The sequence below is a fragment of the Nicotiana tabacum genome, chromosome 19 (genome assembly GCF_000715075.1).
Source record: "Nicotiana tabacum cultivar K326 chromosome 19, ASM71507v2, whole genome shotgun sequence".
In the NCBI taxonomy this organism is placed as follows: Eukaryota; Viridiplantae; Streptophyta; class Magnoliopsida; order Solanales; family Solanaceae; genus Nicotiana; species Nicotiana tabacum.
The window spans coordinates 74341966-74414054 of NC_134098.1; positions in this window are offsets into that span (position 1 = coordinate 74341966).

Genomic DNA, 72089 nt, shown 5'->3' on the forward strand with positions numbered 1-72089 from the left:
ATGGCGGGACAGTGACTATGGTTCCTTAGGTTGTATTTGATGGCCCAAAAAAATTTTAGGCGATCCGAGTCCGGGGGCCCCGGCCCACTTGTAAGGCGTGGGTAGCACATGAAAATATGGGAATCAGGCGGAATTCTAGTTTTTTTTATTGTAAAACGCAAAAAGTGAGGAATGATCATTGTGGAGCGGTAACTATGGTTCCTTAGGTCGTATTTCATGGCCCAAAATTTTTTTAGGCGATCGGGGTCTGGGGGGCCGCGCCCTCTTGGAAGGCGTGGGCTATAGCACACGAAAATATGAAAATCGGGCAGAATTCTAGTTTTTTGGCCGGAAATGCAAAAAAGCGAGGAACGGTCATGGCGGGGCGGTGACTATGGTTCCTTAGGTTGTATTTGATGGCTCGAAAAAATTTTAGGCGATCCGGGTCCGGGGGGCCCTGCCCACTTGGAAGGCGTGGGTTATAGAACACGAAAATATGGGAATGGGGCGGAATTCTAGTTTTTTGCCATAAAACGCAAAAACAATGAGGAACGGTCATAACGAGGCGGTGACTATGGTTCTTTAGGTCGTATTTGATGGCCCGGAAAAATTTTAGGCGATCGGGGTTCGGGGATCAGGACCCACTCGGAAGGCGTGGGCTATTAGCATAATAAAATATGGGAATCGGGTAGAATTCTAATTTTTTTGCCTTAAAATGCAAAATAACGAGGAATGGTCACGGAGGGTCGGTGAATATGGTTCCTTAGGTCATATTTGTTAGCCCGAAAAAATTTTAGGCGATCCAGATTCGGGGGGCCCAGGCCCACTCGAAAGGCGTGGGCTATAGCACACGAAAATATGGGAATCCGGTAGAATTCTACTTTTTCGGCCGTAAAACACAAAAGAACGAGGAGAGGTCATGGCGGGCAGTGGCTATGGTTCCTTAGGTCGTATTTGATGCCCCGAAAATATTTTAGGCTATCCGGGTTCGGGGGGCCCGACCCACTCGGTAGGCATGGGCTATAGCACACAAAAATATGAGAGTTGGGCGATGTTCTAGTTTTTTGGCCGTAAAATACAAAAAATGAGGAACGATCATGGCGGGACGGTGACTATGATTTCTTAGGTTGTATTTGATTGCTCGAAAAGTTTTTAGGCGATCTGGGTCTGGGGGCCCTGGCTCAGTCGGAAGGCGTGGGCTATAGCACACGAAAATATAGGAATTGGGCGGAATTCTACTTTTTTAGCCGTAAAATACAAAACAATGAGGAACGGTCATGACAGGTTGGTGAATATGGTTCCTTAGGTCGTATTTGTTCTCCCGAAAAAATTTTAGGCGATCCGGTTTCGGGGAGCCTGGGCCCACTCGCAAGGCGTGGGCTATAAGCACACGAAAATATGGGAATTAGGCGAAATTCTACTTTTTGGCCGTAAAACGCAAAAAAACGAGGAACGGTCATAGCGGGGCGGTGACTATGGTTCCTTAGGTCATATTTTATTTCACCAAAAAATTTAGGCGATCCGGTTCTACGGACCCCGGGACCACTCGGAATGCGTGAGCTATCGCATACGAAAATATAGGAATCGGGCGTTATTCTAGTATTTTGGCCGTAAAATGCAAAACAAACGAGGAGAGGCCATGGCGGGACAGTGACTATGGTTCCTTAGGTTGTATTTGATGGCCCAAAAAAATTTTAGGCGATCCGAGTCCGGGGGCCCCGGCCCACTTGTAAGGCGTGGGTAGCACATGAAAATATGGGAATCAGGCGGAATTCTAGTTTTTTTTATTGTAAAACGCAAAAAGTGAGGAATGATCGTTGTGGAGCGGTAACTATGGTTCCTTAGGTCGTATTTCATGGCCCAAAATTTTTTTAGGCGATCGGGGTCTGGGGGGCCGCGCCCTCTTGGAAGGCGTGGGCTATAGCACACGAAAATATGAAAATCGGGCAGAATTCTAGTTTTTTGGCCGGAAATGCAAAAAAGCGAGGAATGGTCATGGCGGGACGGTGACTATGGTTCCTTAGGTTGTATTTGATGGCTCGAAAAAATTTTAGGCGATCCGGGTCCGGGGGGCCCTGCCCACTTGGAAGGCGTGGGTTATAGAACACGAAAATATGGGAATGGGGCGGAATTCTAGTTTTTTGCCATAAAACGCAAAAACAATGAGGAACGGTCATAACGAGGCGGTGACTATGGTTCTTTAGGTCGTATTTGATGGCCCGGAAAAAATTTTAGGCGATCGGGGTTCGGGGATCAGGACCCACTCGGAAGGCGTGGGCTATTAGCATAATAAAATATGGGAATCGGGTAGAATTCTAATTTTTTTGCCTTAAAATGCAAAATAACGAGGAATGGTCACGGAGGGTCGGTGAATATGGTTCCTTAGGTCATATTTGTTAGCCCGGAAAAATTTTAGGCGATCCAGATTCGGGGGGCTCAGGCCCACTCGAAAGGCGTGGGCTATAGCACACGAAAATATGGGAATCCGGTAGAATTCTACTTTTTCGGTCGTAAAACACAAAAGAACGAGGAGAGGTCATGGCGGGCAGTGGCTATGGTTCCTTAGGTCGTATTTGATGCCCCGAAAATATTTTAGGCAATCCGGGTTCGGGGGGCCCGACCCACTCGGTAGGCATGGGCTATAGCACACAAAAATATGAGAGTTGGGCGATGTTCTAGTTTTTTGGCCGTAAAATACAAAAAATGAGGAACGATCATGGCGGGACGGTGACTATGATTTCTTAGGTTGTATTTGATTGCTCGAAAAGTTTTTAGGCGATCTGGGTCTGGGGGCCCTGGCTCAGTCGGAAGGCGTGGGCTATAGCACACGAAAATATGGGAATTAGGCGGAATTCTACTTTTTTAGCCGTAAAATGCAAAACAATGAGGAACGGTCACGACAGGTTGGTGAATATGGTTCCTTAGGTCGTATTTGTTCTCCCGAAAAAATTTTAGGCGATCCGGTTTCGGGGAGCCTGGGCCCACTCGCAAGGCGTGGGCTATAAGCACACGAAAATATGGGAATCAGGCGAAATTCTACTTTTTGGCCGTAAAACGCAAAAAAACGAGGAACGGTCATAGCGGGGCGGTGACTATGGTTCCTTAGGTCGTATTTTATTTCACGAAAAAATTTAGGCGATCCGGTTCTACGGACCCCGGGACCACTCGGAATGCGTGAGCTATCGCATACGAAAATATAGGAATCGGGCGTTATTCTAGTATTTTGGCCGTAAAATGCAAAACAAACGAGGAGAGGCCATGGCGGGACAGTGACTATGGTTCCTTAGGTTGTATTTGATGGCCCAAAAAAATTTTAGGCGATCCGAGTCCGGGGGCCCCGGCCCACTTGTAAGGCGTGGGTAGCACATGAAAATATGGGAATCAGGCGGAATTCTAGTTTTTTTTATTGTAAAACGCAAAAAGTGAGGAATGATCATTGTGGAGCGGTAACCATGGTTCCTTAGGTCGTATTTCATGGCCCAAAATTTTTTAAGGCGATCGGGGTCTGGGGGGCCGCGCCCTCTTGGAAGGCGTGGGCTATAGCACATGAAAATATGAAAATCGGGCAGAATTCTAGTTTTTTGGCCGGAAATGCAAAAAAGCGAGGAACGGTCATGGAGGGACGGTGACTATGGTTCCTTAGGTCGTATGTGATGGCCCGAAAAAATTTAAGGCGATCCGGTTCTGGAGGGACCGGGCCCACTCGGAAGGCATGGGCTATAGCACACGAAAATATGGGAATCAGGCGGAATTCTAGTTTTTTGGCCGTAAAATGCAAAAGAATGAGGAACAGTCCTGGCGGGGCTGTGAATACGGTTCCTTAGGTCTTATTTTATGGCTAGGAAAAATTTTAGGCGATCGGGGTCCGGGGGCCCGGGCCCACTCGGATGGCGTGGGCTATAGCACACGAAAATATATGAATCGTGCGGAATTCTAGTTTTTTGGCCTTAAAATGCAAAAGAATGAGGAGAGGTCATGGCGGGAAGTGACTATGGTTCCTTAGGTCATATTTGATTGCCCAAAAATATTTTAGGCGATCCGGGTTCGGGGGGCCCGGCCCACTCGGTAGGTGTGGGCTATAGCACACGAAAATATAGAATCGGGCGGAATCCTAGTTTGTTGGCCGTAAAACACAAATAAATGATGAACGATCATGGCGAGGCGGTGACTATGGTTCTTAATGTCATATTTGATGGCCCGAAAAATATTTAGGCGATCCGATCCGGGGGGCCCGACCCACTTGGAAGGTGTGGGCTATAGCACACGAAAATATAGGAATCAGGCGGAATTCTAGTATGGCCGTAAATCGCAAAACAACGAGGAGATGTCATGGCGGGGCGGTGACCATGGTTCCTTTGGTCGTATTTGATGGCCTGAAAAATTTTTAGGCGATCCGAATCCGGGGGGCCCGGCCCACTTGGTAGACGTGGCCTATAACACACGAAAATATGGGAATCGGGCGGAATTCTAGTGTTTTGGCCGTAAAACGCAAAAAATGAGGAACGATTATAGTAGAGCGGTAACTCTTGTTCCTTAGGTCGTATTTCATGGCCCGGAAAATTTTTAGGCGATCGGGATCCGGGGGCCCGTGCCCACTCGGAAGGCGTGGGTTATAGCACACTTAAATTTGGGAATCAGGCGGAATTCTTGTTTTTTGGCCGAAAACGCAAAAAAATGAGGAACGGTCATGGCGGTGGTTCCTTAGGTCATAGTTTATGGCCCAAACAAATTTTAGGCGATCTGGTTCCAGGGGGCCCGAGCCCACTCGGAAGGCATGGGCACGAAAATATGGGAATCAGGCGGAATTTTAGTTTTTTTGACGTAAAATGCAAAAAACAAGGAGAGGTCATGGCGGAGCAGTGACTATGGATTCTTAGGTCGTATTTGATGGCCTGGAAATATTTTAGGCGATCCGGACTGGGAAAGCATGGGCTATATCACACGAAAATATGGGAATCGGGCGGAATTTTAGTTTTTTGGCCGTAAAACGCAAAAAAGAGGATCTGTCATGGCAAGGTGGTGACTGTGGTTCATAATGTCATATTTGATGGCCCGAAAAAATTTAGGCGCTCCGAGTTCGGGGGGCCCGGACCACTCGTAAGGCATTGGCTATAGCACACGCAATATGGGAATAGGGCAGAATTCTAGTGTTTTAGCCGTAAAATGCAAAACATGATGAACGCTCATGGCGGGGCGGTGACTATGGTTCCTTAGGTAGTATTCTATGGCGTGGGTTATAACACACCAAAATATGGGAATCGGGCGGAATTCTACTTTTTTGGTCGTAAAACACAAAACAAAGAGGAACTTTCATGGCGGGGCAGTGACGATGTTTCCTTAGGTCATATTTGGTGGCCCTGAAAAAATTTTAGACGATCCGGTTCCTGGGGTCCCGGGACCACTCGGAAGGTGTGGGCTAAAGCACACAAAAAAATGAAAACGAGGTGAAATTCTTATTTTTTGGCCGTAAAATGCAAAAAAATGAGGAACGATCTTGGCGGGGCGGTGACTATGGTTCCTTTGGTCGTATTTGATGGCCCAAAAATTTTTTAGGTGATCTGGGTCTGGGTGGCCCGGAGGGCCCGGGACCACTCAGAAGGCGTGGGCTATAGCACACGAAAAAATGGGAAACAGGCGCAATTCTTGTCTTTTGGCTGTAAAATGCAAAAACTGAGGAACGGTCATGGCGGGGCGGTGACTATGGTTCCTTAGGTCGTATTTGGTGGCCCGAAAAAATTTTAGTGATCCCGTTCCGGGGGACCCGGGACCACTCGGAAGGCGTGGGCTACTATAGTACACGAAAAAATGGGAATCAGGCGGAATTCTTGTTGTTTTGCCGTAAAATACAAAATATCGAGGAACGGTCATGGCAGGGCTTTGAATATGGTTCCTTTGGTCGTATTTGATGGCCCATGCGGAAGGCGTGGCTATAGCACACGAAAATATGGGAATCGTGCAAAATTCTAGTTTTTTTGCCGTTAAACGCAAAAAATCGAGAAGAGGTCATGGCGAGGTGGTGATTAAAGTTCCTTAGCTCATATTTGAAGGCTCGGAAAAATTTTAGACGATACGGGTCCGGAGGGCCCTAGCTACTGGGAAGGCGTGGGCTATAGCACACGAAAATATGGGAATGGGGTAGAATTCTAGTTTTTTGGCCATAAACGCAAAATAAATGAGGAACGGTCATGGAGAGGCAGTGACTATGGTTCCTTTGGTCGTATTTGATGGCCCGGATAATTTTTAGGCGATTCGGGTCTGGGAGGCCCGAGCCCAATTGGAAGGCGTGGGCTAAAGCACACGAAAATATGGGAATCGGGCGGAATTCTAGTGTTTTGGCCGTAAAATGTAAAACAATGAGGAACGGTCATGGCGGGGCGGTGACTATGGTTCCTTAGGTCGTATTTGATGGCCCGAAAATATTTTTGGCGACCCGGTTCCGGGGGGCCCGGGACCACTCAGAAGGCATGGGCTATAGCACACGAAAAAATGGGAATTGGGCAGAATTCTTGTATTTTCGCCGTAAAATGCAATGAATGAGGAACGGTCATTGCGGGGCGGTGACTATGGTTCCTTAGAACGTATTTGATGGCCCGGAAAAATTTTTAGGCGATCGGGGTCCGGTGGGCCTGGGCCCACTCGGAAGGCATGGGCTATAGCACACGAAAATATGGGAATCGGGCGAAGATCTAGTTTGTTGGCCGTAAAACGCATAAAAACGAGGAGAGGTCATGGCGAGGTGGTGACTATGGTTCCTTAGGTCGTATTTGAGGGCCTAGACAAATTTTAAGTGATCCGGGTCCGGGGGGCGCTGCCCATTGGGAAGACGTGGGCTATAGCACACGAACATATGGGAATCGGGCGGAATTCTAGTTTTTTTGCCGTAAAATGCTAAAACAATAAGGATCGGTCATGTCGAGGTGCTGACTATGGTTCTTTAGGTTGTATTTGATGGACCTAAAAGAATTTAGGAGATCCGAGTCCGGGGCCCCCGGCCCACTCGGAAGGCATGGGATATAGCACACGAAAATATGGGAATCGGGGAGAATTCTAATATTTTGGCCGTAAAATGCAAATAATGAGGAACAATAATGGCAGGGTTGTGTCTATGATTCCTTAAGACGTATTTGATGGCCTGAAAATTTTTTAGACGATCCAGGTCCCTGCGGCCTGGGCCCACTCGGAAGGCGTGGGCTAAAGAACACGAAAAAATGGGAATCGGGCGGAATTCTAGTTTTTTGGCCGTAAAATACAAAAAAAGCGAGGAACGGTCATGGATGGACGGTGAATATGGTTCCTTAGGTCGTATTTGATGGCCCGGAAAATTTTAGGCGATCCGGGTCCGGGGGCCCGGGACCACTCGCAAGGCGTGGGATATAGCACACGAAAATATGAAAATGGGGCGGAATTCTACGTTTTGGTCGTAAAACGGAAAACAACGAGGAACGGCCATGGCGGGGCGGTGACTATGTTTCCTTAGGTTGTATTTGGTGGCCCTGAAAAATTTTAGGCGATCCGAGTCCGGGGGTCCGTGACCACTCGAAAGGTGTGGGCTATAGCACACGAAAAAATGGGAAACATGCAGAATTCTTGTTTTTTGGCTGTAAAATGTGAAAAAATAAGGAACGGTCATGGCGGGGCGGTGACTATGGTTCCTTAGGTCATATTTGATGGCCCAAAAAAAATTTAAGCTATCCGATTCCGGGGGGCCTAGGACCACTCAGAAGGCGCTGGCTATAGCAAATGAAAAAATGGGAAACAGGTGGTATTCTTGTTTTTTGGCTGTAAAATGCAAAACAGCGAGGAACGGTCATGGCGGGGTGGTGACTATGGTTCCTTAGGTCATATTTGATGGACCGATAAAATTTTAGGCGATCAGGGTCCGGGGGGCCTAGGACCACTCGGAAGGCACTGGCTATAGCACACGAAAAAATGGGAAACAGGCGGAATTCTTATTTTTTGGCTGTAAAATGCAAAACAGTGAGGAACGATCATGGAGGGGATGTGAATATGGTTCCTTATGTCGTATTTGATGGCCCAGAAAAGATTAAGGCGATCGGGGTACGGGGGACCGGGCCCACTCGGAAGGTGTGGGCTATAGCACAAGAAATATGGGAATTGTGCATAATTCTATTTTTTTGGTCGTAAAACGCAAATGAACGAGGAGAGGTCATGGCGGGGCAGTGACTATGATTCCTTAGGTCGTATTTGATGACTCGAAAATTTTTTAGGCGATCCGTATCCGAGGGGCCCTGCCCACTGGGAAGGCGTGGGCTATAGCACACGAAAATATGGGAATGGGGCGGAATTCTAGTTTTTTGGCCGTAAAACGCAAAACAATGAGGAACGGGCATGGCGAGGCAGTGACTATGGTTCCTTAGGTCGTATTTGATGGCCTGGAAAATTTTTAGGCGATCGGGGTCTGGGAGTGCGGGCCCACTCGGAAGGCGTGGGCTATTAGCATACTAAAATATGGGAATCGGGCAGAATTCTAGTTTTTTCGCCGTAAAATGCAAAAATAAATGAGGAACGGTCATAGCGAGGTGGTGACTATGGTTCCTTAGGTCATATTTGATGTCCCGAAAATATTTTGGGCGACCCGGTTCCGGGGGGCTCGGGACCACTTAGAAGGCGTGGGCTATAGCACACAAAAATATGGGAATCGGGCGAAATTCTTGTTTGTTGATCGTAAAAAACAAAAAAATGAGGAGAGGTCATGGCGGGGCGGTGACTATTGTTCCTTAGGTCGTATTTGATGGCCCAAAAAACTTTTAGGCGATCCGGGTCGGGGGGGCCTGCTCACTAGGAAGGCGTGGGCTATAGCACACGGAAATATGGAAATCGGGTGGAATTCCAGTTTTTTTGTCGTAAAACGCAAAAACAATGAGGAACGGTCATGGCGAGGCGGTGACTGTGGTTCTTTAGGTCGTATGTGATGGAACGAAAAGAATTTAGGTTATCCGAGTCTGGGGCCACCGGCCCACTCGGAATGAGTGGGATATAGCACACGAAAATATGGGAATCGGGCAGAATTCTAATTTTTTGGCCGTAAATTGCAAATAATGAGGAGCAATCATGGCAGGGCTGTGTCTATGGTTCCTTAGGATGTATTTGATGGCCTGAAATGTTTTTAGACGATCCAGGTCCTGGGGTCCTGGGCCCACTCGGAAGGCGTGGGCTAAAGTGCACGAAAAAATAGGAATCGGGCGGAATTCTAGTTTTTTGGCCGTAAAACACAAAACAAGCAAGGAACGGTCATGGTTGGACGGTGACTATGGTTCCTTAGGTCGTATTTGATGGCACAGAAAACTTTAGGCGATCCGAGTCTGGGGGCCCAGGCCCACTCGCAAGGGGTGGGCTATAGCACACGAAAATATGGAAATCAGGCAGAATTCTACGTTTTGGTCGTAAAACGCAAAATAACGAGGAACGGTCATGGCGGGGCGGTGACTATGTTTCCTTATGTCGTATTTAGTGGCCCTGAAAAATTTTAGGCGATCCGAGTCCGGAGGGCCCGGACCACTCGGAAGGCATGGGCTATAGCACACGAACAAATGGGAAACATGCGAAATTCTTGTTTTTTGGCTGTAAAATGCAAAAAACACGAGGAACGGTCATGGCGGGGCGATGACTATAGTTCCTTAGGTCGTATTTGATGGCCCAAAAAAGTATTAGGCTATCCGGTTCCGGGGGGCCCGGGACCACTTGGAAATGTGGGCTAAAGCATACGAAGAAATGGGAACCAGGCGAAATTCCTTTTTTTTGGCGTAAAATGCGAAAAAATTAGGAACGATCATAGCGGGCCGGTGACTATGGTTCCTTAGGTCATGTTAGATGGCCCGGAAAAGGTTTAGGCGATCGGGGTCCGGAGGACCCGTGCCCACTCGGAAGGCGTGGGCAATAGCACATGAAAATAAGGAAATCGGGCAGAATTCTACGTTATGGTCGTAAAACGCAAAACAATGAGGAACGGTCATGGCGGGACGGTGACTATGTTTCCTTAGGTCGTATTTGGTGGCCCTGAAAAATTTTAGGCGATCCGAGTCCGGGGGGCCCGGGACCACTCGGAAGGCGTGGGCTATGGCACACGAAAAAATGGGAAACGGGCGGAATTCTTGTTTTTTGGTTGTAAAATGCAAAACAGCGAGGAACGGTCATGGAGGGGTGGTGACTATGGTTCCTTAGGTCGTATTTGATGGCCTGAAAATTGTTTACATGATCCAGGTCTTGGGGACTTGGGCCCACTCGGAAGGCGTGGGCTAAAGCACACGAAAAAAAGGGAATCAGGCGGAATTCTAGTTTTTTGGCCGTAAAACGCAATACAAGCGAGGAACGGTCATGGTTGGACGGAGATTATGGTTCCTTAGGTAGTATTTGATGGCCCGAAAAATTTTAGGCGATCCGGATCCGGGGGGCCCGGGCCCACTCGCAAGGCGTGGGCTATAGCACACGAAAATATGAAAATCAGGCAGAATTCTATGTTTTGGTCGTAAAACGCAAAACAACGAGAAACAGTCATAGCGAGACGGTGACTATGGTTCCTTAGGTCGTATTTGATGACCTGTAAAAATTTTAGGCGATCCGATTTCGGGGGGCCCGGGACTACTCGGAAGGAGTGGGCTATAGCACACAAAAAAATAGGAATCGTGCGGAATTCTTATTTTTTGGCCGTAAAATGCAAAGAACCGAGGAACGGTCATTGCGGGGCTATGAATATGGTTCCTTATATCGTATTTGATGGCCCGGAAAAATTTTAAGCGATCGGGGTCTGGGGGCCCGGGCCCAATCGGAAGGCGTGGGCTATAGCACACAAAAATATGGGAATTGTGCAAAATTCTATTTTTTTCCCGTAAAACGCAAATGAATGAAGAGAGGTCATGGCAGGGCAGTGACTATGGTTCCTTAGGTTGTATTTGATGGCTCGAAAAAATTTTAGGCGATCCGGGTCCGGGGGCCCCTGCCCACTTGGAAGGCGTGGGTTATAGAACACGAAAATATGGGAATGGGGCGGAATTCTAGTTTTTTGCCATAAAACGCAAAAACAATGAGGAACGGTCATAACGAGGCTGTGACTATGGTTCTTTAGGTCATATTTGATGGCCCGAAAAAATTTTAGGTGATCGGGGTTCGGGGATCAGGACCCACTCGGAAGGCGTGGGCTATTAGCATAATAAAATATGGGAATCGGGTAGAATTCTAGTTTTTTTGCCTTAAAATGCAAAATAAACGAGGAACGGTCATAGCGGGGCGGTGACTATGGTTCCTTAGGTCGTATTTGATGGCCCAAAAATATTTTGGGCGACCCGGTTCCGGGGGGCCTGGGAACACTTAGAAGGCATGGGATATAGCACACGAAAATATGGGGACCGTAAAACGCAAAAAAAATGAGGAGAGGTCATGGTGGGGCGGTGACTATTGTTCCTGAGCTCGTATTTGATGGCCCAGAAAAATTTTAGGCGATCCGGGTCCGGAGGGCCCTGCCCACTGGGAAGGCGTGGGTTATAGCACACGGAAATATGGGAATCGGGCAAAATTCTATTTTTTTGCCGTAAAATGCAAAAACAATGAGGAACGGTCATGGCGAGGCGGTGACTATGGTTCTTTAGGTCGTATTTGAGGGACCAAAAAGAATTTAGGTGATCCAAGTACGCGGCCCCCGACCCACTCGGAAGGCGTGGGATATAGCACAAAACAATATGGGAATAGGGGAGAATTTTAATTTTTTGGCCGTAAAATGCAAATAATGAGGAACAATCATGGCAGGGCTGTGTCTATGGTTCCTTAGGACGTATTTGATGGCCTGAAAATTTTTTAGACGATGCAGGTCCAGGAGGCCTAGGCCCACTCGGAAGGCGTGGGCTAAAGCTCACGAAAAAATGGGAATCAGGCGGAATTCTAGTTTTTTTGCCGTAAAACGCAAAATAAGCGAGGAACGGTCATGGTTTGATGGTGACTATGGTTCCTTAGGTCGTATTTGATGGCCCAGAAAATTTTAGGCGATCGGGGTCCGGGGGGCCCTGGCCCACTCGCAAGGCGTGGGCTATAGCATACGAAAATATTTAAATCGAGCGAAATTCTACGGTTTGGTCGTAAAACGCAATACAACAAGGAACGGTCATGGCAGGGCGGTGACTATGTTTCCTTAGGTCGTATTTGGTGGCCCTGAAAAATTTTAGGCGATCCGAGTTCGGAGGGCCCGGGACCACTCTGAAGGCATGGGCTATATAGCACACGAAAAAATGGGAAACATGCAGAATTCTTGTTTTTTGGATGTAAAATGCAAAAAAAGGAGGAACGGTTATGGTGGGGTGGTGACTATGGTTCCTTAGGACATATTTGAGGGCCCGAAAAATTTTTAGGCTATCCGGTTCCGGGGGGCCCGGGACCACTCGGAAGCAGGGGCTAAATCACACGAAAAAATGGGAACCAAGCAAAATTCTTATTTTTTGGCCGTAAAATGCAAAACAACGAGGAACGGTCATGGCGGGGCGGTAACTATGGTTGCTTAGGTCGTGTTAGATGGCCCAAAAAAATTTTAGGCGATCGGGGTCCGGGGGGCCCGGGCCCACTCGGAAGGCGGGGGCAATAGCACACGAAAGCATGGGAATCGGGCAAAATTGTTGTTTTTTGGTCGTAAAAGGCAAAAACAATGAGGAGAGGTCATGGAGGGGCGGTGACTATGGTTCCTTAGGTCATATTTGATGGCCCGATAAAATTTTAGGCGATCCGGGTCCCGGGGGCCTAGGACCACTCGTAAGGTGTGGGCTATAGCACACGAAAAAATGGGAAACGGGCGGAATTCTAGTTTTTTGGATGTAAAATGCAAAACAGCGATGAACGGTCATGGCGGGGCTGTGAATATGGTTCCTTATGTCGTATTTGATGGCCCGAAAAAATTTAAGACGATCGGGGTCCGAGGGCTCGGGCCCACTCGGAAGGCGTGGGCTATAGCACACGAAAATATCAGAATTGTGCAGAATTCTATTTTTTCGCCGTAAAACGCAAATGAACGAGGAGAGATTATGGCGGGGTGGTGACTATGGTTCCTTAAATCGTATTTGATGGATCGGAAAAATTTTAGGCGATCCGGGTCCGGGGGACCCTGCCCACTGGGAAGGCGTGGGTTATAGCACACGAAAATATGGGAATGGGGCGGAATTCTAGTTTTTGGCCGTAAAACGCCAAAAAATGAGGAACAGTCATGGCGAGGCACTGACTATGGTTTCTTAGGTCGTATTTGTTGGCCCAAAAATTTTTTAAGCGATCGGGTTCCGGGGGTCCGGGCCCACTCGAAAGGCGTGGGCTATTAGCATACTAAAATATGGGAATCGGGCAGAATTCTAGTTATTTTGCTGTAAAATGCAAAAAAATGAGGAACGGTCATAGCGGGGCGGTGACTATGGTTCCTTAGGTCGTATTTGATGGCCCGAAAATATTTTGGGCGACCCGGTTCTGGGGGACCCGGGACCACTTAGAAGGCGTGGGATATAGCACACGAAAATATGGGAATCGGGCAAAATTCTAGTTTGTTGACCGTAAAACGCAAAAAACTAGGACAGGTCATGGCGGGGCGATGACTATTGTTCCTTAGGTCGTATTTGATGGCCCAGAAAAATTTTAGGCGATCCGGGTCTGGGGGGCCCTGCCCATTGGGAAGGCGTGGGCTATAGCACACGGAAATATGGGAATCGGGCGAAATTCTAGTGTTTTTGCCGTAAAACGCAAAAACAATAAGGAACGGTCATGGCAAGGCGGTGACTATGGTTCTTTAGGTCGTATTTGATGGACCGAAAAGAACTTAGGCGATCCGAGTCCGGGGGCCCCGGCCCACTCTGAAGGCGTGGGATATAGCACACGAAAATATGGGAATCGGGCAGAATTCTAATCTTTTGGCCGTAAAATGCAAATAAAGAGGAACAATCATGGCAGGGTTGTGTCTATGGTCCCTTAGGACGTATTTGATGGCCTGAAAATTTTTTAGACGATCCAGGTCTTGGGGGCCTGGGCACACTCGGAAGGCGTGGGCTAAAGCACACGAAAAAATGGGAATCGGGAGGAATTCTAGTTTTTTTGCCGTAAAACGCAAAACAAGCGAGGAACGGTCATGGCTGAACGGTGACTATGGTTCCTTAGGTCGTATTTGATGGCCCGAAAAATTTTAGACGATCCGGGTCCGGGGGTCCCGGGCCCACTCGGAAGGCGTGGGCTATAGCACACGAAAATATGGAAATAAGGCGCAATTCTATGTTTTGGTTGAAAAACGCAAAACAACGAGGAACGGTCATGGCGGGGCGGTGACTATGTTTCCTTAGGTCGTATTTGGTGGCCCTGAAAATTTTTTGGCGATACGAGTCCGGGGCGCTCGGGACCACTCGGAAGGTGTGGGCTATTGCACACGAAAAAATGGAAAACATGCAGAATTCTTGTTTTTTGGCTGTAAAATGCAAAAAAATGTGGAACGGTCATGGCGGGGCGGTGACTATGGTCCTTAGGTCGTATTTGATGTCCCAAAAAAAATTTAGGCTATCCGGTTCTGGGGGACCCGGGACCACTCGGAAGCGTGGGCTAACGCACACGAAAAAATGGGAACCAGGCAAAATTCTTGATTTTTGGCCGTAAAATGCAAACAAACGAGGAACGATCATGGCGGGGCGGTGACTATGGTTCCTTAGGTCGTGTTAGATGGCCCAAAAAAATTTTAGGCGATCGGGGTCCGGGGGGCCAGGGCCCACTCGGAAGGCGTGGGCAATAGTACACGAAGGTATGGGAATCGGGCAAAATTGTAGTTTTTTGGCCGTAAAATGCAAAAAAATGAGGAGAGGTCATGGCTAGGTGGTGACTATGGTTCCATAGGTCATATTTGATGGCCCGATAAAATTTTAGGTGATCCAGGTCCGGGGGGCCTAGGACCACTGGGAAGGCATGGGCTATAGCACACGAAAAAATGGGAAACGGGCGGAATTCTTGTCTTACGACTGTAAAATGCAAAAAAAACGAGAAACGGTCATGGCGGGGTGGTGACTATGGTTTCTTAGGTCGTATTTGATGGCCCGAAAATTTTTTAGGCTATCCGGTTCCAGGGTGCCCGGGACCACACGGTAGCATGGGCTAAAGCACACGAAAAATGGGAACCATGCGAAATTTTTATTTTTTGGCCGTAAAATGCAAAACAACGAGGAACGATCATGGCTGGGTGGTGACTATGGTTCCTTAGGTCGTGTTAGATGGCCTGGAAAACTTTTAGGCGATCGGGTTTCGGGGTGCCCGGGCCCACTCGGAAGGCATGGGCAAAAGCACACGAAAGTATGGGAATCAGGCAAAATTGTAGTTTTTTGGCCGTAAAATGCAAAACAATGAGGAGAGGTCATGGCGTGATGGTGACTATGGTTCCTTAGGTCATATTCGATGGCCCGATAAAATTTTAGGCGATCCGGGTCCGGGGACCTAGGACCACTCGGAAGGCGTGGACTATAGCACACGAAAAAATGGGAAACAGGCGAAATTCTTGTTTTTTGGCTGTAAAATGCAAAACAGCGAGGAACGGTCATAGCGGGGCGGTGACTATGGTTCCTTAGGTCGTATTTGATGGCCCGGAAAAATTTAGGCGATCCGGTTCCGGGGGGACCAATCAGAAGGCGTGGGATATTATAGCACAAAAAAAAAGGGAATCGTGCGGAATTCTTATTTTTTGGCCGTAAAATGCAAAAAATCGAGGAACAGTCATGGCGGTGCTGTGAATATGGTTCCTTATGTCGTATTTGATGGCCCGAAAAATTTTTAGGCGATCGGGGTCCGGGGGCCCGGGCCCACTCGGAAGGCGTGGGCTATAGCACAAGAAAATATGGGAATTGTGCAGAACTCTAGTTTTTTTGCCGTAAAACTAAAATGAACGAGGAGAGGTCATGGCGGGGCGATGACTATGGTTCCTTAGGTCGTATATGATGGCCTGAAAATATTTTAGGCGATCCGGTTCCGGGGGGCCCGGGACCACTCGGAAGGCGAGGGCTATAGCACACAAAAAATGGGAATCGTGCGGAATTCTTATTTTTTTGGCCGTAAAATGCAAAAAACCGAGGAACGATCATGGCAGGGCTGTGAATATGGTTCCTTATGTTGTATTTGATGGCCCGGAAAAATTTTAGGCGATTGGGGTCCGGGGGCCCGAGCCCACTCGGAAAGCGTAGGCTATAGCACACCAAATTATGGGAATTGTGCAGAATTCTATTTTTTGGCCGTAAAACGCAAATGAACGAGGAGAGGTCATGGAGGGGCGGTGACTATGGTTCCTTAGGCCGTATTTGATAGCACAAAAATATTTTGGGCGACCCGATTCCGGGGGACCCGGGACCACTCAGAAGGCGTGGGCTATAGCACACGAAAATATGGGAATCGGGCGAAATTCTAGTTTGTTGATCGTAAAACGCAAAAAAATGAGGAACGGGGGCCCTTAGGTCGTGGAGAGGCAGTGACTCTGATTCTTTAGGTCATATTTGATGGACCGAAAAGAATTTAGGCGATCCGAGTCCGGAGCCCCTGGCCCACTCGGAAGGCGTAGGATATAGCACTCGAAAATATGGGAATCAGGCAGAATTCTAATTTTTTGGCCGTAAAATGCAAATAATGAGGAACAATCATGGCAGGGCTGTGTCTATGGTTCCTTAGGACGTATTTGATGGCCTGAAAAAATTTTAGACGATCCAAGTCCTGGGGGCCTGGGCCCACTCGGAAGGCGTGTGCTAAAGCACACGAAAAAATGGGAATCAGGCGGAATTCTAGTTTTTTGGCCGTAAGATGCAAAACAAGCGAGGAACGGTCATGGCTGGACGGTGACCATGGTTCCTTAGGTCGTATTTGGTGGCCCTGAAAAATTTTAGGCGATACGAGTCCGGGGGGCCCGGGACCACTCGGAAGGCATGGGCTATAGCACACGAAAAAGTGGGAAACATGCGGAATTCTTATTTTTTGGCTGTAAAATGCAAAAAAAATGAGAAACGGTCATGGCGGGGCGGTGACTATGGTTCGTTAGGTCGTATTTGATGGCCCGAAAAAGTTTTAGGCTATCCGGTTCTGGTGGGCCCGGGACCACTAGGAAGCGTGGGCTAAAGCACACTAAAAAATGGGAACCAGGAGAAATTCTTGTTTTTTGGCCGTAAAATGCAAAAAAACGAGGAACGGTCATGGAGGGGTGGTGACAATGGTTCCTTAGGTCATGTTAGATGGCCCAGAAAATTTTTAGGCAATCAAGATTCGGGGGGCCCGGGCCCACTCGGAAGGCGTGGGCAATAGCACACGAAAGTATGGGAATGGGGAAAAATTATAGTCTTTTGGCAGTAAAACGCAAAGAAATGAGGAAAGGTCATGGCGGGGCGGTGACTATGGTTCCTTAGGTTGTATTTGATGGCTCGATAAAATTTTAGGCTATTCGGGTCCGGGGGCCCGGGACCACTCGGAAGGCATGGGCTTATAGCAAACAAAAATATGGGAATCGGGCGGAACTCTAGTTGTTTGGCCGTAAAATGCAAAAAACTGAGGAACGGTCATGGCGGGGCTGTGAATATGGTTCCTTATGTCGTATTTGATGGCCAGGAAAATTTTTAGGCGACTGAGGTCCAGGGGCCCGGGCCCGGGCCCACTCGGAAGGCGTGGGCGCACACGAAAATATGGGAATCGTGCACAATTCTAGTTTTTTTGCCGTAAAATGCAAATGAACGAGGAAAGGTCATGGCGGGGCAGTGACTATGGTTCCTTAGGTCGTATTTGATGGCTCGGAAAAATTTTAGGCAATCCATGTCCGGGGGGCCCTGCCTATAAGGAAGGAGTGGGCTATAGCACACGAAAATATGGGAATGGGGCGGAATTCTAACGGTCATCGCGAGGCAGTGACTATGGTTCCTTAGGTCGTATTTGATGGCCCAGAAAATTTTTAGGCTATCGGGGTCCAGGGGTCCAGGCCCACTCGGAAGGCGTGGGCTATTAGCATACTAAAATATGGGAATCGGGCAGAATTCTAGTTTTTTTGTCGTAAAATGCAAAAATATGAGGAACGGTCATAGCGGGACAGTGACTATGGTTCCTTAGGTCGTATTTGATGGCCCGAAAATATTTTGGGCGACCCGGTTCTGGGGGGCCCGGGACCACTCAAAAGGCGTGGGCTATAGCACACAAAAATATGGGAATCAGGCAAAATTCTAGTTTATTAACCGTAAAACACAAAAAAATGAGGAAAGGTCATGGCGGGGTGATGACTATTGTTCCATAGGTCGTATTTGATGGCCCAAAAAAAATTTAGGCGATCCGGGTCCGGGTGGCACTGCCCACTGGGAAGGTGTGGGCTATAGCACACGAAAATATGGGAATCAGGCGGAATTCTAGTTTTTTTGCCGTAAAACACAAAAACAATGAGGAACGGTCATGGCGAGGCGATGACTATGGTTCTTTAGGTCGTATTTGATGGACCGAAAAGAATTTAGGCGATCCGAGTCTGGTGGGCCCGGCCCACTAGGAAGGCGTGGGATATAGCACACGCAAATTTGGGAATCAGGCAGAATTCTAGTTTTTTGGCCATAAAATACAAAAAATGAAGAACAATCATGGAGGGCTTGTGACTATGGTTCCTTAGGACGTATTTGATTGCCTAGAAAAGTTTTAGGCGATCCTGGTCCTGGGGGTTTGGGCCCACTCGGAAGGCATGGGCTAAAGCAAACAAAAATATGGGAATTAGGCGAAATTCTAGTTTTTTGGCCGTAAAACGCAAAACAACGAGGAACGGCCATGGCGGGATGGTGACTATGGTTCCTTAGATCATATTTCATGGCCAAGAAAATTTTTAGGTGATTAGGATCCGGGGGCCCCGGGCCCACTCAGAAGGCGTAGGCTATAGCACACGAAAATATGAGAATCGGGCGGAGTTCTAGTTTATTTTACCTTAAAACACAAAACAATGAAGAACGGTCATGGTAGGGCGGTGACTATGGTTCCTTAGGTCGTATTTGGTTACCCGGAAAAATTTAAGGCGATCAAGTCCGGGGGCCCGACCCACTCGGAAGGCGTGGGCTATAGCATACAAAAATATGAAAATCGGGCAGAATTCTAGTTTTTTGGCCGTAAAATGCAAAAAAATAAGGAACGTTCATGGCGGGGTGGTGACTATGGTTCCTTAGGTCATATTTGATGGACCAAAAAAGTTTTAGGTGATCCGGGTCTGGGGGCCGGGCCCACTTGGAATGTGTGGGCTAAAGCACACGAAAATAAGGGAATGGGGCAAAATTCTAGTTTTTTGGCCGTAAAATGCAAAAAAACGAAGAACGGTCATGGAGAGGCAGTGACAATGGTTCCTTAGGTCATATTTGATGGCCCGGATAATTTTTAGGCGATCAGGGTCTTGGGGCCCGGGCCTACTCTGAAGGCGTGGGCTAAAGCACACGAAAATATGGGAATCGGGCGGAATTTTAGTTTTTTGGCCGTAAAATGCAAAACAACAAGGAACTTTCATGGCGGGGTGGTGACTATGGTTCCTTAGTTAGTATTTGATGGCCCGAAAATATTTTAGGTGACCCGATTTCAGGGGGCCCTAGACCACTCAGAAGGCGTGGGCTAGCATACGAAAAAATGGGAATCGGGCAGAATTCTTGTTTTTTGGCCGTAAAATGAATAAAAACGAGGAACGGTCATTGCGCGGCGGTGACTATGGTTTCTTAGGTCGTATTTGATGGCCCGTAAAAATTTTAGGCGATGGGGGTCCGGGGGGCCCGGGACCACTCGGAAGGCGTGGGCTATAGCACACAAAAAAATGGGAATCGTGCGGAATTCTTATTTTTTGGCCGTAAAATGCAAAAAACCGAGGAACGGTCATGGCGGGGCTGTGAATATGGTTCCTATGTCGAATTTGATGGCCCGGAAAAATTTAAGGCGATCGGGGTCCAGGGGCTTGGGCCCACTCAGAAGGCGGGGCTATAGCACATGAAATTATGGGAATTGTGCAGAATTCTATTTTTTGGCCGTAAAACGCAAATGAACGAGGAGAGGTCATGGTGGGGTGGTGACTATGATTCCTTAAGTTGTATTTGATGGCTCAGAAAAGTTTTAGGCGATCCGGGTCCGGGGGGCCCGGCCCACTGAGAAGGCATGGGCACACGAAAATATGGGAATGGGGCGGAATTCTAGTTTTTTGGCCATAAAACGCAAAAAAATGAGGAACAGTCTTGGAGAGGCGGTGACTATGGTTCCATATGTCGTATTTGATGGCTCAGAAAAATTTTAGGCGATCGGGGTTCGGGGGTCCGGGCCCACTCGGAAGGCGTGGGCTATTAGCATACTAAAATATGGGAATCGGGCAGAATTCTATTTTTTTTGCCGTAAAATGCGAAAAAACGAGGAACAGTCATAGCTGGGCGGTGACTATTGTTCCTTAGGTCGTATTTGATGGCCCGAAAATATTTTGGGCGACCCGGTTCTGGGGGGCCCGGGATCACTCAAAAGGCGTGGGCTATAGCACACGAAAATATGGGAATCGGGCGAAATTCTAGTTTATTGACCGTAAAACGCAAAAATAATGAGAAGAGGTCATGGCGGGGTGATGACTATTGTTCCTTAGGTAGTATTTGATGGCCTAGAAAAACATTAGGCGATCCGAGTCCGGGGGGCCCTGCTCACTGGGAAGGCGTGGGCTATAGCACACGGAAATATGGGAATCGGGCGGAATTTTAGTTTTTTTGCCTTAAAACGCAAACACAATGAGGAACGGTCATGGCGAGGCGGTGACTATGGTTCTTTAGGTCGTATTTGATGGACCGAAAAAAATTTAGGCGATCCAAGTCCGGGGCCCCCGGCCCACTCGGAAGGCGTGGGATATAGCACATGAAAATATGGAATCGGGTAGAATTCTTATTTTTTGGCCGTAAGATGCAAATAATGAGGAACAATCATGGCAGGGCTGTGTCTATGGTTCCTTAGGACGTATTTGATGGCCTGAAAATTTTTAGACGATCCAGGTCCTGGGGGCCTGGACCCACTCGGAAGGCGTGGGCTAAAGCACACGAAAAACTGGGAATCGGGCGGAATTCTAGTTTTTTGGCCGTAAAATGCAAAACAAGCGAGGAACGTTCATGGTTGGATGGTGACTATGGTTCCTTAGGTCGTATTTGATGGCCCGGAAAATTTTAGGCGATCCGGGTTCGGGGGCCCGGGCACACTCGCAAGGCATGGGCTATAGCACGCGAAAATATGGAAATCGGGCGGAATTCTATGTTTTGGTCGTAAAACGCAAAACATCGAGGAACGGTCATGGCGGGGCGGTGACTATGTTTCCTTAGGTCATATTTGGTCGCCCTGAAAAATTTTAGGCGATACGAGTCCGGGGGGCCCGGAACCACTCAAAAGGTGTGGGTTATAGCACCCAAAAAAGTGGGAAACACGCGAAATTCTTGTTTTTTGGCCTATAAAATGCAAAACAATGAGGAACGGTCATGGCGGGGCGGTGACTATGTTTCCTTAGGTCGTATTTGAATGCTCGAAAAAAATTTAGGCTATCCGGTTCCGGGGGGCCTCGGGACCACTCGGAAGCGTGGGCTAAAGCACACGAAAAAATGCAAGAAATGAGGAACGGTCATGACGGGGCGGTGAGTATGGTTCCTTAGGTCGTGTTAGATGGCCCGAAAATATTTTAGGCGATCGGGGTCCGGGGGGCCCGGGCCCACTCAAAAGGCGTGGGCAATAGCACACGAAAGTATGGGAATCAGGCAAAATTGTAGTTTTTGGCCGTAAAACGCAAACAAATGAGGAGAGGTCATGGCGGGGCGGTGACTATGGTTCCTTAGGTAATATTTGATGGCCCGATAAAATTTTAGGTGATCCGGGTCCCGGGGGCCTAGGACCACTCAGAAGACGTGGGCTATAGCACACGAAAAAATGGGAAACGGGCGGAATTCTTGTTTTTTGGCTGTAAAATGCAAAACAAGCGAGGAACGTTCATGGTTGGATGGTGACTATGGTTCCTTAGGTCGTATTTGATGGCCCGGAAAATTTTAGGCGATCCGGGTTCGGGGGCCCGGGCACACTCGCAAGGCATGGGCTATAGCACGCGAAAATATGGAAATCGGGCGGAATTCTATGTTTTGGTCGTAAAACGCAAAACATCGAGGAACGGTCATGGCGGGGCGGTGACTATGTTTCCTTAGGTCATATTTGGCCGCCCTGAAAAATTTTAGGCGATACGAGTCCGGGGGGCCCGGAACCACTCAAAAGGTGTGGGTTATAGCACCCAAAAAAGTGGGAAACACGCGAAATTCTTGTTTTTTGGCTATAAAATGCAAAACAATGAGGAACGGTCATGGCGGGGCGGTGACTATGTTTCCTTAGGTCGTATTTGAATGCTCGAAAAAAATTTAGGCTATCCGGTTCCGGGGGGCCTCGGGACCACTCGGAAGCGTGGGCTAAAGCACACGAAAAAATGCAAGAAATGAGGAACGGTCATGACGGGGCGGTGAGTATGGTTCCTTAGGTCGTGTTAGATGGCCCGGAAATATTTTAGGCGATCGGGGTCCGGGGGGCCCGGGCCCACTCAAAAGGCGTGGGCAATAGCACACGAAAGTATGGGAATCAGGCAAAATTGTAGTTTTTGGCCGTAAAACGCAAACAAATGAGGAGAGGTCATGGCGGGGCGGTGACTATGGTTCCTTAGGTAATATTTGATGGCCCGATAAAATTTTAGGTGATCCGGGTCCCGGGGGCCTAGGACCACTCAGAAGACGTGGGCTATAGCACATGAAAAAATGGGAAACGGGCGGAATTCTTGTTTTTTGGCTGTAAAATGCAAAACAAGCGAGGAACGTTCATGGTTGGATGGTGACTATGGTTCCTTAGGTCGTATTTGATGGCCCGAAAAATTTTAGGCGATCCGGGTTCGGGGGCCCGGGCACACTCGCAAGGCATGGGCTATAGCACGCGAAAATATGGAAATCGGGCGGAATTCTATGTTTTGGTCGTAAAACGCAAAACAACGAGGAACGGTCATGGCGGGGCGGTGACTATGTTTCCTTAGGTCATATTTGGTCGCCCTGAAAAATTTTAGGCGATACGAGTCCGGGGGGCCCGGAACCACTCAAAAGGTGTGGGTTATAGCACCCAAAAAAGTGGGAAACACGCGAAATTCTTGTTTTTTGGCTATAAAATGCAAAACAATGAGGAACGGTTATGGCGGGGCGGTGACTATGTTTCCTTAGGTCGTATTTGAATGCTCGAAAAAAATTTAGGCTATCCGGTTCAGGGGGGCCTCGGGACCACTCGGAAGCGTGGGCTAAAGCACACGAAAAAATGCAAGAAATGAGGAACGGTCATGACGGGGCGGTGAGTATGGTTCCTGAGGTCGTGTTAGATGGCCCGGAAATATTTTAGGCGATCGGGGTCCGGGGGGCCCGGGCCCACTCAAAAGGCGTGGGCAATAGCACACGAAAGTATGGGAATCAGGCAAAATTGTAGTTTTTGGCCGTAAAACGCAAACAAATGAGGAGAGGTCATGGCGGGGCGGTGACTATGGTTCCTTAGGTAATATTTGATGGCCCGATAAAATTTTAGGTGATCCGGGTCCCGGGGGCCTAGGACCACTCAGAAGACGTGGGCTATAGCACACGAAAAAATGGGAAACGGGCGGAATTCTTGTTTTTTGGCTGTAAAATGCAAAACAACGAGGAACGGTCATGGCGGGGTGGTGACTATTGATCCTTAGGTCGTATTTGATGGCCCGGAAAAATTTTAGGTGATCCGGTTCCGGGGGGGCGGGACCACTCGTAAGGCATGGGCTATAGCACAAAAAAAATGGGAATCACGTGGAATTCTTATTTTTTTGCCATAAAATGCAAAAAACCGAGGAACGGTCATGGCGGGGCTGTGAATATGGTTCCTTATGTCGTATTTGATGGCCCGAAAAAATTGTAGGCGATCGAGGTCCGGGGGCCCGGGCCCACTCGGAAGGCGTGGGCTTTAGTACACGAAATGGGAATTGTGCAGAATTCTATTTTTTGGCCGTATAACGCAAATGAACGAGGAGAAGTTATGGCAGGGAGGTGACTATGGTTCCTTAGGTCGTATTTGACGGTCGGGAAAAAATATTAGGCGATCCGGTTCCGGGGGGCCCGGAACCACTCGGAAGGCGTGGGCTATAGCACACAAAAAAATGGGAATCGAGCGGAATTCTTATTTTTTTGCCGTAAAATGCAAAAAACCGAGGAACGGTCATGGCGAGGCTGTGAATATGGTTCCTTATGTCGTATTTGATGGCCCGGAAAATTTTTAGGCGATCTGGGTCCGGGGGCCCGGGCCCACTCGGAAGGCATGGGCTATTGCACATGAAAATATGGGAATTGTGCAGAATTGTATTTTTTGGTCGTAAAACGCAAATGAACGAGGAGAGGTCATGGAGGGGCGGTGACTATGGTTCCTTAGGTCGTATTTGATGGCTCGGAAAAATTTTAGGCGATCCGGTTCCGGGGGGCCCTGCCCACTGGGAAGGCGTGAGCTATAGCACACGAAAATATGGGAATGGGGCAGAATTCTAGTTTTTTGGCTGTAAAACGCAAAAAAAGAGGAACGGGCATGGCGAGGCGGTGACTATGTCTCCTTAGGTCGTATTTGGTTGCCCGAAAAAATTTTAGGTGATGGGGTCCAGGCCCACTCGGAAGGCGTGGGCTATTACACACACAAATATGGGAATTAGGGCGGAATTCTAGTTTTTTTGCCGTAAAATGCAAAAACAATGAGGAACGGTCATGACGAGGCAGTGACTATGGTTCTTTAGGTCGTATTTGATGGACCGAAAAGAATTTAGGCGATCCAACTCCAGGGCCCCCGGCCCTCTCGGAAGGCCTGGGATATACCACACGAAAATATGGGAATCGGGCAGAATTCTAATTTTTTGGCCGTAAAATGCAAATAATGAGGAACAATCATGGCAGGGCTGTGTCTATGGTTCCTTAGGACGTATTTGATGGCCTGAATTATTTTTAGACAATCCAGGTCTGAGGAGCCTGGGCCCACTCGCAAGGCGTGGGCTATAGCACATGAAAATATAGAAATTGGGCGAAATTCTTATTTTTTGGCCGTAAAATGCAAACCCGAGGAACGGTCATGGCGGGGCTGTGAAAATGGTTCCTTATGTCATATTTGATAGCCCAAAATTTTTCTAGGCGATTGGGGTCCGGGGGCCTGGACCCACTCGGAAGGCGGGGGCTATAGCACACGAAAATATGGGAATTGTGCAGAATTCTATTTTTTGGCAGTAAAACGCAAATGAAAGAGGAGAAGTCATGGCAGGGTGGTGACTATGGGTCCTTCGGTCGTATTTGATGGCTCGGAAAATTTTTAGGCGATCCGGGTCCGGGGATGCCCTGCCCACTCGGAAGGTGTGGGCTATTAGCATAATAAAATATGGGAATCGGGCAGAATTCTAGTTTTTTTACCGTAAAATGCAAAAAAAATGAGGAACGGTCATAGCGGGGCGGTGACTAAAGTTCCTTAGGTCGTATTTGATGGCCCAAAAATATTTTGGGCGACCCGGTTCCGAGGGACCCGGGACCACTCAGAAGGCGTGGGCTATAGCACACGAAAATATGGGAATCGGGCGAAATTCTAGTTTGTTGACCATAAAACGCAAAAAAAGAGGAGAGGTCATGGCGGAGCGGTAACTATTATTCCATACGTTGTATTTGATGGCCCAGAAAAATGTTAGGCGATCCGGGTCCGGGGGGCCCTGCCCACTGGGAAGGCGTGGGCTATAGCACACGAAAATATGGGAATCTAGCAAAATTTTAGTTTTCCCCGTAAAACGCAAAACCAATGAGGAACGGTCATGGTGAGACGGTGACTATGGTTCTTCAGGTCGTATTTGATGGACCGATAAGAATTTAGGCGATCCGAGTCAAGGGCCCCCGGCCCACTCGGAAGGCTTGGGATATAGCACACGAAAATATGAGAATCGGGCAGAATTCTAATTTTTTGGCCGAAAAATGCAAATAATGAGGAACAATCATGGCTGGGTTGTGTCTATGGTTCCTTAGGACGTATTTGATGGCCTGAAATATTTTTAGACAATCCAGGTCCTGGGGGGCTGGCCCACTCGGAAGGCGTTGGCTAAAGCACACAAAAAAATGGGAATCGGGCGAAATTCTAGTTTTTTGGCCGTAAAACGCAAAACAAGCGAGGAACGGTCATGGCTGGATGGTGACTATGGGTCCTTAGGTCATATTTGATGGCCCGGAAAATTTTAGGCGATCCGGGTCCGAGGCGCCCGAGCCCACTCGCAAGGCGTGGGCTATAGCACACGAAAATATGGAAATCGGGCGAAATTCTACGTTTTGGTCGTAAAAAGTAAAACAACAAGAAATGGTCATGGCGGGGCGGTGACTATGTTTCCTTAGGTCGTATTTGGTAGCCCTAAAAAATTTTAGGCGATACGAGTCCGGGGGGCCTGGGACCACTCTGAAGGCGTGGGCTATAGCAAACGAAAAAATGGGAAACATGCGGAATTTTTGTTTTTTTGGCTATAAAATGCAAAAAAATGAGGAATCGTCATGGTGGGGCGGTGACTATGGTTCCTTAGGTCGTATTTCATTGTCCGAAAATATTTTAGGCTATCCGGTTCCGGGGGGCCCGGGACCACTCGGAAGCGTGGGCTAAAGCACACGACAAAATGGGAACCAGGCGAAATTCTTCTTTTTTGGCCATAAAATGCAAAAAACGAGGAACGGTTATGGCGGGGCGGTGACTATGGTTCCTTAGGTCGTGTTAGATGGCCCGAAAAAATTTTAGGCGATCGGGGTCCGAGGGGACCAGGCCCACTCGGAAGGCATGGGCAATAGCACACGAAAGTATGGGAATCCGGCAAAATTGTAATTTTTTGGCCGTAAAATGCAAAACAATGAGGGGAGGTCATGGAGGGGCGGTGACTATTGTTCCTTAGGTTATATTTGATGGCCCAATAAAATTTTAGGCGATCCGGGTCCGGGGGGCCTAGGACCACCCGGAAGGCGTGGGCTATATAGCACACGAAAAAATGGGAAACGGGCGAAATTCTTATTTTTTGGCTGTAAAATGCAAAACATCGAGGAACAGTCATGGCGGGGCAGTGACTATGGTTCCTTAGGTCGTATTTGATGGCCCAAAAAATTTTTAGGCGATCCGGTTCTGGGGGGCCCGGGACACTCGGAAAGCATGGGCTATATCACACAAAAAAATGGGAATTGTGCAAAATTCTAGTTATTTGGCCGCAAAACACAAATGAACGAGGAGAGGTCATGGCGAGGCGGTGGCTGTGGTTCCTTAGGTCGTATTGGATGGCCCGAAAAAATTTTAGGCGATCCGGTTTCAGGGGGAACGGGACAACTCGGAAGGCGTAGCACACTAGTTACCGCCCTGCCTTGACCGTTCCTAGTTGTTTTGCGTTTTACGGCCAAAAAACTGGAATTCTACCCGATTCCCATATTTTTGTGTGCTATAGCCCACGCCTTCCGAGTGGTCCCGGGCCCCCCGACCCGGATCTCCTAAATTATTTTTGGGGTATAGAATACGACCTTAGGAACCATAGTCTTCACCCCACCATGACCGTTCCTCGTTCATTTTTGTTTTACGACAAAAAAACTAGAATTCCGCGTGATTCCCATATTTTCGTTTGTTAGCCCACGCCTTCCGAGTGGGCCCGGCCTCCAGACCCGGATCGCCTAAAAATTTTCCAGGCCATCAAATACGACCTAAGGAACCATAGTCAATGCCCCACCATGACCGTTCCTCATTTGTTTGTGTTTTACAGCCAATAAAATAGAAGTTCACACGATTCCCATATTTTCGTGTGCTATAGCTCACGCCTTCCGAGTGGGCCATGAAATACGACCTAAGGAACCATAGTCACTACCCCACCATGACCGTTCCTCATTCTTTTGTGTTTTACGACCCAAAACTAGAATCTCGCTAGATTCCCATATTTCCAGGGGAAAAACCTAGCTCATTTTGGAAGAAAAGGGCGTTTTTTGAAATCGACGACGATAGCAAAAGCAGCAACAACGATAACACAAAGTGTCAAAACAAAAACCAAGTTGTAGGGTGGCCGCCGGTTTGTGCTTATAGGAGGAAGAATAGCTTTAATGGACGTGAATCGTCCTCTAAAATGTACGTCAAAGTTAGTATGGATGGAGCCCCGTTTCTTCGAAAACTTGATTTGAACACTCACAAAGGATATTCTGAACTTGTCATGGCTCTTGAGAAGCTCTTTGATTGTTATGGAATTGGTAAGTTCTCTCTCAATTAATCCTTCATTTTTCTAAGTACTATAGTTTGCTTTTCATATTTTGCGGTAATTTTGGCATAACTGGTAAAGTTGTGCCATGTGACCAGGTGGTCACGATTTCGAGCCGTGAAAACAGCTTCTTGCAGAAATGCAGAGTAAGACTGCGTACAATAGACCATTGTGGTCCGGCCCTTCCCCGGACCCCGCACATAGCGAAAACTTAGTGCAACGGACTATACCCTTTATGAGATTTGCCATGCAAAAAATTGTTAATATCTAAATTCATACAAAATAAATTAATTTGATCCTTGTAATCTGAATAACTTTACCACATAATATGAAATGGAAGGAGTACTAGAAAAAAAGTTTAGAAATAAAGAAGACAGAATAATAAGATGCCAAATTTTTGACAGGCAAAGCGTTGGAGGATGCAGAGAGTTCAGAGTACGTACCAATATATGAGGACAAAGATGGGGACTGGATGCTTGTGGGCGATGTTCCCTGGGAGTAAGTTCACTTCTCGACCTCTCTTCATAATCATAACTTTGAGCGGTGTCGTATAAATTGAGATAGATGGAGTAATATTTAGTTTAAATTCATTATCTGTCTTTTATTTTTTGTGTGCTATAGCCCACGCCTTCCGAATGGGCCCGGCCCCAAGACCCGAATCGCCTAAAAGTTTTTTGGGCCATCGAATACGGCCTAAAGGACCATATTCACCGCTTTGCTATGACCGTTTATCGTTTTGCATTTTTTAGCAAAAAAAATAGAATTATGCCCGATTACCATATTTTCGTGTGCTATAGCCCACGCCTTCCGAGTGGGCCCAGGCCCTCAGGACACGGATCACCTAAAAAAATTTTGGACCATCCAATAGGACCTAAGGAACCACAGTCACCGCCCCGCCATGACCGTTCCTCATTATTTAGCATTTTATGGCAAAAAAACTAGAATTCTGCACGATTCCCATATTTACCTGTGCTATAGCCCACGCCATTTGAGTGGGCCGAGGCCCCCCGGACCCCGATCGCCTAAAAATTTTCCGGGAAATGAAATACGACCTAAGGAACCATAGTTACCACCCCGCCTTGACCGTTCCTAGCCCACGCCTTCCGAGTGGTCCCGGACCCCCTGACCCGGATCTCCTAAATTATTTTCGGGCCGTAGAATACGACCTAAGGAACCATAGTCTCCGCCCTACCATGACCGTTCCTCGTTCTTTTGCATTTTACGACCAAAAAACTAGAATTTCGCCCGATTCCCATATTTGCGTGTGCTATACGCCTTGCGAGTGGGCCCGGCCCCCCAGACCCGGATCGCCAAAAAATTTTTCGGGCCATCAAATATGACCGAAGGAACCATAGTCAGTGCCCCACCATTACCGTTCCTCAGTTGTTTGCATTTTACGGCAAAAAAAATAGAATTCCGCACGATTCCCATATTTTCGTGTGCTATAGCCCACGCCTTCCGAGTGGGCCCGAGCCCTCAGACCCCGATCGCCTAAAATTTTTACGGGCCATGAAATACGACCTAAGGAACCATAGTCACTGCCCCACCATGACCGTTCCTCGTTCTTTTGCGTTTTATGGCCAAAATACTAGAATTCCGCCCGATTCCCATATTTTCGTGTGCTCTAGCCCACGCCTTCCGAGTGGGCCCGGGCCCACCGAACCCGGATCGCCTAAAAAAATTTTGGGCCATCAAATAGGATCTAAGGAACCATAGTCACCGCCCCGACATGACCGTTCCTCATTTATTTTGCGTTTAACGGCTAAAAAACTAGAATTCCGAACAATTCCCATATTTTCGTGTGCTATAGCCCTCGCCTTCGGACCCTGATCGCCTAAAAATTTTCCTGGCCATCAAATACGACCTAAAGGACCATATTCACCGCCCCGCCATGACCGTTCCTCATTATTTTGCGTTTTAAGGCCAAAAAACTAGAATTCCGCCCGATTCCCATATTTTCGTGCGCTATAGCCCACGCCTTCCGAGTGGGACGGTCCCCTCGGACCCCGATAGGACCTAAGGAACCATAGTCAACACCCCTCCATGACCGTTCCTCATTGTTTTGCGTTTTACGGCCAAAAAACTAGAATTACGCACGATTCCCATATTTACGTGTGCTATTGCCCACGCCTTCTGAGTGGGTCCGAGCCCCCCGGACCCTGATCGCCTAAAAATTTTTCGGGCCATCAAATACGGCCTAAGGAATGATAGTCAATGCCCCACCATGACCGTTCCTCATTTGTTTGCGTTTTACGGCAAAAACAATAGAATTTCGCACGATTCCCATATTTTTATGTGCTATAGCCCACGCCTTCCGAGTGGGCCCGAGCCCCCGGACCCCGATCGCCTAAAAAAATTTCGAGCCATGAAATATGACCTAAGGAACCATAGTCACTGCCCCAACATGACCGTTCCTCGTTCTTTTGCGTTATACGGCCAAAAAACAAGAATTACGCTCGATTTCCATATTTATATGTGCTATAGCCCACGCCTTCCGAGTGGTCCTGGGCCCCCTGACCCGGATTGCCTAAAATTTTTTCTGGCCATAGAATTAGGACCTAAGGAACCATAGTCACCGCCTCACCATGATCGTTCCTTATTTTTTGCATTTTTTGGCCAAAAAACTAGAATTCCGCCCGATTCCAATATTTTTGTGTGCTATCGCCCACGCCTTCCGAGTGGGTCGGGCCCCCCGGAGCCGGATCGCCTAAAAATTTTCCGGACTATCAAATACGACCTAAGGAACCATAGTCACCGCCCCGCCATGATCGTTCCTAGTCTTTTGCGTTTTTCAGCCAAAAAACTAGAATTCCGCGCGATTTCCATATTTTCGTGTGCTTTAGCCCACGCCTTCAAAGGGGTCCCGGGAACCCCGAACCCAGATCGTCTAAAAATTTTCCGGGCCATCAAATACGACCTAAGGAACCATAGTAACCACCCCGCCATGATCGTTCCTCATTTTTTGCGTTTTTCGGCCAAACAACTAGAATTTCGCCCGATTCCCATATTTTCGTGTGTTATAGCCCACGCCTTCCGAGTGGTCCCGGGCCCACCGGACCCAAATCGCCTAAAAGTTTTCCGGTGCATGAAATACGACCTAAGGAACCATAGTTACCGCCCCGCCTTGACCGTTCCTAGTTGTTTTGCGTTTAACGGCCAAAAAACTAGAATTCCGCCCGATTCCCATATTTTCGTTTGCTATAGCCCATGCCTTCCGAGTGGTCTCGGGCCCCCTTACTCGGATCGCCTAAAATATTTTCGGGCTATAGAATATGACCTAAGGAACCATAGTCTCCGCCCCACCATGACGGTTCCTCGTTCTTTTGTGTTTTACGGCCAAAAAACTATAATTCTGCCCGATTCCCATATTTTCGTGTGCTATAGCCCACGCCTTCCGAGTGGGACCGGCCCCGAGACCCGGATCGCGTAAAAAATTTTCGGGCCATCAAATATGACCTAAGGAACCATAGTCACTGCCCTGCCATGATCGTTCCTCGTTTTTGCATTTTACGTCCAAAAACCTAGAATTCCGCCCGATTCCTATATTTTCGTGTGCTATAGCCCACGCCTTCCGAGTGGGCCCGAGCCCCCCGGACCCCGATCGCCTAAAACTTTTTCGGGCCATGAAATACTACCTAAAGAACCATATTCACCGCCCTGCCATGACCGTTCCTCCTTGTTTTTGTGTTTTACGGCCAAGAAACTAGAATTCCGCCCGATTCCCTTATTTTCGTTTGCTATAGCCCACGCCTTCCGAGTGGGCCCGGGCCCTCCGGACCCAGATCGCCTAAAAAATTTTCGAGCCATCACATAGGACCTAAGGAACCATAGTCAATGCCCCACCATGAACGTTCCTCATTTGTTTGCATTTTACGGCCAAAAAAATAGAATTCCGCACGATTCCCATATTTTCCTGTCATATAGCCCACGCCTCCCGAGTGGGCCCGGTCACTCCGGACCCGGATCGCCTAAAAATTTTTCGGGCCATCAAATACGAACTAAGGAACCATAGTCTCTACCCCACCATGATCGTTCCTCGTTCTTTTGCGTTTTATGGCCAAACAACTTGAATTCCTCCCGATTCTCATATTTTCGTGTGCTATAGCCCACGCCTTCCGAGTGGTCCGGGGCCCCTAGCCCGGATCGCCTAAAATATTTTTGGGCCATAGAATATGACCTAAGGAACCATAGTTTCTGCCCTACCATGACCGTTCCTCATTCTTTTGCATTTTATGGGCCAAAAACTAGAATTTCGTCTGATTCCCATATTTTCATGTGCTATAGCCCACGCCTTCCGAGTGGCCCCGGCCCCTAAGACCCGGATCGCCTAAATTTTTTCCGGGCCATCAAATACGACCTAATGAACCATAGTCACTGCCCCGCCATGATCGTTCCACATTTTTTGCATTTTACGTCATAAAAATTAGAATTCCGCCTGATTCCCATATTTTCGTGTGTTATAGCCCACGCCATCCGAGTGGGCGCGGCCCCGAGACCCGGATCGCCTAAAAATTTTCCGGGCCATCAAATACGACCTAATGAACCATAGTCAATGCCCCGCCATGATCGTTCCATAGTTTTTGCATTTTACGTCAAAAAAATTAGAATTCCGCCTGATTCCCATATTTTCGTGTGCTATAGCCCACGCCTTCCGAGTGGTCCCGGCCACCCTGACCCAGATCGCCTAAAATGTTTCCGGGCCATCAAATATGACCTAAGGAACCATAGTCACCACCCCGCCATGATCGTTCCTCGTTTTTTGCATTTTAAGGCCAAAAAACTAGAATTTCGCTCGATTCCCATATTTTCGTGTGCTATAGCCCACACCTTCCGAGTGGGCGTGGCCCCCTAGACTCGCATCGCCTAAAAAGTTTTCGGGCCATCAAATACGACCTAAGGAACCATAGTCTCCGCCCTACCATGACCGTTCCTAGTTGTTTTGCATTTTACGGCCAAAAAACTGGAATTCCGCCCGATTCTCATATTTTCGTTTGCTATCGCCCACGTATTCCGAGTGGTCCCGGGCCCCCTGACCCGGATCTCCTAAATTATTTTCGGGCCATAGAATACAACCTAAGGAACCATAGTCTCCGCCCCACCATGACCGTTCCTCGTTCTTTTGCGTTTTATGGCCAAAAAACTTGAATTTCGCCTGATTCCCATATTTTCGTGTGCTATAGCCCACGCCTTCCGAGTGGGCCCGGCTCCCCAGACCCGGAATGCCTAACAATTTTTCGGGCCATCAAATACGACCTAAGGAACTATATTCAATGCCCTACCATGACCGTTCCTCATTTGTTTGCGTTTTACGGCTAAACAAATAGAATTTCGCACGATTCCTATATTTTCGTGTGCTATAACCCACGCCTTCCGAGTGGGCCCGATCCCCCTGACCCCGATCGCCTAAAACTTTTCTGGGCCATGAAATACACCCTAAGCAACCGTAGTCACTGCCCCACCATGACCATTTCTCGTTCTTTTGCGTTTTACGGCCAAAAAACTAGAATTACGCCTGATTCCCATATTTTCGTGTGCTATAGCCCACGCCTTCCGAGTGGGCCCGTCCCCCAGACCCAGATTGCCTAAAAATATTCCGGGCCATCAAATACGACCTAAAGAACCATATTCACCACCCCGCTATGACCGTTCCTCGTTCTATTGCATTTTACGGCAAAAAAACTAAAATTCCGCCCGATTCCCATATTTTCGTGTGCTATAGCCCACGCCTTCCGAGTCGGCCCGGGCCCTCCGAACCCGGATCGCCTAAAATTTTTTAGGGACATCACATAGGACCTAAGGAACCATAGTCACCGCCCCTCCATGATCGTTCCACTTGTTTTGCATTTTATGGCCAAAAAACTAGAATTCCGTCCGATTCCCATATTTTCGTGTGCTATAGCCCACGCCTTCTGAGTGGGCCTGGGCCCTCCGGACCCAGATCGCCTAAAAATTTTTCAGGCCATCAAATAGGACCAAAGGAACCATAGTCACCGCCACACCATTACCGTTCCTCAATTATTTGCATTTTACAGCTATAACACTAGAATTCCGCTCGATTCCCATATTTTCCTGTGCTATAGCCCACGCCTCCCGAGTGGGCCCGGTCACTCCAGACCCGGATCGCCTAAAAATTTTCCGGGCCATCAAATACGACCTAAGGAACCATAGTCTCCGCCCCACCACGACCGTTCCTCGTTCTTTTGCGTTTTATGGCCAAAAAACATGACTTCCTCCCGATTCCCATATTTTCGTGTGCTATAGCCCACGCCTTAAGAGTGGCCCCGGGCCCCCTGACCTGGATCGCCTAAAATATTTTTGGGCCATAGAATACGACCTAAAGAACCATAGTTTCTGCCCCACCATGACCGTTCCTCGTTCTTTTGCGTTTTATGGGCCAAAAACTAGAATTTCGTCCGATTCCCATATTTTCATGTGCTATAGCCCACGCCTTCCGAGTGGCCCCGGCCCCTAAGACCCGGATCGCCTAAAAAATTTTTGGGCCATCAAATACGACCAAATGAACCATAGTCACTGCCCCGCCATGATCGTTCCACATTTTTTGAGCTTTACGTCAAAAAAAATTAGAATTCTGCCTGATTCCCATATTTTCGTGTGATATAGCCCACGCCTTCCGAGTGGTCCCGGCCACCCTGACCCAGATCGCCTAAAAATTTTTCGGGCCATAAAATATGACCTAAGGAACCATAGTCACCGCCCCGCCATGATCGTTCCTCATTTTTTGCATTTTACGGCCAAAAAACTAGAATTCTGCCCGATTCCCATATTTTCGTGTGCTATAGCCCACGCCTTCCGAGTGGGAGTGGCCCCAAGACTCGGATCGCCTAAAAATTTTCCGGGCCATCAAATACGACCTAAGGAACCATAGTATCTGCCCCACTCTGACCGTTTTTAGTTGTTTTGCATTTTACGGCCAAATAACTGGAATTTCGCCCGATTCCCATATTTTCGTGTGCTATAGCCCACGCCTTCCGAGTGGGCCCAGGCCCCCCGACCCGGATCTCCTAAATTATTTTCGGGCCATAGAATACGACCTAAGGAACCATAGTCTCCGCCCCACCATGACCGTTCCTCGTTCTTTTGCATTTTACGGCCAAAAAACTAGAAAACCGCCTGATTCCCATATTTTCGTGTGCTATTGCCCACGCCTTTCGAGTGGGCCCGACTCCCCATACCCGGATCGCCTAAAAATTTTACGGGCCATCAAATACGACCTAAGGAACCATAGTCAATGCCGTACCATGACCGTTCCTCATTTGTTTGTGTTTTACGGCCAAAAAAATAGAATTTCTCACGATTCCCATATTTTCGTGTGCAATAACCCATGCCTTCTGAGTGGGCCCGATCCCCCCAGACCCCGATCGCTTAAAAATTTTCCGAGCCATGAAATACGACCTAAGGAACCATAGTCACTGCCTCACCATGACCGTTCCTCGTTCTTTTGTGTTTTTCGGCCAAAAAACTAGAATTACGCCCGATTCCCATAATTTCGTGTGCTATAGCCCACGCCTTCCGAGTGGGCCCATCCCCCAAACCCGGATCGCCTAAAAATTTTTCGGGCCATCAAATACTACCTAAAGAGCCATATTTACCGATTCACTATGATCGTTCCTCGTTTTGTTGCATTTTACGACCATAAAACTAGAATTCCGCCCGATTTCCATATATTCGTGTGCTATAGCCCACTCCTTCCGAGTGGGCCCAGGCCCTCCGGACCCGGATCGCCTAAAAATTTTTCAGGCCATCAAATAGTACCTAAGGAACCATAGTCACCAACCCGCCATGACCGTTCCTCATTGTTTTGCGTTTTACAGCCAAAAAACTAGAATTCCGCACTATTCCCATATGTTCGTGTGCTATAGCCCACGCCTTCTGAGTGGGTCCGGGGCCTAAAAATTTTCTGGACTATGAAATATGACCTAAGGAACCATAGTTACTATCTCTCCTTGACCGTTCCTAGTTGTTTTGCATTTTACGGCAAAAAGAAATTGAATTCCGCCCGATTCCCATATTTTCGTGTGCTATAGCCCACGCCTTCCGAGTGGTCCCGGGCCCCGTGACCCGGATCGCCTAAAATATTTTCGGGCCATAGAATATGACCTAAGGAACCATATTCTCTGCCCCACCATGACCGTACCTCGTTCTTTTGCGTTTTACGGCCAAAAAACTAGAATTCTGCCCTATTCCCATATTTTCGTGTTCTATAGACCACACCTTCCGAATGGTCTCGGTCCCCCTGACCCGGATCGCCTAAACTATTTTCGGGCCATAGAATACGACCTAAGGAACCATAGTTTCCGCCCCACCAACAGCGTTCCTCGTTCTTTTGCGTTTTATGGACTAAAAACTAGAATTTTGCCCGATTTCCATATTTTCGTGTGCTATAGCCCACGCCTTCCGAGTGCCCCCCCCCCTCCAGACCTGGATCGCCCAAAAAATTTCTGGGCCATCAAATAGGACCTAACGAACCAAAGTCACCGCCCCACCATGATCGTTCCTCATTTTTTGCATTTTACGGCCAAAAAACTAGAATTCCGCCCGATTACCATATTTTCGTGTTCTTTAGACCACGCCTTCCCAGTGGTCTCGGGCCCCCCTGACCCGGATCGCCTAAACTATTTTCGGGCCATAGAATATGACCTAAGGAACCATAGTTTCCGCCCCACCATGAGCGTTCCTCGTTCTTTTGCGTTTTAAGGCCAAAAAACAAGAATTCCGCTCGATTCCCATATTTTCGTGTGCTATAGCCCACGCCTTCCGAGTGGGCGTGGCCCCCAGAATCGGATCGCCTAAAAAAATTTTGGGCCATCAAATATGACCTAAGGAACCATAGTCTCCGCCCTACCATAACCGTTCCTAGTTGTTTTGCATTTTACGGCCAAAAAACTAGAATTCCGCCCGATTCCCATATTTTCGTGTGCTATAGCCCACGTCTTCCGAGTGGTCCCGGGCCCCCTGACCCGGATCTCCTAAATTATTTTCGGGCCATAGAATACGACCTAAGGAACCATAGTCACCACCCCACCATGATCGTTCCTCGTTTTTTGCATTTTACGGCCAAAAAACTAGAATTCCGCCCGATTACCATATTTTCGTGCTCTTTAGACCACGCCTTCCGAGTGGTCTCGGGCCCCCCTGACTCGGATCGCCTAAACTATTTTCGGGCCATAGAATACGACCTAAGGAACCATAGTTTCCGCCCCACCAAGAGCGTTCCTCGTTCTTTTGCGTTTTAAGGCCAAAAAACTAGAATTTCGCTCGATTCCCATATTTTCATGTGCTATAGCCCACGCCTTCCGAGTGGGCGTGGCCCCCAGACTCGGATCGCCTAAAAATTTTCCGGGCCATCAAATATGACCTAAGGAACCATAGTCTCTGCCCTACCATGACCGTTCCTAGTTGTTTTGCGTTTTACGGCCAAAAAACAGGAATTCCGCCCGATTCCCATATTTTTGTGTGCTATAGCCCACGTCTTCCGAGTGGTCCCGGGCCCCCTGACCCGGATCTCCTAAATTATTTTTGTGCCATAGAATACGACCTAAGGAACCATAGTCACTGCCCCACCATGATCGTTCCTCGTTTTTTGCTTTTTACGGCCAAAAAACTAGAATTCCTCCCGATTCCCATATTTTCATGTGATATAGCCCACGCCTTTCGAGTGGGCGCGACCCCCAGACCCGGATCGCCTAAAATATTTTTGGGCCATCAAATACGACCTGAAGAACCATATTCACCGCCCCGCTATGACCGTTCCTCGTTTTGTTGCATTTTACGACCATAAAACTAGAATTCCGCCCGATTTCCATATATTCGTGTGCTATAGCCCACTCCTTCCGAGTGGGCCCAGGCCCTCCGGACCCGGATCGCCTAAAACTTCTTCGGGCCATCAAATAGTACCTAAGGAACCATAGTCACCACCCCGCCATGACCGTTCCTCATTGATTTGCGTTTTACGGCCAAAAAACTAGAATTCTACACTATTCCCATATGTTCGTATGCTATAGCCCACGCCTTCTGAGTGGGTCCGGGGCCTAAAAATTTTCTGGACTATGAAATACGACCTAAGGAACCATAGTTACTATCTCGCCTTGACCGTTCCTAGTTGTTTTGCGTTTTACGGCAAAAAGAAATTGAATTCCGCCCGATTACCATATTTTCGTGTTCTTTAGACCACGCCTTCCCAGTGGTCTCGGGCCCCCCTGACCCGGATCGCCTAAACTATTTTCGGGCCATAGAATACGACCTAAGGAACCATAGTTTCCGCCCCACCACGAGCGTTCCTCGTTCTTTTGCGTTTTAAGGCCAAAAAACTAGAATTCCGCTCGATTCCCATATTTTCGTATGCTATAGCCCACGCCTTCCGAGTGGGCGTGGCCCCCAGAATCGGATCGCCTAAAAATTTTTTGGGCCATCAAATATGACCTAAGGAACCATAGTCTCCGCCCTACCATGACATTCCTAGTTGTTTTGCATTTTACGGCCAAAAAACTGGAATTCCGCCCGATTCCCATATTTTCGTATGCTATAGCCCACGTCTTCCGAGTGGTCCCGGGCCCCCTGACCCGGATCTCCTAAATTATTTTCGGGCCATAGAATATGACCTAAGGAACCATAGTCACCACCCCACCATGATCGTTCCTCATTTTTTGCATTTTACGGCCAAAAAACTAGAATTCCGCCCGATTACCATATTTTCGTGTTCTTTAGACCACGCCTTCCGAGTGGTCTCGGGCCCCCCTGACTCGGATCGCCTAAACTATTTTCGGGCCATAGAATACGACCTAAGGAACCATAGTTTCCGCCCCACCAAGAGCGTTCCTCGTTCTTTTGCGTTTTAAGGCCAAAAAACTAGAATTCCGCTCGATTCCCATATTTTCATGTGCTATAGCCCACGCCTTCCGAGTGGGCGTGGCCCCCAGACTCGGATCGCCTAAAAATTTTCCGGGCCATCAAATATGACCTAAGGAACCATAGTCTCTGCCCTACCATGACCGTTCCTAGTTGTTTTGCGTTTTACGGCCAAAAAACAGGAATTCCGCCCGATTCCCATATTTTTGTGTGCTATAGCCCACGTCTTCCGAGTGGTCCCGGGCCCCCTGACCCGGATCTCCTAAATTATTTTTGTGCCATAGAATACGACCTAAGGAACCATAGTCACTGCCCCACCATGATCGTTCCTCGTTTTTTGCTTTTTACGGCCAAAAAACTAGAATTCCTCCCGATTCCCATATTTTCATGTGATATAGCCCACGCCTTTCGAGTGGGTGCGACCCCCAGACCCGGATCGCCTAAAATATTTTCGGGCCATCAAATACGACCTGAAGAACCATATTCACCGCCCCGCTATGACCGTTCCTCATTTTGTTGCATTTTACGACCATAAAACTAGAATTCCGCCCGATTTCCATATATTCGTGTGCTATAGCCCACTCCTTCCGAGTGGTCTCGGGCCCCCCTGACTCGGATCGCCTAAACTATTTTCGGGCCATAGAATACGACCTAAGGAACCATAGTTTCCGCCCCACCAAGAGCGTTCCTCGTTCTTTTGCGTTTTAAGGCCAAAAAACTAGAATTCCGCTCGATTCCCATATTTTCATGTGCTATAGCCCACGCCTTCCGAGTGGGCGTGGCCCCCAGACTCGGATCGCCTAAAAATTTTCCGGGCCATCAAATATGACCTAAGGAACCATAGTCTCTGCCCTACCATGACCGTTCCTAGTTGTTTTGCGTTTTACGGCCAAAAAACAGGAATTCCGCCCGATTCCCATATTTTTGTGTGCTATAGCCCACGTCTTCCGAGTGGTCCCGGGCCCCCCTGACCCGGATCTCCTAAATTATTTTTGTGCCATAGAATACGACCTAAGGAACCATAGTCACTGCCCCACCATGATCGTTCCTCATTTTTTGCTTTTTACGGCCAAAAAACTAGAATTCCGCCCGATTCCCATATTTTCGTGTGCTATAGCCCACGTCTTCCGAGTGGTCCCGGGCCCCCTGACCCGGATCTCCTAAATTATTTTCGGGCCATAGAATATGACCTAAGGAACCATAGTCACCACCCCACCATGATCGTTCCTCATTTTTTGCATTTTACGGCCAAAAAACTAGAATTCCGCCCGATTACCATATTTTCGTGTTCTTTAGACCACGCCTTCCGAGTGGTCTCGGGCCCCCTGACTCGGATCGCCTAAACTATTTTCGGGCCATAGAATACGACCTAAGGAACCATAGTTTCCGCCCCACCAAGAGCGTTCCTCGTTCTTTTGCGTTTTAAGGCCAAAAAACTAGAATTCCGCTCGATTCCCATATTTTCATGTGCTATAGCCCACGCCTTCCGAGTGGGCGTGGCCCCCAGACTCGGATCGCCTAAAAATTTTCCGGGCCATCAAATATGACCTAAGGAACCATAGTCTCTGCCCTACCATGACCGTTCCTAGTTGTTTTGCGTTTTACGGCCAAAAAACTGGAATTCCGCCCGATTCCCATATTTTTGTGTGCTATAGCCCACGTCTTCCGAGTGGTCCCGGGCCCCCCTGACCCGGATCTCCTAAATTATTTTTGGGCCATAGAATACGACCTAAGGAACCATAGTCACTGCCCCACCATGATCGTTCCTCGTTTTTTGCTTTTTACGGCCAAAAAACTAGAATTCCTCCCGATTCCCATATTTTCATGTGATATAGCCCACGCCTTTCGAGTGGGCGCGACCCCCAGACCCGGATTGCCTAAAATATTTTCGGACCATCAAATATGACCTGAAGAACCATATTCACCGCCCCGCTATGACCGTTCCTCGTTTTGTTGCATTTTACGACCATAAAACTAGAATTCCGCCCGATTTCCATATATTCGTGTGCTATAGCCCACTCCTTCCGAGTGGGCCCAGGCCCTCCGGACCCGGATCGCCTAAAACTTCTTCGGGCCATCAAATAGTACCTAAGGAACCATAGTCACCACCCCGCCATGACCGTTCCTCATTGTTTTGCGTTTTACGGCCAAAAAACTAGAATTCTACACTATTCCCATATGTTCGTATGCTATAGCCCACGCCTTCTGAGTGGGTCCGGGGCCTAAAAATTTTCTGGACTATGAAATACGACCTAAGGAACCATAGTTACTATCTCGCCTTGACCGTTCCTAGTTGTTTTGCATTTTACGGCAAAAAGAAATTGAATTCCGCCCGATTACCATATTTTCGTGTTCTTTAGACCACGCCTTCCCAGTGGTCTCGGGCCCCCCTGACCCGGATCGCCTAAACTATTTTCGGGCCATAGAATACGACCTAAGGAACCATAGTTTCCGCCCCACCACGAGCGTTCCTCGTTCTTTTGCGTTTTAAGGCCAAAAAACTAGAATTCCGCTCGATTCCCATATTTTCGTGTGCTATAGCCCACGCCTTCCGAGTGGGCGTGGCCCCCAGAATCGGATCGCCTAAAAATTTTTTGGGCCATCAAATATGACCTAAGGAACCATAGTCTCCGCCCTACCATGACCGTTCCTAGTTGTTTTGCATTTTACGGCCAAAAAACTGGAATTCCGCCCGATTCCCATATTTTCGTATGCTATAGCCCACGTCTTCCGAGTGGTCCCGGGCCCCCTGACCCGGATCTCCTAAATTATTTTCGGGCCATAGAATATGACCTAAGGAACCATAGTCACCACCCCACCATGATCGTTCCTCATTTTTTGCATTTTACGGCCAAAAAACTAGAATTCCGCCCGATTACCATATTTTCGTGTTCTTTAGACCACGCCTTCCGAGTGGTCTCGGGCCCCCTGACTCGGATCGCCTAAACTATTTTCGGGCCATAGAATACGAACTAAGGAACCATAGTTTCTGCCCCACCACGAGCGTTCCTCGTTCTTTTGCGTTTTAAGGCCAAAAAACTAGAATTCCGCTCGATTCCCATATTTTTGTGTGCTATAGCCCACGCCTTTCGAGTGGGCGTGGCCCCCAGAATCGGATCGCCTAAAAATTTTCCGGGCCATCAAATACGACCTAAGGAACCATAGTCTCCGCCCTACCATGACCGTTCCTAGTTGTTTTGCATTTTATGGCCAAATAACTGGAATTCTGCCCGATTCCCATATTTTCATGTGCTATAGCCCACGTTTTCCGAGTGGTCCCGGGCCCCCTGACCCGGATCTCCTAAATTATTTTCGGGCCATAGAATACGACCTAAGGAACCATAGTCACCGCCCCACCATGATCGTTCCGCATTTTTTGCATTTTACGGCCAAAAAACTAGAATTCCGCCCGATTACCATATTTTCGTGTTCTTTAGACCACGCCTTCCGAGTGGTCTCGGGCCCCCCAGACCCGGATCGCCTAAACTATTTTCGGGCCATAGAATACGACCTAAGGAACCATAGTTTCCGCCCCACCAAGAGCGTTCCTTGTTCTTTTGCGTTTTAAGGCCAAAAAACTAGAATTCCGCTCGATTCCCATATTTTCATGTGCTATAGCCCACGCCTTCCGAGTGGGCGTGGCCCCCAGACTCGAATCGCCTAAAAATTTTCCGGGCCATCAAATATGACCTAAGGAACCATAGTCTCTGCCCTACCATGACCGTTCCTAGTTGTTTTGCGTTTTACGGCCAAAAAACTGGAATTCCGCCCGATTCCCATATTTTTGTGTGCTATAGCCCACGTCTTCCGAGTGGTCCCGGGCCCCCCTGACCCGGATCTCCTAAATTATTTTTGGGCCATAGAATACGACCTAAGGAACCATAGTCACTGCCCCACCATGATCGTTCCTCGTTTTTTGCTTTTTACGGCCAAAAAACTAGAATTCCTCCCGATTCCCATATTTTCATGTGATATAGCCCACGCCTTTCGAGTGGGCGCGACCCCCAGACCCGGATTGCCTAAAATATTTTCGGACCATCAAATATGACCTGAAGAACCATATTCACCGCCCCGCTATGACCGTTCCTCGTTTTGTTGCATTTTACGACCATAAAACTAGAATTCCGCCCGATTTCCATATATTCGTGTGCTATAGCCCACTCCTTCCGAGTGGGCCCAGGCCCTCCGGACCCGGATCGCCTAAAACTTCTTCGGGCCATCAAATAGTACCTAAGGAACCATAGTCACCACCCCGCCATGACCGTTCCTCATTGTTTTGCGTTTTACGGCCAAAAAACTAGAATTCTACACTATTCCCATATGTTCGTATGCTATAGCCCACGCCTTCTGAGTGGGTCCGGGGCCTAAAAATTTTCTGGACTATGAAATACGACCTAAGGAACCATAGTTACTATCTCGCCTTGACCGTTCCTAGTTGTTTTGCGTTTTACGGCAAAAAGAAATTGAATTCCGCCCGATTACCATATTTTCGTGTTCTTTAGACCACGCCTTCCCAGTGGTCTCGGGCCCCCCTGACCCGGATCGCCTAAACTATTTTCGGGCCATAGAATACGACCTAAGGAACCATAGTTTCCGCCCCACCAAGAGCGTTCCTCGTTCTTTTGCGTTTTAAGGCCAAAAAACTAGAATTCCGCTCGATTCCCATATTTTCGTGTGCTATAGCCCACGCCTTCCGAGTGGGCGTGGCCCCCAGAATCGGATCGCCTAAAAATTTTTTGGGCCATCAAATATGACCTAAGGAACCATAGTCTCCGCCCTACCATGACCGTTCCTAGTTGTTTTGCATTTTACGGCCAAAAAACTGGAATTCCGCCCGATTCCCATATTTTCGTATGCTATAGCCCACGTCTTCCGAGTGGTCCCGGGCCCCCTGACCCGGATCTCCTAAATTATTTTCGGGCCATAGAATATGACCTAAGGAACCATAGTCACCACCCCACCATGATCGTTCCTCATTTTTTGCATTTTACGGCCAAAAAACTAGAATTCCGCCCGATTACCATATTTTCGTGTTCTTTAGACCACGCCTTCCGAGTGGTCTCGGGCCCCCTGACTCGGATCGCCTAAACTATTTTCGGGCCATAGAATATGACCTAAGGAACCATAGTTTCCGCCCCACCAATAGCGTTCCTCGTTCTTTTGCGTTTTAAGGCCAAAAAACTAGAATTCCGCTCGATTCCCATATTTTCATGTGCTATAGCCCACGCCTTCCGAGTGGGCGTGGCCCCCAGACTCGGATCGCCTAAAAATTTTCCGGGCCATCAAATATGACCTAAGGAACCATAGTCTCTGCCCTACCATGACCGTTCCTAGTTGTTTTGCGTTTTACGGCCAAAAAACTGGAATTCCGCCCGATTCCCATATTTTTGTGTGCTATAGCCCACGTCTTCCGAGTGGTCCCGGGCCCCCCTGACCCGGATCTCCTAAATTATTTTTGGGCCATAGAATACGACCTAAGGAACCATAGTCACTGCCCCACCATGATCGTTCCTCGTTTTTTGCTTTTTACGACCAAAAAACTAGAATTCCTCCCGATTCCCATATTTTCATGTGATATAGCCCACGCCTTTCGAGTGGGCGCGACCCCCAGACCCGGATCGCCTAAAATATTTTCGGACCATCAAATACGACCTGAAGAACCATATTCACCGCCCCGCTATGACCGTTCCTCGTTTTGTTGCATTTTACGACCATAAAACTAGAATTCCGCCCGATTTCCATATATTCGTTTGCTATAGCCCACTCCTTCCGAGTGGGCCCAGGCCCTCCGGACCCGGATCGCCTAAAACTTCTTCGGGCCATCAAATAGTACCTAAGGAACCATAGTCACCACCCCGCCATGACCGTTCCTCATTGTTTTGCGTTTTACGGCCAAAAAACTAGAATTCTACACTATTCCCATATGTTCGTATGCTATAGCCCACGCCTTCTGAGTGGGTCCGGGGCCTAAAAATTTTCTGGACTATGAAATACGACCTAAGGAACCATAGTTACTATCTCGCCTTGACCGTTCCTAGTTGTTTTGCGTTTTACGGCAAAAAGAAATTGAATTCCGCCCGATTACCATATTTTCGTGTTCTTTAGACCACGCCTTCCCAGTGGTCTTGGGCCCCCCAGACCCGGATCGCCTAAACTATTTTCGGGCCATAGAATACGACCTAAGGAACCATAGTTTCCGCCCCACCAAGAGCGTTCCTCGTTCTTTTGCGTTTTAAGGCCAAAAAACTAGAATTCCGCTCGATTCCCATATTTTCGTGTGCTATAGCCCACGCCTTCCGAGTGGGCGTGGCCCCCAGAATCGGATCGCCTAAAAATTTTTTGGGCCATCAAATATGACCTAAGGAACCATAGTCTCCGCCCTACCATGACCGTTCCTAGTTGTTTTGCATTTTACGGCCAAAAAACTGGAATTCCGCCCGATTCCCATATTTTCGTATGCTATAGCCCACGTCTTCCGAGTGGTCCCGGGCCCCCTGACCCGGATCTCCTAAATTATTTTCGGGCCATAGAATATGACCTAAGGAACCATAGTCACCACCCCACCATGATCGTTCCTCATTTTTTGCATTTTACGGCCAAAAAACTAGAATTCCGCCCGATTACCATATTTTCGTGTTCTTTAGACCACGCCTTCCGAGTGGTCTCGGGCCCCCTGACTCGGATCGCCTAAACTATTTTCGGGCCATAGAATATGACCTAAGGAACCATAGTTTCCGCCCCACCAATAGCGTTCCTCGTTCTTTTGCGTTTTAAGGCCAAAAAACTAGAATTCCGCTCGATTCCCATATTTTCATGTGCTATAGCCCACGCCTTCCGAGTGGGCGTGGCCCCCAGACTCGGATCGCCTAAAAATTTTCCGGGCCATCAAATATGACCTAAGGAACCATAGTCTCTGCCCTACCATGACCGTTCCTAGTTGTTTTGCGTTTTACGGCCAAAAAACTGGAATTCCGCCCGATTCCCATATTTTTGTGTGCTATAGCCCACGTCTTCCGAGTGGTCCCGGGCCCCCCTGACCCGGATCTCCTAAATTATTTTTGGGCCATAGAATACGACCTAAGGAACCATAGTCACTGCCCCACCATGATCGTTCCTCGTTTTTTGCTTTTTACGACCAAAAAACTAGAATTCCTCCCGATTCCCATATTTTCATGTGATATAGCCCACGCCTTTCGAGTGGGCGCGACCCCCAGACCCGGATCGCCTAAAATATTTTCGGACCATCAAATACGACCTGAAGAACCATATTCACCGCCCCGCTATGACCGTTCCTCGTTTTGTTGCATTTTACGACCATAAAACTAGAATTCCGCCCGATTTCCATATATTCGTGTGCTATAGCCCACTCCTTCCGAGTGGGCCCAGGCCCTCCGGACCCGGATCGCCTAAAACTTCTTCGGGCCATCAAATAGTACCTAAGGAACCATAGTCACCACCCCGCCATGACCGTTCCTCATTGTTTTGCGTTTTACGGCCAAAAAACTAGAATTCTACACTATTCCCATATGTTCGTATGCTATAGCCCACGCCTTCTGAGTGGGTCCGGGGCCTAAAAATTTTCTGGACTATGAAATACGACCTAAGGAACCATAGTTACTATCTCGCCTTGACCGTTCCTAGTTGTTTTGCGTTTTACGGCAAAAAGAAATTGAATTCCGCCCGATTACCATATTTTCGTGTTCTTTAGACCACGCCTTCCCAGTGGTCTCGGGCCCCCCTGACCCGGATCGCCTAATCTATTTTCGGGCCATAGAATACGACCTAAGGAACCATAGTTTCCGCCCCACCAAGAGCGTTCCTCGTTCTTTTGCGTTTTAAGGCCAAAAAACTAGAATTCCGCTCGATTCCCATATTTTCGTGTGCTATAGCCCACGCCTTCCGAGTGGGCGTGGCCCCCAGAATCGGATCGCCTAAAAATTTTTTGGGCCATCAAATATGACCTAAGGAACCATAGTCTCCGCCCTACCATGACCGTTCCTAGTTGTTTTGCATTTTACGGCCAAAAAACTGGAATTCCGCCCGATTCCCATATTTTCGTATGCTATAGCCCACGTCTTCCGAGTGGTCCCGGGCCCCCTGACCCGGATCTCCTAAATTATTTTCGGGCCATAGAATATGACCTAAGGAACCATAGTCACCACCCCACCATGATCGTTCCTCATTTTTTGCATTTTACGGCCAAAAAACTAGAATTCCGCCCGATTACCATATTTTCGTGTTCTTTAGACCACGCCTTCCGAGTGGTCTCGGGCCCCCTGACTCGGATCGCCTAAACTATTTTCGGGCCATAGAATATGACCTAAGGAACCATAGTTTCCGCCCCACCAATAGCGTTCCTCGTTCTTTTGCGTTTTAAGGCCAAAAAACTAGAATTCCGCTCGATTCCCATATTTTCATGTGCTATAGCCCACGCCTTCCGAGTGGGCGTGGCCCCCAGACTCGGATCGCCTAAAAATTTTCCGGGCCATCAAATATGACCTAAGGAACCATAGTCTCTGCCCTACCATGACCGTTCCTAGTTGTTTTGTGTTTTACGGCCAAAAAACTGGAATTCCGCCCGATTCCCATATTTTTGTGTGCTATAGCCCACGTCTTCCGAGTGGTCCCGGGCCCCCTGACCCGGATCTCCTAAATTATTTTTGGGCCATAGAATACGACCTAAGGAACCATAGTCACTGCCCCACCATGATCGTTCCTCGTTTTTTGCTTTTTACGGCCAAAAAACTAGAATTCCTCCCGATTCCGATATTTTCATGTGATATAGCCCACGCCTTTCGAGTGGGCGCGACCCCCAGACCCGGATCGCCTAAAATATTTTCGGACCATCAAATACGACCTGAAGAACCATATTCACCGCCCCGCTATGACCGTTCCTCGTTTTGTTGCATTTTACGACCATAAAACTAGAATTCCGCCCGATTTCCATATATTCGTGTGCTATAGCCCACTCCTTCCGAGTGGGCCCAGGCCCTCCGGACCCGGATCGCCTAAAACTTCTTCGGGCCATCAAATAGTACCTAAGGAACCATAGTCACCACCCCGCCATGACCGTTCCTCATTGATTTGCGTTTTACGGCCAAAAAACTAGAATTCTACACTATTCCCATATGTTCGTATGCTATAGCCCACGCCTTCTGAGTGGGTCCGGGGCCTAAAAATTTTCTGGACTATGAAATACGACCTAAGGAACCATAGTTACTATCTCGCCTTGACCGTTCCTAGTTGTTTTGCATTTTACGGCAAAAAGAAATTGAATTCCGCCCGATTATCATATTTTCGTGTTCTTTAGACCACGCCTTCCCAGTGGTCTCGGGCCCCCCTGACCCGGATCGCCTAAACTATTTTCGGGCCATAGAATACGACCTAAGGAACCATAGTTTCCGCCCCACCACGAGCGTTCCTCGTTCTTTTGCGTTTTAAGGCCAAAAAACTAGAATTCCGCTCGATTCCCATATTTTCGTGTGCTATAGCCCACGCCTTCCGAGTGGGCGTGGCCCCCAGAATCGGATCGCCTAAAAATTTTTTGGGCCATCAAATATGACCTAAGGAACCATAGTCTCCACCCTACCATGACCGTTCCTAGTTGTTTTGTATTTTACGGCCAAAAAACTGGAATTCCGCCCGATTCCCATATTTTCGTATGCTATAGCCCACGTCTTCCGAGTGGTCCCGGGCCCCCTGACCCGGATCTCCTAAATTATTTTCGGGCCATAGAATATGACCTAAGGAACCATAGTCACCACCCCACCATGATCGTTCCTCATTTTTTGCATTTTACGGCCAAAAAACTAGAATTCCGCCCGATTACCATATTTTCGTGTTCTTTAGACCACGCCTTCCGAGTGGTCTCGGGCCCCCTGACTCGGATCGCCTAAACTATTTTCGGGCCATAGAATACGACCTAAGGAACCATAGTTTCCGCCCCACCAAGAGCGTTCCTCGTTCTTTTGCGTTTTAAGGCCAAAAAACTAGAATTCCGCTCGATTCCCATATTTTCGTGTGCTATAGCCCACGCCTTCCGAGTGGGCGTGGCCCCCAAAATCGGATCGCCTAAAAATTTTCCGGGCCGTCAAATACGACCTAAGGAACCATAGTCTCCGCCCTACCATGACCGTTCCTAGTTGTTTTGCATTTTATGGCCAAAAAACTGGAATTCTGCCCGATTCCCATATTTTGATGTGCTATAGCCCACATTTTCCGAGTGGTCCCGGGCCCCCTGACCCGGATCTCCTAAATTATTTTCGGGCCATAGAATACGACCTAAGGAACCATAGTCACCGCCCCACCATGATCGTTCCGCGTTTTTTGCATTTTACGGCCAAAAAACTAGAATTCCGCCCGATTACCATATTTTCGTGTTCTTTAGACCACGCCTTCCGAGTGGTCTCGGGCCCCCCAGACCCGGATCGCCTAAACTATTTTCGGGCCATAGAATACGACCTAAGGAACCATAGTTTCCGCCCCACCAAGAGCGTTCCTCGTTCTTTTGCGTTTTAAGGCCAAAAAACTAGAATTCCGCTCGATTCCCATATTTTCATGTGCTATAGCCCACGCCTTCCGAGTGGGCGTGGCCCCCAGACTCGGATCGCCTAAAAATTTTCCGGGCCATCAAATATGACCTAAGGAACCATAGTCTCTGCCCTACCATGACCGTTCCTAGTTGTTTTGCGTTTTACGGCCAAAAAACAGGAATTCCGCCCGATTCCCATATTTTTGTGTGCTATAGCCCACGTCTTCCGAGTGGTCCCGGGCCCCCCTGACCCGGATCTCCTAAATTATTTTTGTGCCATAGAAATACGACCTAAGGAACCATAGTCACTGCCCCACCATGATCGTTCCTCGTTTTTTGCTTTTTACGGCCAAAAAACTAGAATTCCTCCCGATTCCCATATTTTCATGTGATATAGCCCACGCCTTTCGAGTGGGTGCGACCCCCAGACCCGGATCGCCTAAAATATTTTCGGGCCATCAAATACGACCTGAAGAACCATATTCACCGCCCCGCTATGACCGTTCCTCATTTTGTTGCATTTTACGACCATAAAACTAGAATTCCGCCCGATTTCCATATATTCGTGTGCTATAGCCCACTCCTTCCGAGTGGGCCCAGGCCCTCCGGACCCGGATCGCCTAAAACTTCTTCGGGCCATCAAATAGTACCTAAGGAACCATAGTCACCACCCCGCCATGACCGTTCCTCATTGTTTTGCGTTTTACGGCCAAAAAACTAGAATTCTACACTATTCCCATATGTTCGTATGCTATAGCCCACGCCTTCTGAGTGGGTCCGGGGCCTAAAAATTTTCTGGACTATGAAATACGACCTAAGGAACCATAGTTACTATCTCGCCTTGACCGTTCCTAGTTGTTTTGCGTTTTACGGCAAAAAGAAATTGAATTCCGCCCGATTACCATATTTTCGTGTTCTTTAGACCACGCCTTCCCAGTGGTCTCGGGCCCCCCTGACCCGGATCGCCTAAACTATTTTCGGGCCATAGAATACGACCTAAGGAACCATAGTTTCCGCCCCACCATGAGCGTTCCTCGTACTTTTGCGTTTTAAGGCCAAAAAACTAGAATTCCGCTCGATTCCCATATTTTCGTGTGCTATAGCCCACGCCTTCCGAGTGGGCGTGGCCCCCAGAATCGGATCGCCTAAAAATTTTTTGGGCCATCAAATATGACCTAAGGAACCATAGTCTCCGCCCTACCATGACCGTTCCTAGTTGTTTTGCATTTTACGGCCAAAAAACTGGAATTCCGCCCGATTCCCATATTTTCGTATGCTATAGCCCACGTCTTCCGAGTGGTCCCGGGCCCCCTGACCCGGATCTCCTAAATTATTTTCGGGCCATAGAATATGACCTAAGGAACCATAGTCACCACCCCACCATGATCGTTCCTCATTTTTTGCATTTTACGGCCAAAAAACTAGAATTCCGCCCGATTACCATATTTTCGTGTTCTTTAGACCACGCCTTCCCAGTGGTCTCGGGCCCCCCTGACTCGGATCGCCTAAACTATTTTCGGGCCATAGAATACGACCTAAGGAACCATAGTTTCCGCCCCACCAAGAGCGTTCCTCGTTCTTTTGCGTTCTAAGGCCAAAAAACTAGAATTCCGCTTGATTCCCATATTTTCATGTGCTATAGCCCACGCCTTCCGAGTGGGCGTGGCCCCCAGACTCGGATCGCCTAAAAATTTTTCGGGCCATCAAATATGACCTAAGGAACCATAGTCTCTGCCCTACCATGACCGTTCCTAGTTGTTTTGCGTTTTACGGCCAAAAAACTGGAATTCCGCCCGATTCCCATATTTTTGTGTGCTATAGCCCACGTCTTCCGAGTGGTCCCGGGCCCCCTGACCCGGATCTCCTAAATTATTTTTGGGCCATAGAATACGACCTAAGGAACCATAGTCACTGCCCCACCATGATCGTTCCTCGTTTTTTGCTTTTTACGGCCAAAAAACTAGAATTCCTCCCGATTCCCATATTTTCATGTGATATAGCCCGCGCCTTTCGAGTGGGCGCGACCCCCAGACCCGGATCGCCTAAAATATTTTTGGGCCATCAAATACGACCTGAAGAACCATATTCACCGCCCCGCTATGACCGTTCCTCGTTTTGTTGCATTTTACGACCATAAAACTAGAATTCCGCCCGTTTTCCATATATTCGTGTGCTATAGCCCACTCCTTCCGAGTGGGCCCAGGCCCTCCGGACCCGGATCGCCTAAAACTTCTTCGGGCCATCAAATAGTACCTAAGGAACCATAGTCACCACCCCGCCATGACCGTTCCTCATTGTTTTGCGTTTTACGGCCAAAAAACTAGAATTCTACACTATTCCCATATGTTCGTATGCTATAGCCCACGCCTTCTGAGTGGGTCCGGGGCCTAAAAATTTTCTGGACTATGAAATACGACCTAAGGAACCATAGTTACTATCTCGCCTTGACCGTTCCTAGTTGTTTTGCGTTTTACGGCAAAAAGAAATTGAATTCCGCCCGATTACCATATTTTCGTGTTCTTTAGACCACGCCTTCCCAGTGGTCTCGGGCCCCCCTGACCCGGATCGCCTAAACTATTTTCGGGCCATAGAATACGACCTAAGGAACCATAGTTTTCGCCCCACCACGAGCGTTCCTCGTACTTTTGCGTTTTAAGGCCAAAAAACTAGAATTCCGCTCGATTCCCATATTTTCGTGTGCTATAGCCCACGCCTTCCGAGTGGGCGTGGCCCCCAGAATCGGATCGCCTAAAAATTTTTTGGGCCATCAAATATGACCTAAGGAACCATAGTCTCCGCCCTACCATGACCGTTCCTAGTTGTTTTGCATTTTACGGCCAAAAAACTGGAATTCCGCCCGATTCCCATATTTTCGTATGCTATAGCCCACGTCTTCCGAGTGGTCCCGGGCCCCCTGACCCGGATCTCCTAAATTATTTTCGGGCCATAGAATATGACCTAAGGAACCATAGTCACCACCCCACCATGATCGTTCCTCATTTTTTGCATTTTACGGCCAAAAAACTAGAATTCCGCCCGATTACCATATTTTCGTGTTCTTTAGACCACGCCTTCCGAGTGGTCTCGGGCCCCCCTAACTCGGATCGCCTAAACTATTTTTGGGCCATAGAATACGACCTAAGGAACCATAGTTTCCGCCCCACCAAGAGTGTTCCTCGTTCTTTTGCGTTTTAAGGCCAAAAAACTAGAATTCCGCTCGATTCCCATATTTTCGTGTGCTATAGCCCACGCCTTCCGAGTGGGCGTGGCCCCCAAAATCGGATCGCCTAAAAATTTTCCGGGCCTTCAAATACGACCTAAGGAACCATAGTCTCCGCCCTACCATGACCGTTCCTAGTTGTTTTGCATTTTATGGCCAAAAAACTGGAATTCTGCCCGATTCCCATATTTTGATGTGCTATAGCCCACGTTTTCCGAATGGTCCCGGGCCCCCTGACCCGGATCTCCTAAATTATTTTCGGGCCATAGAATACGACCTAAGGAACCATAGTCACCGCCCCACCATGATCGTTCCGCATTTTTTGCATTTTACGGCCAAAAAACTAGAATTCCGCCCGATTACCATATTTTCGTGTTCTTTAGACCACGCCTTCCGAGTGGTCTCGGGCCCCCCAGACCCGGATCGCCTAAACTATTTTCGGGCCATAGAATACGACCTAAGGAACCATAGTTTCCGCCCCACCAAGAGCGTTCCTCGTTCTTTTGCGTTTTAAGGCCAAAAAACTAGAATTCCGCTCGATTCCCATATTTTCATGTGCTATAGCCCACGCCTTCCGAGTGGGCGTGGCCCCCAGACTCGGATCGCCTAAAAATTTTCCAGGCCATCAAATATGACCTAAGGAACCATAGTCTCTGCCCTACCATGACCGTTCCCAGTTGTTTTGCGTTTTACGGCCAAAAAACTAGAATTCCGCCCGATTCCCATATTTTTGTGTGCTATAGCCCACGTCTTCCGAATGGTCCCGGGCCCCCCTGACCCGGATCTCCTAAATTATTTTTGGGCCATAGAATACGACCTAAGGAACCATAGTCACTGCCCCACCATGATCGTTCCTCGTTTTTTGCTTTTTACGGCCAAAAAACTAGAATTCCTCCCGATTCCCATATTTTCATGTGATATAGCCCACGCCTTTCGAGTGGGTGCGACCCCCAGACCCGGATCGCCTAAAATATTTTCGGGCCATCAAATACGACCTGAAGAACCATATTCACCACCCCGCTATGACCGTTCCTCGTTTTGTTGCATTTTACGACCATAAAACTAGAATTCCGCCCGATTTCCATATATTCGTGTGCTATAGCCCACTCCTTCCGAGTGGGCCCAGGCCCTCCGGACCCGGATCGCCTAAAACTTCTTCGGGCCATCAAATAGTACCTAAGGAACCATAGTCACCACCCCGCCATGACCGTTCCTCATTGTTTTGCGTTTTACGGCCAAAAAACTAGAATTCTACACTATTCCCATATGTTCGTATGCTATAGCCCACGCCTTCTGAGTGGGTCCGGGGCCTAAAAATTTTCTGGACTATGAAATACGACCTAAGGAACCATAGTTACTATCTCGCCTTGACCGTTCCTAGTTGTTTTGCGTTTTACGGCAAAAAGAAATTGAATTCCGCCCGATTACCATATTTTCGTGTTCTTTAGACCACGCCTTCCCAGTGGTCTCGGGCCCCCCTGACCCGGATCGCCTAAACTATTTTCGGGCCATAGAATACGACCTAAGGAACCATAGTTTGCGCCCCACCAAGAGCGTTCCTCGTTCTTTTGCGTTTTAAGGCCAAAAAACTAGAATTCCGCTCGATTCCCATATTTTCGTGTGCTATAGCCCACGCCTTCCGAGTGGGCGTGGCCCCCAGAATCGGATCGCCTAAAAATTTTTTGGGCCATCAAATATGACCTAAGGAACCATAGTCTCCGCCCTACCATGACCGTTCCTAGTTGTTTTGCATTTTACGGCCAAAAAACTGGAATTCCGCCCGATTCCCATATTTTCGTATGCTATAGCCCACGTCTTCCGAGTGGTCCCGGGCCCCCTGACCCGGATCTCCTAAATTATTTTCGGGCCATAGAATATGACCTAAGGAACCATAGTCACCACCCCACCATGATCGTTCCTCATTTTTTGCATTTTACGGCCAAAAAATTAGAATTCCGCCCGATTACCATATTTTCGTGTTCTTTAGACCACGCCTTCCGAGTGGTCTCGGGCCCCCCAGACCCGGATCGCCTAAACTATTTTCGGGCCATAGAATACGACCTAAGGAACCATAGTTTCCGCCCCACCAAGAGCGTTCCTCGTTCTTTTGCGTTTTAAGGCCAAAAAACTAGAATTCCGCTCGATTCCCATATTTTCATGTGCTATAGCCCACGCCTTCCGAGTGGGCGTGGCCCCCAGACTCGGATCGCCTAAAAATTTTCCGGGCCATCAAATATGACCTAAGGAACCATAGTCTCTGCCCTACCATGACCGTTCCTAGTTGTTTTGCGTTTTACGGCCAAAAAACTGGAATTCCGCCCGATTCCCATATTTTTGTGTGCTATAGCCCACGTCTTCCGAGTGGTCCCGGGCCCCCCTGACCCGGATCTCCTAAATTATTTTTGGGCCATAGAATACGACCTAAGGAACCATAGTCACTGCCCCACCATGATCGTTCCTCATTTTTTGCTTTTTACGGCCAAAAAACTAGAATTCCTCCCGATTCCCATATTTTCATGTGATATAGCCCACGCCTTTCGAGTGGGCGCGACCCCCAGACCCGGATCGCCTAAAATATTTTCGGGCCATCAAATATGACCTGAAGAACCATATTCACCGCCCCGCTATGACCGTTCCTCGTTTTGTTGCATTTTACGACCATAAAACTAGAATTCCGCCCGATTTCCATATATTCGTGTGCTATAGCCCACTCCTTCCGAGTGGGCCCAGGCCCTCCGGACCCGGATCGCCTAAAACTTCTTCGGGCCATCAAATAGTACCTAAGGAACCATAGTCACCACCCCGCCATGACCGTTCCTCATTGTTTTGCGTTTTACGGCCAAAAAACTAGAATTCTACACTATTCCCATATGTTCGTATGCTATAGCCCACGCCTTCTGAGTGGGTCCGGGGCCTAAAAATTTTCTGGACTATGAAATACGACCTAAGGAACCATAGTTACTATCTCGCCTTGACCGTTCCTAGTTGTTTTGCGTTTTACGGCAAAAAGAAATTGAATTCCGCCCGATTACCATATTTTCGTGTTCTTTAGACCATGCCTTTCCAGTGGTCTCGGCCCCCCCTGACCCGGATCGCCTAAACTATTTTCGGGCCATAGAATACGACCAAAGGAACCATAGTTTCTGCCCCACCACGAGCGTTCCTCGTTCTTTTACGTTTTAAGGCCAAAAAACTAGAATTCCGCTCGATTCCCATATTTTCGTGTGCTATAGCCCACGCCTTCCGAGTGGGCGTGGCCCCCAGAATCGGATCGCCTAAAAATTTTTTGGGCCATCAAATATGACCTAAGGAACCATAGTCTTTGCCCTACCATGACCGTTCCTAGTTGTTTTGCATTTTACGGCCAAAAAACTGGAATTCCGCCCGATTCCCATATTTTCGTATGCTATAGCCCACGTCTTCCGAGTGGTCCCGGGCCCCCTGACCCGGATCTCCTAAATTATTTTCGGGCCATAGAATATGACCTAAGGAACCATAGTCACCACCCCACCATGATCGTTCCTCATTTTTTGCATTTTACGGCCAAAAAACTAGAATTTCGCCCGATTACCATGTTTTCGTGTTCTTTAGACCTCGCCTTCCGAGTGGTCTCGGGCCCCCCTGACTCGGATCGCCTAAACTATTTTCGGGCCATAGAATACGAACTAAGGAACCATAGTTTCCGCCCCACCACGAGCGTTCCTCGTTCTTTTGCGTTTTAAGGCCAAAAAACTAGAATTTCGCTCGATTCCCATATTTTCGTGTGCTATAGCCCACGCCTTCCGAGTGGGCGTGGCCCCCAGAATCGGATCGCCTAAAAATTTTCCGGGCCATCAAATACGACCTAAGGAACCATAGTCTCCGCCCTACCATGACCGTTCCTAGTTGTTTTGCATTTTATGGACAAAAAACTGGAATTCTGCCCGATTCCCATATTTTCATGTGCTATAGCCCACGTTTTCCGAGTGGTCCCGGGCCCCCTGACCCGGATCTCCTAAATTATTTTCGGGCCATAGAATACGACCTAAGGAACCATAGTCACCGCCCCACCATGATCGTTCCGCGTTTTTTGCATTTTACGGCCAAAAAACTAGAATTCCGCCCGATTACCATATTTTCGTGTTCTTTAGACCACGCCTTCCGAGTGGTCTCGGGCCCCCCAGACCCGGATCGCCTAAACTATTTTCGGGCCATAGAATACGACCTAAGGAACCATAGTTTCCGCCCCACCAAGAGCGTTCCTCGTTCTTTTGCGTTTTAAGGCCAAAAAACTAGAATTCCGCTCGATTCCCATATTTTCGTGTGCTATAGCCCACGCCTTCCGAGTGGGCATGGCCCCCAGACTCGGATCGCCTAAATATTTTTCGGGCCATCAAATACGACCTAAGGAACCATAGTCTCTACCCTACCATGACCGTTCCTAGCTGTTTTGCGTTTTACGGCCAAAAAATTGGAATTCCGCCCGATTCCCATATTTTCGTGTGCTATAGCCCACGTCTTCCGAGTGGTCCCGGGCCCCCGGACCCGGATCTCCTAAATTATTTTTGGGCCATAGAATACGACCTAAGGAACCATAGTCACCGCCCCACCATGATCGTTCCTCATTTTTTGCATTTTACGGCCAAAAAACTAGAATTCCTCCCGATTCCCATATTTTCATGTGATATAGCCCACGCCTTTCGAGTGGGCGCGACCCCCAGACCCGGATCGCCTAAAATATTTCTGGGCCATCAAATACGACCTGAAGAACCATATTCACCGCCCCGCTATGACCGTTCCTCATTTTTGTGAGTTTTATGAACAAAAAACTAGAATTTCGCCCGATTCCCAAATTTTCATGTGCTATAGCCCACGCCTTCCGAGTGGGCCCGGCCTCCCAGACCCGGATCACCTAAAAATTTTCCGGGCCATCAAATACGACCTAAGGAACCATAGTCACCGCCCCGCCTTGATCGTTCCTCATTTATTGTGTTTTACGGCCAAAAAACTAGAATTCCGCCCGATTCCCATATTTTCTGTGCTATAGCCCACGCCTTCCGAGTGGTCCCGAGCCCCCCTGACCTGGATCGCCTAAAAGTTTTCCGGGCCATCAAATATGACCTAAGGAACCATAGTCACCGCCCCGCCATGATCGTTCCTCATTTTTTGAATTTTACAGCCAAAAAACTAGAATTTTGCCCGATTCCCATATTTTCGTGTGCTATAGCCCACGCCGTCCGAGTGGGCGTGGCCCCGAGACCCGGATCGCCTAAAAAAATTTTGGGCCATCAAATACGACCTAAAGAACCATATTCACCGCCACGCTATGACCGTTCCTCGTTTTTTTTTGCATTTTACGGCCAAAAAACTAGAATTCCGCCCGATTCCCATATTTTCGTGTGCTATAGCCCACGCCTTCCGAGTGGGCCAGGGCCCTCCGGACACGGATCGCCTAAATTTTTTTCAGGCCATCAAATAGGACCTAAGGAACCATAGTCACCACCACGCGATGACCGTTCCTAAGTTTTTTGTGTTTTACGGCCAAAACAATAGAATTCCGCACTATTCCCATATTTTCGTGTGCTAAGCCCACGCCTTCCGAGTGGACCCGAACCCCACGAACCCCGATCGCCTAAAAATTTTCTGGGCCATGAAATATGACCTAAGGAGCCATTGTCACTTCCCCACCATTACCGTTCCTCGTTCTTTTGCGTTTTACGGCAGAAAAACTAGAATTCCGCCCGATTCCCATATTTTCGGGTGCTATAGCCCACGCCTTCTGAGTAGGCCCGGCCCCCAGACCCGAATCGCCTAAAACTTTTTCGGGCCATCAAATACGACCTAAAGAAACATATTCACCACCCCGCTATGACCTATCCTCGTTGTTTTGCGTTTTACGTCCAAAAAACTAGAACTCCGCCCCATTCCCATATTTTCGTGTGCTCTAGCCCACGCCTTCCGAGTGGGCCCGGGCCCTCCGGACCTGGATCACCTAAAAAATTTTCGGGCCAACAAATACGACCTAAGGAACCATATTCACCACCCCGCTATGACCTATCCTCATTTTTTTTGCGTTTTACAGCTAAAAAACTAGAATTCCGCCCGATTCCCATATTTTCGTGTGCTATAGCCCACGCCTTCCGAGTGGGCCCGGGCCCTCAGGTCCCGGATCGCCTAAAATATTTTCGGGCCATCACATAGGACCTAAGGAACCATATTTACCACCCCGCCTTGACCGTTTCTAGTTGTTTTGTGTTTTACGGCAAAAAAAACTAGAATTCCGCCTGATTCCCATATTTTCGTGTGTTATAGCCCACGCCTTCCGAGTGGTCCCGGGCCCCCCTGACCCAGATCTCCTAAAATATTTTTGGGCCACAGAATACGACCTAAGGAACCATAGTCTCCACCCCATCATGACCGTTCCTTGTTTTTTTGCGTTTTACGGCCAAACAACTAGAATTTCCCCCGATTCCGATATTTTCGTGTGCTATAGCCCACGCCTTCTGTGTGGGCCCGGCCCCGCAGACCCGTATCGCCTAAAAAATTTTTGGACCATCAAATATGACCTAAGTAACCATTGTCAATGCCCCGCCATGATCGTTCCTCATTTTTGTGCATTTTATGGCCAAAAAAATAGAATTCTGCACGATTGCCATATTTTCGTGTGCTATAGCCCACGCCTTCTGAGTGGGCCTGAGCCCCCCGGACCCCAATCGGCTAAAAATTTTCCGAGCCATGAAATACGACCTAAGGAACCATAGTCACTGCCCCACTATGACCGTTCCTCGTTCTTTTGTGTTTTACGGCCAAAAAACTAGAATTCCGCCCGCTTCCCATATTTTCGTGTGCTATAACCCACGCCTTCCGAGTGGGCCTGGGCCCTCCGAACCCGGATCACCTAAAATTTTTCTGGGCCATCACATAGGACCTAAGGAACCATAATCACCACCCCGCCATAACCGTTCCTAATATTTTTGCATTTTACGGCCAAAAAAATAGAATTCCGCACGATTCCCATATTTTTGTGTGCTATAGCCCACACCTTCCGAGTGGACCCGAGGCCCACGGACCCCGATCGCCTAAAAATTTTTCGGGCCATGACATACGACCTAAGGAGCCATAGTCACTTCCCTACCAATACCGTTCCTCGTTCTTTTGCGTTTAACAGTAAAAAAAACTAAAATTCCGCCTGATTCCCATCTTTTCGGGTGCTATAACCCACGCCTTCTGAGTAGGCCCGGCCCCCAGACACGGATCGCCTAAAAATTTTTCGGGTCATCAAATACGACCTAAAGAACCATTTTTACCGCCCCCCTATGACCTATCCTCGTTTGTTTGCGTTTTACGGCCAAAATACTAGAATTCCGCCCGATTCCCATATTTTCGTGTGCTATAGCCCACGCCTTCCGAGTGGGCCCAGGCCCTCCGGACCCGGATTGCCTAAAAATTTTTTGGGCCATCAAATAGGACCTAAGGAGCCATAGTCACTGCCCCGCCATGACCGTTCCTCATTTTTTTGCGTTTTACGGCCAAAAACTAAGAATTCCGCCCGATTCCCATATTTACGTGTGCTATAGCCCACGCCTTCCAAGTGGGCATGGGCCCTCCGGACACAGATCGCCTATAATTTTTTTGGGAAATAGAATACGGCCTTAGGAACTATATTCACCGCCCCGCCATGACCGTTTCTCATTTTTATGCATTTTACGGCCAAAAAACTAGAATTTCGCCCGATTCCCATATTTTCGTGTGCTATAGCCCACGCCTTCCAAGTGGGCCCGGCCCCCCAGACCCGGATCGCCTAAAAATTTTTCGGGCCATCAAATACGACCGAAAGAACCATATTCGCCGCCCCGCCATGACCGTTCCTCTTGATTTAGCGTTTTACGGCCAAAAAACTAGAATTCCTTCCGATTCCCATATTTTCGTGTGCTATAGCCCACGCCTTCCGAGTGGGCCTAGGCCCTCCGGACCCGGATCGCCTAAAAATTTTCCAGGCCATCAAATAGGATCTAAGAAACAATAGTCACCGCCCCGCCATAACCATTCCTCATTATTTTGCATTTTACGGCCAAAAAACTAGAATTCCACCCGATTCCCATATTTTCGTGTGCTATAGCCCACGCCTTCCAAGTGGGCCCGGCCCCCAGACCCGGATCGCCTAAAAATTTTCTGGGCCATCAAATACGACCGAAAGAACCATATTCGCTTCCCCGCCATGATCGTTCCTCATTTTTTTTGCGTTTTACGGCCAAAACACTAGAATTCAGCCCGATTCCCATATTTTTGTGTGCAATAGCCCACGCCTTCCGAGTGGCCCGGGCCCTCCGGACTCGGTTCACCTAAAATTTTTTCAGGCCATCAAATAGGACCTAAGGAACCACAGTCACCACCCCGCCATGACCTCTCCTCAATGTTTTGCGTTTTACAGCCAAAAAACTAGAATTCCGTATGATTCCCATATTTTCGTGTGCTATAGCCCACGCCTTACGAGTGGTCCCGGGCCCCGCAAACCCGGATCGCCTAAAATTTTTTCGGGCCATAGAATACGACCTAAGGAACCATAGTCACTGCCCCGCCATGATCGTTCCTCATTTATTGCATTTTACAGTCAAAAAACTAGAATTCCGCCCGATTCCCATATTTTCTGTGCTATAGCCCACGCCTTCCGAGTGGTCCCGGGCCCCCCTGACCCGGATCGCCTAAAAGTTTTCCGGGCCATCAAATATGACCTAAGGAACCATAGTCACTGCCCCGCCATGATCGTTCCTCGTTTTTTGAATTTTACGGCCAAAAAACTAAAATTCCGCCCGATTCCCATATTTTCGTGTGCTATAGCCCACGCCTTCCGAGTGGGCCTGCACCCAGACCCGGATCGCCTAAAAAATTTTCGGGCCATCAAATATGACCTAAAGAACCATATTCACCGCCACACTATGACTGTTCCTCATTTTTTTGTATTTTACGGCCAAAAAACTAGAATTCCGCCCGATTCCCATATTTACGTGTGCTATAGCCCACGCCTTCCAAGTGGGCATGGGCCCTCCGGACACAGATCGCCTATAATTTTTTTGGGAAATAGAATACGACCTTAGGAACTATATTCACCGCCCCGCCATGACCGTTCCTCATTTTTATGCATTTTACGGCCAAAAAACTAGAATTTCGCCCGATTCCCATATTTTCGTGTGCTATAGCCCACGCCTATCAAGTGGGCCCGGCCCCCCAGACCCGGATCGCCTAAAAAATTTTCGGGCCATCAAATACAACCGAAAGAACCATATTCGCCGCCCCGCCATGACCGTTCCTCTTGATTTTGCGTTTTACGGCCAAAAGACTAGAATTCCTTCTGATTCCTATATTTTCGTGTGCTATAGCCCACGCCTTCCGAGTGGGCCCAGGCCCTCCGGACCCGGATCGCCTAAAAATTTTCCAGGCCATCAAATAGGATCTAAGGAACCATAGTCACTGCCCCGCCATAACCGTTCCTCATTATTTTGCATTTTACGGCCAAAAAACTAGAATTCCACCCGATTCCCATATTTTCGTGTGCTATAGCCCACGCCTTCCAAGTGGGCCCGGCCCCCAGACCCGGATCGCCTAAAAATTTTCTGGGCCATCAAATATGACCGAAAGAACCATATTCGCCGCCCCGCCATGATCGTTCCTCGTTTTTTTTCGTTTTACGGCCAAAACACTAGAATTCAGCCCGATTCCCATATTTTTGTGTGCTTAGCCCACGCCTTCCGAGTGGCCCGGGCCCTCCGGACTCGGTTCACCTAAAATTTTTCCAGGCCATCAAATAGGACCTAAGGAACCACAGTCACCGCCCCGCCATGACCTTTCCTCATTGTTTTGCGTTTTACAGCCAAAAAACTAGAATTCCGTACGATTCCCATAGTTTCGTGTGCTATAGCCCACGCCTTACGAGTGGTCCCGGGCCCCGCAGACCCGGATCGCCTAAAATTTTTTCGGGCCATAGAATACGACCTAAGGAACCATAGTCACCGCCCCGCCATGATCGTTCCTCGTTTATTGCATTTTACAGCCAAAAAACTAGAATTCCGCTCGATTCCCATATTTTCTATGCTATAGCCCACGCCTTCCGAGTGGTCCCGGGCCCCCCTGACCCGGATCGCCTAAAAGTTTTCCGGGCCATCAAATATGACCTAAGGAACCATAGTCACTGCCCCTCCATGATCGTTCCTCGTGTTTTGAATTTTACGGCTAAAAAACTAGAATTCCGCCCGATTCCCATATTTTCGTGTGTTATAGCCCACGCCGTCCGAGTGGGCGCGGCCCCGAGACCCGGATCGCCTAAAAAATTTCCGGGCCATCAAATACGACCTAAAGAACCATATTCACCGCCCTGCCATCACCGATCCTCGTGTTTTTGCGTTTGACGGCGAAATAACTAGAATTCCGCCCGATTCTTATATTTTCGTGAGCTATAGCCCATGCCTTCCAGGTGGGTCCGGGTCCTTCGGACCTATATCGCCTAAAAAATTTTCGGGCCATGAAATAAGACCTAAGGAACCATAGTCACTGCCCCTCTGTGACCGTTCCTCATTGTTTTGTGTTTTACGGCCAAAAATCTAGAATTCCGCAAAATTCCCATATTTTTGTGTGCAATAGCCCACGCCTTCTGAATGGGCCCGAGCCCCCGGGACCCCGATCGCTTAAAACTTTTCCGGGCCATGAAATACAACCTAAGGAACCATATTTACCGCCCCCCATTGACCGTTCCTATTTGTTTTGCGTTTTACGGCCAAAATACTAGAATTCCGCCCGATTCCCATATTTTCATGTGCTATAGCCCACGCCTTCCGAGTGGTCTCGGGCCCCGCAGACCCGGATAGCCTAAAAGTTTTTTGGACCATAAAATACGACCTAAGGAACCATAGTCTCCACCCCACCTTGACCATTCCTCGTTCTTTTGCATTTTACGGCCAAAAAACTAGAATTCTGCCCGATTCCCATATTTTCGTGTGCTGTAGCCCATGCCTTCCGAGTGGACCCGACCCCCCAGACCCGGATCGCCTAAAAATTTTCTGAGCCATCAAATAGGACCTAAAGAACCATAGTCATCGCCCTGTCATGACCGTTCCTCATTTTTTGCATTTTACGACCAAAAAACTAGAATTCCTCCCGATTCCCATATTTTCGTGTGCTATAGCCCACGCCTTCCGATTGGGCCCGGGCCCTCCGAACCCGGATAGCCTAAAATATTTTCGGGCCATCATATAGGACCTAAGGAACTATAGTCTCTGCCCCGCCATGACCGTTCCTCATTGTTTTGCGTTTTACAGCAAAAAAACTAGAATTCCGCCCGATTGTCATATTTTCGTGTGCTGTAGCCCACGCCTTCCGAATTGGCCCGGCTCCCCGGACCCGGATCGCCTATGAAATTTTTGGGCCATCACATACGACCTAAAGAACCATATTCACCGCCCCGCCATGACCGTTCCTCACTTGTTTTGAGTTTTGCGGCGAAAAAACTAGAATTTTGCCCGATTCCCATATTTTCGTGTGCGATAGCCCACTCCTTCCGAGTGGGCCCGGGCCCTCCGGACCCGGATCGCCTAAAAGTTTTCTAGGCCATCAAATAGGACCTAAAAAACCATAGTCACCGCCACACCATGACCGTTCTTCATATTTTTGCGTTTTACGGCCAAAATACTAGAAATCCGCCCGATTCCCATATTTTCATGTGCTATAACCCACGCCTTCCGAGTGGTCCCGGGCCCCGCAGACCTGGATCGCCTAAAATATTTTTGTGCCATAGAATATGACCTAAGGAACCATATTCTCCGCCCCACCATGACCGTTCCTCGTTCTTTTGCGTTTTACGGCCAACAAACTAGAATTCCGCTCGATTCCCATATTTTTGTGTGCTGTAGCCCACGCCTTCTAAGTGGGCCCAGCCCCCAGACCCGAATTGCCTAAAAATTTTCCGGGCCATCAAATACGACCTAAAGAACCATATTCACCACCCCGCCATCACCGATCCTCGAGTTTTTGCATTTGATGGCCAAAAAACTAGAATTTCGCCCGATTCTTATATTTTCGTGAGCTATAGCCCACGCCTTCCAGGTGGGTCCGGGTCCTCCGAACCTATATCGCCTAAAAAATTTTCGAGCCAAGAAATAGGACCTAAGGAACCATAGTCACTGCCCCTCCATGACCGTTCCTCATTGTTTTGTATTTTACAGCCAAAAATCTAGAATTCCGCACGATTCCCATATTTTTGTGTGCTATAGCCCACGCCTTCTGAATGGGCCCGAGCCCCCCGGACCTCGATCGCTTAAAACTTTTCCGGGCCATGAAATACAACCTAAGGAACCATATTTACCGCCCCGCCTTGACCGTTCCTATTTGTTTTGCATTTTACGGCCAAAATACTAGAATTCCGCCCGATTCCCATATTTTCATGTGCTATAGCCCACGCCTTCCGAGTGGTCTCGGGCCCCGCAGACCTGGATAGCCTAAAAGTTTTTTGGACCATAGAATACAACCTAAGGAACCATAGTCTCCACCCTACCTTGACCATTCCTCGTTCTTTTGCATTTTACGGCCAAAAAACTAGAATTCTACCCGATTCCCATATTTTCGTGTGCTGTAGCCCACGCCTTCCGATTGGGCCCGGGCCCTCCGAACCCGGATAGCCTAAAATATTTTCGGGCCATCATATAGGACCTAAGGAACTATAGTATCTGCCCTGCCATGACCGTTCCTCATTGTTTTGCGTTTTACGGCAAATAAACTAGAATTTCGCTCGATTGTCATATTTTCGTGTGCTATAGCCCACGCATTCCAAATCGGCGCGGCCCCCCGGACCCGGATCGCCTATGAAATTTCCGGGCCATCACATACGACCTAATGAACCATATTCACCGCCCCGCCATGACCGTTCCTCACTTGTTTTGCGTTTTACGGCATAAAAACTAGAATTTTGCCCGATTCCCATATTTTCGTGTGCGATAGCCCACGCCTTCCGAGTGGGCCCGGGCCCTCCGGACCCGGATCGCCTAAAATTTTTCTAGGCCATCAAATAGGACCTAAGAAACCATAGTCACCGCCACACCATGACCGTTCTTCATATTTTTGCATTTTACGGCCAAAATACTAGAAATCCGCCCGATTCCCATATTTTCATGTGTTATAGCCCACGCCTTCCGAGTGGTCCCGGGCCCCGCAAACCTGGATCGCAAAATTTTTTTTTGTGCCATAGAATACGAATAAGGAACCATAGTCACCGCCCCACCATGACCGTTCCTCATTCTTTTGCGTTTTACAGGCAAAAAACTAGAATTCCACCCGATTCCCATATTTTCGTGTGCTATAGCCCACGCCTTCCGAGTGGGCCTGGCCCCCAGACCCGGATCGCATAAAAAAAATTTGAGCCATCAAATACGACCTAAAGAACAATATTCACCGCCCCGTTAGGACCGTTCCTCGTTTTTTTGCATTTTACGGCCAAAAAACTAGAATTCCGCCCGATTCTCATATTTTCGTGAGCTATAGCCCATGCTTTCCGGTTGGGCCCGGGCCCTCTGAACCCGGATCGCCTAAAATTTTTTTGGGCCATCCAATAGGACCTAAGGAACCATAGTCACTGCCCCTCCATGACCGTTCCTCATTTTTTTGCGTTTTATGGCCAAAAAACTAGAATTTCGCACGATTCCCATATTTTCGTGTGCTAAAGCCTACGCCTTCTGAGTGGGCCCGAGCCCCCTGGATCCCGATCGCCTAAAAGATTTTTGGACCATGAAATATGACCTAAGGAACCATGGTCACCGCCCCACCATGACCGTTCCTCGTTCTTTTGCGTTTTACGGCCAAAAAAGAAGAATTCTGCCCGATTCCCATATTTTCGTGTACTATAGCCCACGCCTTCCGATTGGGCACGGGCCCTTCAGACTCGGATCACCTAAAAAATTTTCCAGGCCATCTAATTGGACCTAAGGAACCATAGTCACCGCCCTGCTATGACCGTTCCTCATTTTTTTGCGTTTTACAGCTAAAAAACAAGTATTCCTCACGATTCCCATAGTTTCGTGTGCTATAGCCCACGCCTTCTGAGTGGGCCCGGGCCCCCCGGACCCCGATCGCCTACAAATTTTCTGGGCCATGAAATATGACCTAAGGAATCATAGTTACTGCCCCGCCTTGACCGTTCCTATTTTTTCTGCGTTATACGGCCAAAATACTATAATTCCGCCTGATTCCCACATTTTCATGTGCTATAGCCCACGCCTTCCGAGTGGTCCCAGGCCCCGCAGACCTGGTTCCCTAAAGACACTTCGGGCCATAGAATATGACTAAGGAACCATAGTCACTGCTCCACCATGACCGTTCCTCGTTCTTTTGCATTTTACGGCAAAAAAACTAGAATTCCGCCCGATTCCCATATTTTCGTGTGCTATAGCCCACTCCTTCCGAGTGGGCCCGGGCCCTCCGGACCCGGATTGCCTAAAAGTTTTCTAGGCCATCAAATAGGACCTAAGAAACCATAGTCACCGCCACACCATGACCGTTCTTCATATTTTTGCATTTTACGGCCAAAATACTAGAAATCCGCCCGATTCCCATATTTTCATGTGTTATAGCCCACGCCTTCCGAGTGGTCCCGGGCCCCGCAAACCTGGATCGCAAAAAAATTTTCGGGCCATAGAATACGACCTAAGGTTCCATAGTCAGCGCCCCACCATGACGGTTCCCCGTTCCTTTGCGTTTTACGGCCAAAAAACTTGAATTCCCCCCGATTCCCATATTTTCGTGTGCTATAGCCCACGCCTTCCGAGTGGGCCCTGCCCCTATACCCGGATCGTCTAAAAATTTTCCGGGCCATTAAATACGACCTAAAGAACCATATTCACTGCCCCTCCTTGACCGATCCTCGTTATTTAGCGTTTTACGGCCATAAAACTAGAATTCCGCCCGATTCTCATATTTTCGTGAACTATAACCCACGCCTTCCTGGTGGGCCCGGGCCCTACGGACCCAGATCGCCTAAAAATTTTTCGGGCCATCAAATAGGACCTAAGGAACCATAGTCACTGCCCCGCCATGACCGTTCCTCATTTTTTTTGCGTTTTATGGCCAAAACACTAGAATTCCGCACGATTCCCATATTTTCGTGTGCTATAGCCCACGCCTTCTGAGTGGGCCCGAGCCCCTGGACCCGGATCGTCTAAAAATCTTTCCGGGCCATGAAATACAATCTAAGGAACCATAGTTACCGCCCCGCCTTGACCGTTCCTATTTTTTTGCGTTTTACGCCCAAAATACTAGAATTCCGCTTGATTCCCATATTTTTATGTGCTATAGCCCACGCCTTCCGAGTGGTCCCGGGCCCCGCGGACCCAGATTGCCTAAAAATGTTTTGGGCCATCAAGTACGACCTAAAGAACCATATTCACCACCCCGCCATGATCGCTCATCGTGTTTTTAGGATTTACGGCCAAAAAACTAGAATTCCGACCGATTCTCATATTTTCATGAGCTATAGCCGACGCCTTCCAAGTGGGCCCGGGCCCTCCAGACCTGGATCGCCTAAAAAATTTTCGGGCCGTCAAATAGGACCTAATGAACCATAGTCACTGCCCCGTCGTGACCGTTCCTCTTTTTTTTGGCATTTTACGGGGAAAAAACTAGAATTCCGCACGATTCCCTTATTTTCGTGTGCTAGCACACGCCTTCTGAGTGGGCCTGAGCCCCCCGAACCCGGATCGCTTAAAAATTTTTTGGGCCATGAAATACGACCTAAGGATCCATAGCTACAACCCCGCCATGACCGTTCCTCGTTCTTTTGCGTTTTACGGCCAAAATACTAGAATTCCGCCCGCTTCTCATATTTTCGTGTGCTATAGCCCACGCTTTCCGTGTGGGCCCGGCCTCCAAACCCGGATCGCTTAAAAATATTCCAAGCCATCACATACGACCTAAAGAACCATATTCACTGCCCCGCCATGACCGTTCCTCATTCTTTTGCGTTTTACAGCAGACAAACTAGAATTCCGCCCGATTCCCATATTTTCGTGTGCTTATAGCCCACGCCTTCCGAGTGGGCCCGGGCCCTCCGGACCCGGATCGACTAAAATTTTTTCGGGCCATAGAATACGACCTAAGGAACCATAGTCACCGCCCCGCCAGGTCCGTTCCTTGTTCTTTTGCGTTGTACAGCCAAAAAACTAGAATTTTGCCTGATTCCCATATTTTCGTGTGCTATATATAGCCCACGCCTTCCAAGTGGGCCTGACCCACTGACCCGGATCGCCTAAAAATTTTTCGAGCCATCAAATACGACCTAAAGAACCATATTCACCGCCCTACCATGACCGTTCCTTGTTTATTTTTGCATTTTACGGCCAAAACACTAGAATTCCGCCCGATTCCCATATTTTCGTGTGCTATAGCCCACGTCTTCCGAGTGGGTCCGAGCCGTCCGGACCTGGATCGCCTAAAAAAATTTTTCAGGCCATCAAATAGGACATAAGGAACCATGGTCACCGCCCCGCCATGAACGCTCCTCATTTTATTTTCGTTTTACGACCAAAAAACTAGAATTCCGCACGATTCCCATATTTTCGTGTGCATAGCCCACGCCTTCCAAGTGGGCCCGGCCCCCTGACCCGGATCGCCTAAAATTTTTCGAGCCATCAAATACGACCTAAAGAACCATATTCACTGCCTCGCCATGACCGTTCCTTGTTTTTTTTCTCTTTACGGCCAAAACACTAGCATTCCGCCCGATTCCCATATTTTCGTGTGCTATATAGCCCACGCCTTCCGAGTGGGCCCGGGCCCTCCAATCCGGATCGCCTAAAAAAATTTTAGGCCATCAAATAGGACATAAGGAACCATAGTCACCGCCCCGCCATGACCGTTCCTCATTTGTTTGCGTTTTACAGCCAAAAAATAAGAATTCCGCACGATTCCCATATTTTCGTATGCTATAGCCCACGCCTTCCAAGTGGGCCCGGTCCCCTAGACCCGGATCGCCTAAAAAATTTCCTGGCCATCAAATACGACCTAAGGAACCATACTCACTGCCCTCTATGATCGTTCCTCATGTTTTGCGTTTTACGGCCAAAAAGCTTGAATTCCGTCCGATTTCTATATTTTCGTGTTCTATAGCCCAAGCCTTCCGAGTGGGCCCTGGCCCTCTGGATCCGATTCGCCTAAAATTTTTCTGGGCCATTAAATAGGACCTAAGGAACCATAGTCACCGCCCTGCCATGACCGTTCCTCATTGTTTTACGTTTTACGATAAAAAACTAGAATTCCACCCGATTGCATATTTTCGTGTGCTATAGCCCACGCCTTCCGAGTGGGCCCGGCCCTCCGGACCCGGATCGCCTAAAATTTTTCTGGGTCATCAAATAGGACCTAAGGAACCATAGTCACCGCCCCGCCATGACCGTTCCTCAGTTTTTGGCATTTTACGGCAAAAAACCAGAATTCCAAACGATTCCCATATTTTCGTGTGCTATAGCACACGCCTTCTGAGTGCGCCCGAGCCCCCCAGAGCCGGATCGCTTAAAAATTATCTGGGTCATCACATACGACCTAAAGAACCATATTCACCGCCACGCCATGACCGTTCCTCTTTTTTTTGTGTTTTATGGCCAAAAAACTAGAACTCCGCCTGATTCCTATATTTTCGTGTGCTATAGCCCACGCCTTCTGAGTGGGCCCGGGCCCTCCGGACCCGGATTGCCTAAAACATTTTCGGCCATCAAATAGGACCTAAGGAACCATAGTCACCGCCCCGCCATGACCGTTCCTCATTGCTTTGCATTTTACGGCCAAAAAACTAGAATTCCACACGATTCCCATAGTTTCGTGTGCTATAGCCCACGCCTTCTGAGTGGACCCGGGCCCTCCGGACCCCGATCACCTAAAAATTTTTTAAGACATGAAATACGACCAAAGGAACCATAGCTACAACCCCGCCTTGACTGTTGCTAGTTTTTTTGCCTTTTACGGCCAAAATACTAAAATTCCGCCCGATTCCAATATTTTGGTGTGCAATAGCCCACTCCTTCCGAGTGGGCCCGGCCCCCCAGACCCGAATCGCTTAAAAAATTTTCGGGTCATCACATACGACCTAAAGAACCATATTCACCAACCCTCCATGACCGTTCCTCGTTGTTTTGTGTTTTACGGCTAAAAACCAAGAATTCCGCCCGATTCCCATATTTTCGTGTGCTATAGCCCACGCCTTCCGAGTGGGCCCGGGCCCTCCGGACCCGGATCGCCTAAAAATTTTCCGGGCCATAAAATAGGACCTAAGGAACCATAGTCACCCCCCGCCACGACCGTTCCTCATCTTTTTGCGTTTTACGGCCAAAAAAACTAGAATTTCGCACGATTCCCATAGTTTCGTGTGCTATAGCTCACGCCTTCTGAGTGGGCCCGTGCCCTCCGGACCCTGATCGCCTAAATTTTTCCGAGCCATTAAATGCGACCTAAGGAACCATAGTTACCGCCCCGCCCTGACCGTTCCTAGTTTTTTTGCATTTTACGGCCAAAAAACTAGAATTCCGCCCGATTCCCATATTTTCGTGTGCTATAGCCCACGCCTTCCAAGCGGGACCGGCCCCCAAGACCCGGATTGCCTAAAAAATTTGCGGGCCATCAAATACAAACTAAAGAACCATATTCACCGCTCCGCCATGACCGTTCCTCTTTTTTTGCGTTTTACGGCCAAAACACTAGAATTCCGCCTAATTCTCGTATTTTTGTGTGCTATAGCCCACGTCTTCCCATTGGCAGCCCCCCCCGGACTCGTAACGCCTATGATTTTTTCGGGCAATCAAAATCGACCTAAAGAACCATATTCACCACTCCGCCATGACCGTTCCTCGATTTTGGTTTTTTACGGCCAAAAAACTCGAATTCCGCATGATTCCCATATTTTTGTGTGCTATAGCCCATGCCTTCCAAGTGGGCCCGGGCCCTCCAGACCCGGATCACCTAAAATATTTTCGGGCAGTCAAATAGGACCTAAGGAACCTTAGTCACCGCCCCGCCATGACCGTATCTCATTTTTTGAATTTTACGGCCGAAAAACGAGAATTCCGCCCGATTCCCATATTTTCGTGCGCTATAGCCCACGCCTTCCGAGTGGGACGGTCCCCTCGGACCCCGATCTCCTAAAAATTATCCAGGTCTGGGGGGCTCGGCCCACTCGGAGTCTGGGGGCAATCCGAGTCTGGGGGCCCGACCCAAAA